The 72,089-nt window shown below is 39.6% G+C and overlaps 1 protein-coding gene across 1 annotated transcript; it reads left to right on the top strand.

The window, feature by feature from the left end:
* Window positions 1-39,709: 39,709 nt before the first annotated feature.
* Window positions 39,710-66,798, top strand: cdc42ep3.L (CDC42 effector protein 3 L homeolog). The gene is given in 2 exon segments (NM_001095138.1): window positions 39,710-40,120; window positions 65,008-66,798. A coding segment is annotated over 1 exon segment (771 nt). The 5' UTR covers window positions 39,710-40,120; window positions 65,008-65,208; the 3' UTR covers window positions 65,980-66,798.
* The last annotated feature ends 5,291 nt before the right edge of the window (window positions 66,799-72,089 follow it).

The following is a 72,089-nucleotide window of genomic DNA, read 5'->3' as shown; positions in this document are numbered from 1 at the left end:
CTGCAGTTTCTATATATGTAGTTTGATTAAACGTGTTTAGGTTGTACTGGACAGATTGTTAATGTGTTTGATTTTGGCTGTGATAGGTGCCCTTTAAAGGGGAAGGAAACCTAGTTTGCGCAAAAACCCTCCCCCCTCCCGTGTGTTGCCCACCCTCCCTCCTCCCCCCTGGCCTACCCGTCCCGCTGGGCAAATGCCCCTAACTTGTTACTTACCCTTCTGCGCAGGTCCAGTCCACGGAGTTCACAGACGACATCTTCTTCCATGCAATCTTCTTCCTGCTTTGAACGGCGTTTTGGCGCATGCGCAGTAGGGTTTTTGCGCCAACTAGGTTTCCTTCCCCTTTAAGTCTCCTAAAAATCATTTAAACTTGAAATAAACCCAATGGGATTGTTTTGCCATGAATATGGATTCATTCAGTAAGGATCAAGTACAATGTACTTTTTTTTATTACAGAGAGAAAGGAAATCATTTTTAAAAACTAGAATTATTTGCTTCAATGGACTTTATTCCAATAATTCTGTGGTTTCTGTATAATGGATTTCTTGACAAGGGATCCCATACTTTTATTTCTAAAAGTATACTGATATCACAGAGCAAAGAAAGACACAGACTTTGGAACTGCAGATCTTGGTAAGGTATGGGACCTGTTATCCAGAATGCTCGGGACCTGGGGGTTTCCAGATAAGGGACTTTTCTGTAATTTGGATCTCCATACCTTAAGTTTACTAAAAAAATCATTTAAATATTAACATGATAAGGATGTTTTAGATCTAGTAAGGACTAATTATATCTTAGTTGGGATCAAGTTTAAGGTACTTTTTTATTACTACAGAAAAAGGAAATCATTTTTAAAAAATATTTAATTATTTGATTATAATGGAGTCTATGGGAGATGACCTTGCCATAAATCAGAGTTTTCTGGATAACAGGTTACCAGATAATGGACCACATACCTATATTTATACATATCTCATAACACATCTCACTCAGTCAGCCTCCCTAAATTCCATTTACCTGGTGAAAACCTACCAATATTCCTGATTGCACAGGACAGAGGCAGAGTGTGTAGAAACACACAATGTGGCAATATTCCATATCTTTTTACTGCCAGATACAGTTAGTCTGAACTGCAATGATGTCACGGAAATAAAACACATGACTTAAATAATAAACCGAGCTGGAAAGTCAAGGCCATCAGGGATGAACATGAATTTTTTAATATACTTTCCAAAACATAGTATTTTCTCATACCATGCAATAGTGGGATTTGGCTAATTGAACAGTTTCAAATTGAACAAGTTTTAGTGTAAAAGTGTGGCTCAGTCTTTAGGGACTTAATAGCAGCATAGTAAAATATTGGCACACACCAATGTATTTGTCACTGCAGATATCCATTCCTATATCCCCTCCCATTTTACTGATACTGTTTGTATAACATTGTTACTAAGGCCCTTAGGAAAGTAGAATTCTTTCAGATGTTCCTGTGTAATAGTTGTGAGATACAGGTGTTGAAAGTAAGATCTATGCATGGAATGCAATAAACTGCATTAAAGTGGACCTGTCACCCAGACACAAAAATTTGTATAATAAAAGTCCTGTATAATCAGGTCCCCCATTCTGGTGCACAAACAAGATTCTGAGATGATACAAGACTTGCCTTAATAACAGTGTCCACAAAATGGCTCCTGCCTGCTTGCTATAATTATGAATTCCCAGACTGATGGAAACAAGATTCAAACAATTTATATACAGTGTAATTTAAGTTTATTTTGCTTGACTTATGTGATCAATTAGGATTTTGAATTTTTTTTTTGGGTGGCGGGTCCCCTTTAATAGAATGAACATTTGCAAAGAATAAGAAGTGGAAATCACACTTCTTAACTTTGATTAACATTGGGCAAAGGAGAAATTGTCTGCATTGTGCATTTTTCCCATAATAATACTATTTATCATAACCATAGTAATAGGCAACAATATATAGACATCAGCGCCGTTCTGGGGATGCTGCCGCCGCCCTCCTCTCCTGCTCCGCGCTTAAAAATTTGCGTTGGAGCGGGTCTAAGGGGGCAGTATTGCTAGTGCATTAAGCGCAATGGCGCTCTCTGCACTAGCGGATCCGAATTTCCGGGTTAAAACCCGTAAGTTTGGCTCTTAAAGTTACAGGAGGTGGCTTTTTGCCGCCCCTTGTAACCGGCCGCTCACTGCCGCCTGAGTCGAGGGTCTCACCTTGCCTCATGGCAGAAGCGGCCCTGATAGACATAAATATGTAAGGGAAAGGTTCAACTAAAAATGAACTTTTAGTATTAGTATGATGTAGAGAGTGATATTCTGAGGCAATTAGCAATTGGTTTTCATTATGTATTTGGTTTTTGAGCAATTCTTCTTTTTATTCAGCAGCTCCTCAGTCTGCAGTTTCAGCAATCTGGTTCAAATTAACCTAGCAACAAGCATTGGTTTGAATAAGAGACTGGAATATGAATAGGAGAGGCCTGAATAGAAAGATGACTAACAAAAAGTAGCAATAACAATACATTTGTAGCTTTACAGATCACTTGTTTATAGATAGGGTCAGTAACCCCCATTCGAAAGCTGGAAAGCGTTAGAAAAAGAGGGCAAGTAATTCAAAAACTATAAAAAAATAAATAATGAAAAATTGCTCATAATTAGTCATTCTATTCTAAAATGTAACTGAACCGCCCCTTTAAAGGAGAAAAATACTTTTCCCCTGCCTAAAAGAACTATACCAGTCATCTTGCTGTTATATAACACAGGGAGATTGCAGTGCAGTATTTATTTGCCAATATTAAACCATAATAACACATTAGATCAGTGTCAGACTGGGGGGCCTGGGGCCCACCGGGGCTGCCACTTTAGGGGCCCCACATACCTCCTCAGTCTTGGGGTCCTCTACATGTTGGCAAAGCATCCCCACCTCTCGCCCCCATGCGTACCTGGTTCTTTTCCCTTGTGACTGCAATCGGGTGGAGGTAAGGGATAGCGTTTATAGCGTCAGGCAGAAATGTGGGTCTGGATTGGGGGGGCCCTCAAGGGCCGGAGTCCACCGGGTTTTGGGTTGGGGGGGCCCTCAAGGGCCGGAGTCCACCGGGTTTTTTCCCTGCACTGGCCCTATAGAACTGGAGTTTTATTGAGCAGTGTTGCTTTAAGAATCCAGCATTGGAATATGGTGAATAAGTTGAAGTCCAGCAACATTTGGGTGGAGCATCACTGCCATACACACACATACACCTTTTAGGAGCCCAGTATTCAGTCCCATGCAAGGGGTCACACTGAGTACTGACAAAAATAAAATATACTGAATAACGGTGTCTTTTTTCAGGCTCCACTTCTATGTCACACCGTGTTATTGCAAGTCATGGTTTTACCCGCACTGGAATATCTTTGTTAGATCTGTATATCTACGTAGGTTTACATTGGTTGAATTCCATGTTAAAAGCCTTTTCAGGAATTCTGAATTGCAAGGATTATATACCGGAATATAAAGCTCATTGATGCATTATACAAATGCAGTAAAAGCATTAACTTTTGTTTATAAAAATGTCATAAAATGAAATAGCAGATATGCTGCTGAATTCCATAAAGGGACACCAGCAATAGACAAGGCTCCGTGGAAAAACTACTCTGTGCCATTTTTAACATATTTAAAGGGGAACTAACCTCTACCTTAAGTGTTATCATATGCATCCCTTGGCTCTCCAAAGTAGACTTCCCAAATTTAAAGAAACTCAGACCTTTTTTTTTAAATCAATCTCTATGTACCAGATAGTTGTCCAAATTAGACATCCACAACTTAAAAGCTGGTGCAAGAGGATCCCTAAACCTCCCAAGTAGTCCATACATCCAGTCAATAACTGATTCAACTTGTTTATAGTCACTTTTAGTGTTTCAGTGGCCTCATCCCATAGTCTAGTGATATTATCATTTACCACGTTTATGTTTAAACAAACAAATGTAAAAGTATTCATTCCTACATGTGTAATAGTAACATATAATACGTTTACTATTTTTATTATTCAATGCCATTTGTTTTTATTATATGAGTAAATTCATATTTGCAAACACAGTTTTCTCCTAAGCCCATCACTGTATTTAGGGGAATCATGTGACTTCATTCTTGGAATACATTTATATATTCGGTGGCTCGGTGGCCAGTGCAGCCTTGCAACTCTTCGCTCTTAAAGGGGTTGTTCAGCTTCAGCTTTCATTTTGTTATAGAATGCCCCATTCTTAGCAATGTTTCAGCTGGTTTTCATTTTTTAATCTTTTACAGTTTTTTAGTTAATATCCGGCTGTCATATGGGGGTCACTGACCCCAGAAGTCAAAAAACTATTGCTATGCGAAGCTACAATTTTATAGTTATTGCTAATTTTCATTGCGGGTATGGGAGCAATTATCCAGAATGCTCGGGACCTGGGGTTTTCCGGATAATGGATCTTTCCATAATTTGGATCTTCATACCGTTAATCTACTAAAAAACATTAAAATAAATCCAATAGGCTTGTTTTGCTTCCAATAAGGATTAATTATTTCTTAGTTTGGATCAAGTACAAGATACTGTTTTATTATTACCTAGAAAAAGGAAATCATTTTCAAGAATTTGGATTTTTAGAATAAAATGGAGTCTATGGAAGACGGTTTACCCGTAATACAAAGCTTTCTGGATAACGGGTTTCCGGATAATGTATTCCATACCTTTTCTTATCTTTCTATTCAAGTCGTCTCCCATTCATATTTCAGTCTCTCATTTAAATCACTGCCTGGTTGCTAAGCTACACTGCACCCTAGAAACCATATAGCTGCTAAAATGCCAAACTAGAGAGCTGCTGATCAAAAAGCTAAATAATTCAAAAACCATAAAAAATAAAAAGCAATTGCAAATTGTCTTAGAATGTGAATTTCTACACCATACAAAAAGTTAATGTAAAGGTGAACCACCCCTTTCAATTCAATTCTAACCTGTGCACTCTGTAAGGCATTTGTATGTTCTCTCCATGTTTTATATTTCCAGGGTTCTCTAATGTTCTCTAAACACACAGAGAAGTTAACATGCTCTTTGTTAACCATAGTGTGTGTAAATGTTATAGAAATTCAAAAAGATATGTCAAGGCTCCGGTAGTTCACTTCCTCTGCCGGTTTAAAGGGATACTGTCATGGTAAAAAAAATTTTTTTTCAAAACGCATCAGTTAATAGTGCTGCTCCAGGAGAATTCTTCACTGAAATCCATTTCTCAAAAGAGCAAACAGTTTTTTATATTCAATTTTGAAATCTGACATGGGGCTATATATTTTGTCAATTTCCCATCTGCCCCTGGTCATGTGACTGGTCATGTGACCAAACTGCTCCAAATTCTGCAGCTCTATAAAAATGCGCTGACATAGTGTAAAACCGTAAATACTTTAATCACCAATAGGTTAAAATTATACTCACATTGGTCTCTGCAAATGACAATTGACAGGGTCTCGACTGCCTTGTGTAACCCTGGGCGCCTGTGGATGACGTCACTGCCCGACGCGTTTCATCTTTACGACTTCTTAAAGGAAAGCCTGTAAAGACGAAATGTGTCTTTCACTTAGACAAAGGGAAAAGCCCTTGAAGAAGTCGTAAAGACAAAACGCGTCTAAGCGTTAAAGCACTAAGTGGTGTGTCAACATAATTGCAAAATACTGCACTATATTGGTATTATTTTTCCTGTCTTCTTTTTTTTGTCTAACCTTGTGCTAGTGAGCGCTGGTTTTTTTCTTCAATATTGGTTAAATGTTAAAGAGACCTTAGATTGTAAGCTCCACTGGGACTGATGTGGATGATGAACAATCTCTGTAAAGTACTGCAGAAGATGTCAGCATTGTATAAATAGTGGAAAATAAATAAATAAACACATTGGTAACTGAAAAACAAGGCAGTCCAGTTGGATTGCATTCAAGCAGCTGCTCACATCAGCAGGGATATGTTGTTCCTCTGGTGCTGCTCGAAGAAGTGTTACTAAGGTGCGGCTATAATGCTCATGCATAAAAAATGCCTGAATGGGACCATAATAATGTGACTAGTCAGTAATAGGTTTGAAATCTGCATTTATACAGTATATAAACATCCGTAATGAGCAACCAAGCAGTAGGTACTATTTATCACTCAGGCAGCAGATTGCTACTGGTTACTAGTCCTGAGATTACATTGCCCTGGTTCAGGCCAGACTGGCAATCTGCAGATTTTGGAAAATGGCAGAGGGACTGTTGTAAGATGCCATAGACAGTCGCTATTTATTTGGCCTGTGGGGGTGGTTTGTGCCTCTCTGTACTTGTCAGGACTTTTTCTTGAACAAAGATATCTAAGGATACTCTAATTGTAACTGTTTTGTTATGTATATGTTATATGTTATATGTATAGATAGGTCTGTATAAGTATGTGTATGTATGTGCACTGCAGGTCATTTGGGGGGGGTTGAACTTGATGGACTTTTGTCTTTTTTCAACCCAACGTAACTATGAACGAGATACTATCTAAATGTAACGTTGTATACTGTACTCCTGCCATGTTTAAGGAATGGTGATGCAACTGTACTCTAAACTAGGGATGCACTGAATCCACTATATAGGATTCAGCCGAACTCCCAAATCCTTAATGAAAGATTCGCCAAATACTGAACCGCATACGAATCTAATTTGCATATGCAAATCATAAAAAAAGAGAACTGCACCCATGGCTAGGGTTGGCTGCTTTTCCAGTGGCTAAACCAAAATAGGGGGCATGTCTGATTACCTTGGGGGAGTAGTAATGCTGGAGGTGGACATAATGACATCAGGGCAGGCACAATGATGTTGGGTGGGTTTATTGTATCACTTAGATGCTATTGGCTGGATTTCTGTCTAGTTTTCTCAATGTTTTAAACCGGACAGAAAGGTTTAAACCACAGTCCATTGAAAAGCTGGGATGTCTGGTTCAAAACTAGTTCAAAGCTGGACAGGAGCCAATGCGTTGTCTTTATTCTGAATGATGAATAAGTTCAGTGCTTTAATTACAAGTATGAGATCTATTATACAGAAACCAGTTATCCAGAAAAGCTCTAAGATTCAGCAATGCCAGTACCTCATTTTTGACTGATTTGCTTTTTCTTTCTGTAATAATCAAACATGGTACTTGATGATTACTAAAGCTGATAGAAAAAAAATAATGGTGAATATTATAATATTGAGCTGTTTTTCATTTATTGGCCAAATTAGAGTTTGGGTTTCACAAGGTTGAGACCTGAACAGGCCTTAGAAAATCCAAACGATTTGGGTCAAATCGGAACCCTACCTGCAGCGCATGGTTCAAAAAAGATTTTACTTTCTTTTTTTGTCATGAAAAGTCATCTGATTTTAAGGATTTGGATTCAGTTCAGCCAGGCAGGAGGATTCGGTCGAATACTGTGCCGAATCCTGGATTCCGGACATCGCTACTGTAAACCAACTGAAGGGTCTTAAAGGAGAAACAAACCCCTTATTAAAAAACCCTACCCCACATAGACCCCCCTCCCTCCTCCACCCCAGCCTAGCTGCTACCCTGGGCAAATGCCCCTAACTTTTTACTTACCCCTCGGTGCAGCTTCATGAATCAGAGTTCACTGCAGCCATCTTCCGGGTAATCTGAGAACGAGACCGGTGTGGCGGCACATGCACAATTTCCGGGGCCGTGACAACTGCGTATGCGCCGAAATAGAAGGAAATTGCCAAAGCGCCCGAAGAAGACACGAAGACCCAGAAGATGGCTGCTGTGAACTCCGTTCCCTGAATCTGCACCGAGGGGTAAGTAAAAAGTTAGGGGCATTTGCCCGGGGTAGCAGCTAGGATGAGGGGGGGTCTATGTGGGGTAGGGAGTAGGGTTTTTTTTTAATAAGGGGTTTGTTTCTCCTTTAAATTTACTCTTTGTCTGGTAACCCAAAGCAACCAATCAGCATGTAGAATTTACTGGTTAAAAAAAATGAAGACCAATTCCAAATTGTCTTAGAAATCATTGTCTACATCATACCAAAGAAACAAATTTAAAGATGAACTATGCCTTGAAGACATTATAGACTTTCGTTCATTATTCAACTTCTATTCTCAAGAAAAACTGTATAGGACACAAAGATAGAGAAGAGTCCTGCAACAATAAGCCGTTCTGCAAAAAGTTGCTATGCCAGGGATATTTGCATTTGTTTTCTCTTAATTACAGTTTCTTCCAGGTTGTCATGGCAATGCACTCCAGTACTGTAAATATATTTATAATAAAAAAAAAAAATACCACGCATTATTTATGACATAATAAAAGCTGAATGCGCTGTGTGTTGCTTTTAAGAGATGTTTGATTTACCATGGCTTCCAGAGTCTCCACACATTAATAATGTACATATGATGGTCGGCCTTTGATGTGCTGCATGAACTGGGACAGGTGGCACTTTGTGCACAAGACTGCAGAAGGGAATGTGAATCCCTGTGAAGGTATAATTACTTCAAAATGGTTTTCCGAAAATATAAGATATTAGACTCAAGAGAATATCAGGTTACAGGCTGTATCTGTTCTTAAAGGAATGGTAGCCTCCAAGTAAAAATGAAAAGCCATGTTTAGTAATAGAGTGCTGAGACAAAGTGACTGAATGGTTTTATCTCTGGCTGCATTAAAGTATGTTATAGAGTGACATATTCTAAGCAACTTATAATTGTTATCATTTATTTTTCATAGTTTTTTTAATTATTTGCTTTCTTCTTCTGACTCTTTCCAGCTTTCAAACGGGGGACCCTTTCTAAAAACAAATGCTCTTTAAAGCTACACATTTATGGCTATTGCTACTTTTTATTACTCATCTTTCTATTCAGGCCCTTTCCCATTCATATTCCAGTCTCTTGTTCAAATCAGTGAATAGTTTTGGACCCTGGCAACCAGATTGCACAAATTACAAACTGGAGAGCTGCTGAAAAAACAGCTAAAAATCTTAAAGGTCGCAAATAAAAAATGAAAACCAATTGCAAATTGTCAGAATATCACTCTCTACAATACATCATACTAAGAAGCAAATTTATTAAGGGTCAAATTGAAAATTCAATTAAAATTTTTGATTTTTTTTTATGGTCACAACTCTCAAATATGGGGGCGGCCCTCAGGGTGCATTTTTTTTTACGTTTTTGTTTGTTTTTTTAACTCCCCCCCAAAACCTCCGCCACGGATTTCCATAAGAAAATCCGGTGACGGAGCTGAGGGGGTGAGGGGTAGGGGGGCCGAGGAACACATGGAAGTGATGTCACGCACATGGCGTGCTGACATTACTTCCGCTGAATACGCTGTGTGCACGGGGCACCAATGTTATGCCTACGACGCGATGACGTCACGCACACAACGTAAGGGCGTGTTTAGGTCCGATGCCTAGGGCAGCATGGGACCTACTGTAAATGCAGTCCTGGCTGCATCGGGAACCCAGGAATTACCTTCCCACATCAGGATGGCTATAATTTCATAGCCCCCCCCACACATATCAATAGGCACCCTTATGTACACCTAGGGGCCCATTTACTTAGCTCAAGTTAAGGAATAGAAAAAAAAAAACGTAGAATTTCGAATGTTTTTTTTGGCTACTTCGACCATCGAATTGGCTACTTCGACCTTCGACTTCGAATCGAACGATTCGAACTAAAAATCGTTCGACTATTCGACCATTCGATAGTCGAAGTACTGTCTCTTTAAAAAAAACTTCGGCCCCCTAGTTCGCCACCTAAAACCTACAGAGGTGCCGTGTTAGCCTATGGGGAAGGTCCCCATAGGCTTTCTAACAATTTTTAGGTCGAAGAAAAATCGTTCGATCGATGGATTAAAATCCTTCTAATCTAACTATTTGCGGTAAATCCTTCGACGTAACCTACACAGGGTCAGTTCTTGTCAACCCAACCATTCAGACCAGCAGGCCCACTTGTTAGATATTTATATAATTTGGTGATCATATGTGGATGGCCAGATTTCACTCATCCAACTGACCCATATATTTTGATCTCTATCCAGAAAGGTCAGCCCATGCAGCCCCTGTTTAACTGATAACCGGCCTTGTCTTCTGGCTTGGTTAAATGAACAGCAACATCAAAAAATTAAATAGTTTTAAAGTAATAAAAATTTTATTCAGTGTTGCCCTGCAATGAATTTCAAGATTTATCATACACTGGCCCTTTAAGGACTTGAATTCAACTATTCGCCACCTAATACCTGCCAAATTACTGTATAAGTCAACGGGAGAGGTCCAGGGATCAACAGGGTGATGTTTGTAGCCTTCCTGACATTTGCGTTTGTTTCGAAGAAAATAACTCAAATCGTGTTTTTTAAATTCAAATCGAATTCGATTCGAGTTTTCGGTTTGTTTAAATTTGTTCGAGTTTAAAGAATTCAATTTTATTAATACATTTCGACTAGTCAAATGTGCCTCATAATGAAATTCTAAGCATCTTTCAAATATACAAATACTATTTCTGTAAACGTAATTGTAACCGTATTTGTTTATCCCTAGCCTCTAATTCTGACTCTTGAAACAATTAAGCAGGCCAGTTCTCATCATGGTTACTGCTAAACTCATGGCCGCCCCTCCATTAGTAAGCATGGATGAGCCCTGACAAAAATCATCTTCCTCGGTGTCTGGTTGTTGCAATTTACAGTATGACATGGTCATTGTCACTGCACAGACAATCAATATCATTGTGGAAGTGAACAGAAAATCTCTAATTATGCAGGGGGAATATTTTTTCTTTTCAGTGACAGATGGGTGACATTTGTCTCCCATTGTGACATCATTGATAACTGCTGCCTCCTTTATGGACTACTATCAGTACTATCTGTATGATACAAAGCCACAGATAAGCTCCCAGGACATTACTGCTATTTCCAAGCTAATTTTAATTGACTGCTTGTAATCACAAGCCTTTTGGTTTTGTGAAAATCTGCATAGTGGATGTGCAAGCCAGACTGTCTAGTGAAAGGGTTGGCATAATATGATGCCTGGATCTTCCTAGTAACTGATTCATTTCAGTTGACTATTGTTGCATTTCCAGATGCATAAGGGGCTTGTAGTTCCATTTTCAGAACAAAAAAGACATGTGCCTGACTCTAGACCTAACCAAACTCGGCAGGTTTATTAAGGTTCAAATTCAAAATTCAAATCCTCAAATTTTTTTCATGGTCGAAAAACTCTCAAATTCAAATTGTGAATTATCCAAACTCGATTCGAATTTTAATTACAATTTTGAAATTTATCAAACTCTGGCCCTTCGAATTCAAATTCGACTATTCACCACCTAAAACCTGCCGAGTTCAGTCAATGGGAGAGGTCCTGGGACCAATTTGAACATGTTACTAGCCTTCCTGACATTCGATTTTTTTTTCAGAGAAAAAACTCAAAACGAGTTTAGTTGAATTCGATTCGGGTTTTCGGTAAAATTTGTGCGGGTTTTAGAAATTTGATTTTTTTTTTTTAATTAAATAACCCCCCAATCGAATTTTGAATGAATTCAAAATTCGACCTTTAATAAATGTGCCTCCCCAAGTAAGCGCAAAAGTGAACAACCCCTTTAAGAAGCCTATCTGTCTTTCGAATTTGATTCTAGTTTTTCGAGTCCGTAAAATTTTTGCGAGTTTTAGATATTCATTTTTTTGTTTTAGATAACCCCCAATCAAATTTCAGGTATATTCAAATTTATTAGAGTTAAAAAAAACTCACATGAATTCGAAATTCAACCTTTGATAAATGTGCCTCTGAGTCTCTAAATCATGAAATGACTTGTTCACTGGAGGTTGTACCCTTCAAATATTATTACATACAGCAAATAAAATATTTTCATGTTTGTCGATAAAAGGACTGCTTGCCACCCCCATGTCATTTGATTTCTTAGTACAGGAAATGTCTAAAGGAAATTCAATTAGTATCATTGTAACATTTGTTTTTCATGTAATTATATTCCGTGCATCTGCTGCAAAGTGAAATGATAGAAATAGAGACTAATTATAAGACAAGATAAAGCAAAAATCCTTTTATAACTTCTCCAGCCTTCCCTGATAGGATTATTTTGATGTCAGGAAAGGGCAATCACATGTATTTTTCCAAGCCAGTAAATGTAAATGCAATATATATTATCATACGCCTTTAGTAGCTGAATACAAGGTCTTTTGGTTAAGCAGAAAAAAATGTAAAATAAAATAGTAGACTAAACTTTTATGTTTTTATTTAAAAAATTATGCAATAAACTATGGGGCGGATTTATCAAGGGTCGAATTGCAAGGGTTAAAAAACCCTCTAAGTAAAATCCTTTGGAATTTGAATATCGAATTCGAAGGATTTTAGCGCAAAAGGTTAGATTGATGATCGAATAAAAATCGGTCGATCGAACGATGAAATCTTTGATGAAATTTTAGGTGATCGGTCGAATGATTTTTATTCGATCATATAAAGTGCCCAAAACCTATCTACAATGTCCCTATAGGCTAACATTCAATTTGGTAGCTTTTATTTGGCGAAGTATTGAGTCGAAGGATTTTTTAAAGAGACAGTACTTCGATTATCGAATGGTTGAACGATTTTTACTTCGAATCATTCGATTCAGTCGAATTTGACCAATTTGATGGTCGAAGTACCCAAAAAATTACTTCGAAATTCGAATATTTTTGGATTTGAACTATTCAATTGAGATTAGTAAATCTGCCCCTATCTGTAATATGTATATGTAAAATGTCAAATATAAATATTCTAAAATCCTAGCATTTTTACAACCTAAAACAATATTTAACAAAAGTAGGAAGGGGAAGCTTATACAGTGCTCTGGGGATGCTGGATAATGTAGTAGAAACTGCTTGAACTACTATATAAATCTATGTATAACCCACTGTTTACCACTCCCAGATCATATAAAGCTGCTAAGCCAACCCTCCCTCTGTGTTTTGGATAGCCAGCAGAATTGGGGAAACCAGGTACATACTGTATTTGACAATATTTCATATTGTACCTTATTGGCCCTAGGACCCCATATGTCATTAATGCACCACTGCTATAGGATGTAGCACGAAATGAGAAAAGATTATTGGTCATTAGATCAATGAAATACATCCATGCATTTGGTCACTTTTAAAATCCAGGGATGCTTCACTTTAAAGTGGCATGGAATAAACACCAACACTATGAAAATACACAATCAAGATGCTTAGCTAGGTCTTTGAATTAGGGCAAAAGCCACAAGGTATCCCATAGGTTAGAGTCTGATTTCTACTAAAATAAATGTATTTAATCTCTGCTCTTCTGATTTAAAAAGTGCAACACAATTCCTAGTGCTAATATACAGCTGCAGGAATTCCAATATGCATTACCCTAATTAAACTGCAGATAAAGGAATTAGATTTTCAAATTGGGACCCATAAAAGTTATTTCTTTTAAATGAGATTTTAAAAAAAAAAAGATATAATTAAAAATTTCGCAAGGGATGGCACCTTACATATTCTCTGCTAGACTCCAATTATCCGTTTTAACTCACACATACTGTATTTCTGAATGATTAAGATACCAACTATGCTATTTAATAATACGGCTTCGTTTATCAGCATCTAAATTTTTCTATTCTTTTAGAATATGAAAAAGTAAACAAAAAAAGGTTAATAGATTTGCAAAAGGCAAAAAAACATAAATTACAGAATTTCAGTGTTGCTAGTGAAATATCATGCTGGTTTAATACTAAGGGGGTTATTTATCAAAGTCCGATTTTATCTCAACATTTTCTGCTACAAACTCCGATCAAATCGCTCTGGTTTCTTACACTTATTTATTATTACATTTTCCCGAAAATTTACTTTGCGGGAAAAATCTGATTTTCAATATTTTTGGGGGTTTTCACCCGAAAACTCTGATTTCTTGTATTTTTTTTGCCGAAAACTTCGGGGTATTGCAGGAAACCCAGCGCACATTAAAAAATCATTGGGACTTCTCCCACTGACATATGCAACCTTGACAGGTCTGAGATGCCGGATTTCTGATTTGGATTTTTCCATCCTCGGGATTTAATAAATTCCGAAAAATTATTTTTGATAAATACTTTTTCTTGATTTTTGCATTCGGAGTTTACTAAATAACCCCCAAAGACTGTTATTTTATCAAACCCACTCAAATTAAACTCAGTTTTTATGAAAACAAAGTAGACCAAACTCCTTTCCCCAATTTTAACTCATTTATCAATATTTTTTCTCAAAAACTCGGAGCAACAAAATGTCACTACAAAATCCATCATTCAGAAGTAAAAAAGTTGAGGAGCAACACTCGGGGCAAATTTACTTAAGGCCGAATATCGAGGGTTAATTAATACATCGAAGTCAAAGGATTTAGCGCTATTCGTTTGATCGAAGGATTTTAATCCATCGATCAAACGATTTTTCTTTGACCAAAAAATGCTTAGGAAGCCTATGGGGACCTTCCCCATAGGCTAACATTGACTTCGGTAGCTTTTAGGTGGCGAACTAGGGGATCGAAGTTTTTTCTTAAAGAGACAGTACTTCGACTATCGAATGGTCGAATAGTCGAACGATTTTTAGTTCGAATTGTTCGAAGTCGAAAGTCGAAGTAGCCCATTCGATGGTCGAAGTAGCCAAAAAAAAACATTCGAAATTCAAAGTTTTTTTTAATCATTCCTTGACTTGAGCTAAGTAAACGGGCCCCTTAGTGTCAGACTGGCCCACTGGGAAACCAGGAAAACTCCTGGTGGGCCCAGGTGTCAGTGAGCCCTCTAGCTTCTAATCATTTGGCCTATTTCATGGCTATTCCCCATTTCTTTGAGAGGCTTAATAATGGAAGAATTGAGTATAGTATGTAGAGATAAAAGACTAGGAGAATAAAGAGGTTGAGTGAGGAGAGACGGAATAACAGTTTGGAAAGTGGGCCCACGGTCTAAGGTTTTCTGGTGGGTCCCTTGCATCTCAGTCCGACACTGGCAACACAAGCATGAAAAATGTTCCTGGGGTGCCAAATAAGGGCTGTGATTCGCCATTTGGGAGCCCTTATGTGGATTGTCAACCTACATTGAGGCTCTGTTTACAGTGCACCTGGTTCTTATACAACCAAAACTTGCCTCCAAGCCAGGAATTCAAAAATAAGCACCTCTTTTGAGGCCACTGGGAGCAACATTCAAGGGTTGAAGAGCAACATGTTGCTCACGAGCCACTGGTTGGGGATCACTGCAATAGAGTATGCAGACAGCAAGTACAGATAGGGATCTGTTATCCAGAAACCTGCTATCCAGAAAGCTCAGAATTAAGGAATGGCCATTTAATAAATAATCCACATGTTTAAAAACAATTTCTTTTCTTTGTAATTATAAAGCAGTACCTTTTACTTGATCCAAACTAAGATATAATTAATCCTTAATAGAAGAAAAAACAGCCTTTTGGGTTTATTTACGTTTACATGATTTTCCAGTAGACCTAAGGCATGCAGATCCAAATTAAGGAAAGGTCCGTTATACATAAAACCCCAGGTCACGAGCATTTTGGATAACAGTTCCCATACCTGAATACTGATTAAGCTAAACATGGCCATATCTGCTCATTTGGTGGGGTTACCAAATCTCATAGGAAAAGGAGTGCATTGGCGCAGTGATGCAGTCATCATCTGACAAGTCTCTGTAGGCCCCAATAAATACAGTCTTGTCTGAGATTTAAGTCTGCAAAGGTATTAGGGGACTGATGCTCAGAGAGGTCTGTGCGACAATAACCTAAACCATAAGTGCAAATTCAAATGAATGGAGATTAATTGTGAGCTTTTATTCCCTACCCGTGGAGCTACTGATCGCTGGATATTGCTACGTGTGCCAGTGCCCTTGGGTTTCTCCAGTGTCAATATTAGCTAAATGTGTTCCATATTAAAGAGCAGATGCACACATTCACAGACACAGTATGGGTTAAAGCTGGCATATAATATAGTATTCAAATGAAATCATGTTCTTTCAGCAAGTAACATTGGCCCTCGCTTTCCTGGTTTGAAGTTTTTCCATGGTAAGAAACCAGTGGAAGCAAACAATTCAGGAAATTAGCCTCCCCCACACAGCAGTTATAATATAATAAAGCTCTGTAATATAACTGAAACAAGATTATTATCTGAGGAAAACACATAGACTATGTTCTACAAAACCAAAATAATGTTCAACTAAATTATAACTGAATGTTTAAATCTTGTTAATAAACATGTTTACAAACTGGCTGTTGGTTCTTTCATTATTCTACCACACCATGAGTGTAAGCGACCCCATCTGTTATGCATTAAAAGGTCAGCCATGAATGTGTGCACAGGCTATTCATTATGCATGTCCTTATTGTTTAGCCAGAGGCCAAGAAAAATACAGCCTAAAAATCATTAGTGCACCTTAACTATTCTACATGGCTAAAGAGGAGATTTGTCCCTGGTTAGATATTTTATTTCTTAAAATAATATAAAAGTAATAATTTGTAATCAAATACACAAGTGGCTCATTGGTCGGCAATCATACAATGTATGATCAGTGGCTTCTCATGTGTCCCCAAAACAAAATCATTTTAGGGACACCCACTTTCCCAAAGTTTGTTAAGTACTGTAAATATAAACTGTTTTTGCACATATAAGACTATTTAAAAGATGGGATGTTTACCTTCAAATGCTGAACCTTAGGCTTGGCTAGACAACTCCTTGGAACTCTTCATAGCTCATGTTTCGCATGGAACTCTTTCTCTTAGATTAGTTGCTGAATGTTACACGTTTCTTTGGTGGTAGTGTTAAGATCGTACTATAATTAATGTCATCCACAGTGGTGCCTTACTCCAAGAATCTCCCATTTGTAAGCCTAACCACTCAAGTCACCATAATGGCTGTGACACTGTTGGATATTAACCCTTCTGTTCTTGACCTCTGGCTGCTCTGCTAACTACCCTAATCCTATTTTTCACTCCTAGAGTGAGCTATTACAGATCTGTACTAACATTAACTTCTTCTACTGAGGCCTACCTCCAACTCAGGCTCTTCAGTCACTAATCACCACTTCAGCAAGTGGGGTCCAAAGACAAAGCACATGGTGACTTCCCTTTCTAAAGGCTAGGAAAACCTGACACCCCTGGTCAAATACTGAACTGCTGTTAACGGACTCAACTCCCCTCAAAAACGGATCTTACTTTCCTCGGAACTGCAGAAGACTAAAGCAAGCATAGCTTTTATACAGGAAACACATTTCAAGGAAGGCTGCACTCCCAAATGGAATAATAAACATTACCCAGATATATACCACAGCAGACCTCAGTCCACGAAGGTTAAAGGAGTTGCGATAGTAATTGCTCGAAACTTTGAGTTTCTACTTAAGGACAAAAAAAGCGACCCCCACGGCCGCTATATTTTTGTACGGGGCACGTTTCTCGGACGAATGTACACCCTGGCTAATCTGTACCTCCCTAACGTAGACCAAGTGACTGAATTCGCCCGCATAGTAGATCAACTCCTCTCTTTCTCTGAAGGCACTCTCATTCTAGGAGGGGACTTCAATCTCCCCATGGAACCCATGCTCGACTGCTCGACCACCCATACTGCGGTCCCTAGGTCGCACATAACTAAAACCAAAAAGCTCTTACATCAGTTACAAGTGGCGGATCCATGGCGTATTCTCTTCCCAACAGTTAAAGACTACACATTTTATTCACACCGCCACCGCTCATATTCTAAAATTGACCATTTATTTCTTTCACATAATGCTTTACAGGACGTTCTCAATAGCCAAATATTGCCTAGAACATGGTCTGACCACTCCATGATCACACTTACGTTACGGACTCCTTCCGATAGACGGAAAACTAGTTCATGGCGACTCAATGAATCCTTATTGAAAGATGAACAAGTAATTCAGGATATATCCTCCAAAATAACGACGTACTTCACAGAAAATAACTTGCCAGAAACCTCACCAGTCTCCTGCTGGGAAGCCCATAAATGTGTGATACGAGGTTTCCTGATCCAAATTGGAGCCCGAAGAAAGAGAGAACGGGAAAAACGATACCATGACCTATTACAAAAAATAGTTTCGTTAGAAGCAACACACAAACTCACCCTGCAAGAGAGCATCTTCTCTGATCTGGCAGAGGCTAGAACACAATTTGCAAATCACCTCGAATACTATACTAACAAAGTGATTACTATGACTAAACACCGCTTTTATGAACATGGCAATAAATGTGGTAGACTGCTGGCTAGAGTATTGAAAGCCTCACAATCCAAAAATTTTATTCCCTCAATACGAAACAAACAAGGTTCCATTGAATATATCTCGGACAAAATTGCATCCATATTTCGAGACTTTTATATTTCACTCTACCAATTACCCGACCAGTCCCTAGCTCATTCACCTTCACTTCGAGAAAACATTGACCAATTCCTCACATCAGCGAATTTGAAACCTATCTCCCCTGACTTGGCGGAACAACTGGAAGGGGTCATTACGTTGGAGGAACTAGAGATAGCCCTCCAAAGCACAGCCTCCGGCAAAAGTCCGGGACCGGACGGATACACTATTTCATATTATAAAACGTTTAAAGAGAAACTTTTACCCTTTATGTGCTCCGCATTTAATTGCATCACTTCGGGCAAAACCTTTGATAAATCGTCGCTCACAGCGCACATTACATTACTTCTGAAACCGGGCAAAGATGCAATAGACCCAGGTAATTACCGCCCTATCTCACTGATAAATACTGACATAAAATTATTAGCCAAGATTTTATCTCGTAGAATACAAATGTTTCTCCCGAATTTAATTCATCCGGAACAGGTGGGATTTGTCCCGGGTCGGGAAGGTAGGGATAATACGAACAAACTGGTTAACCTGATTTTCTGGGCTAAAAAATACAAAATTGAAACCATGTTATTATCAACTGACGCCGAAAAGGCGTTCGATAGGGTCAGCTGGACATTCATGTTTGCCTGTCTTAGACACCTGGGTCTCGGTCCTAATATGTTAAAGTGGATCTCGTCACTATATACTAATCCCTCGGCTAGGCTTAAAATCAACGGAGGTTTATCCGACTCTTTTGACATCCGCAACGGTACGAGACAGGGATGCCCCCTATCTCCTACCCTGTTTATACTGGCTCTTGAGCCTCTATTGAATCACGTTAGACTACATCCTCAGATAACGGGCATCCCTGTACGTAACACGCAGCATAAAATAGCCGCGTACGCGGATGATTTACTATTTTTCCTCACTAAACCTGAGACTTCTATTCCGGCGCTTAATCAAACATTTCACACTTACGGTACTCTTAGCAATTTTAAGATAAACTTTTCTAAATCCATGGCACTTAATGTTTCTGTACCAGACGCCACTATACAAGCCCTATCCACCGGTTTCCCTTATAAATGGGCCACGCGAACACTTACCTACTTAGGTCTCCTTATCTCTAAGGACATTGCGAATTGGGCGGATCTTAATTTAAAACAAGTTATATCGAAGATAAAGAAAGATCTCAATGCATGGAGAGATAAACCTATATCGTGGATGGGAAGGATGAATGTCGTAAAAATGAACATAATGCCCCGAATTCTATATATCTTCCAAACACTCCCTCTACAACTGGGAGATACCCAGTTGCACCAACTTCAAAGCCTGATAAACAATTTTATATGGCAGGGCAAAAAAGCTAGAATTAGTCAAAAAATGCTAACGAAACCTAAAAAACAGGGGGGAGTAGCACTTCCCGATTGCAAGATGTACTATAATGCTGCTGTCTTACTACGAATACTCGATTGGTCTCATTACGCTAATGTTAAACTCTGGATAGAAATAGAGCAGCAGTCCACGTACTGCTATCTGTTGCATTTACCCTGGATAGATAACCTGTATAGAAGATTGAAGCACCCCGATCATCCTCTTTTATCTAACACCTTAGCTGTCTGGGATAAATGCCGTACGAAGTTCTCTCTCACAACTTATCCATCGCCCTTAATACCCTTGATTAACAACCCGGCCTTTCCCCCGGGCTTGCTGCCTAACAGCTTCCAGGACTGGCTTGTGGATGGGAACCTCCAGCTTATCCACTTTATGGAAAACAAAACACTTCTTCCCAAAGAAAAACTGCAAAACTTACCACACTTCAAGCAGATAGATCACCTTAAAGTCGCACAGCTCTCGCACTATTTTCATAGCTTAGGCGGTTCACAAACATTAGGACGAGACCTTACTGACTTTGAATTGGCTTGTTCGGCACATGATCCTCCAAGTCATGGCATCTCTCGCCTCTACAAACTATTACAATTACCTACTAACTGGGAATCAGTCTCATTTATACAGAGATGGGCTAGAGATCTCAATCTCCAGTTAGAGGAGGTACAGATTGCAAATATTCTCTCAAAACTACTCAAGAGCTCCACGTGTTGTCGCATACAAGAACTGAACTATAAGATAGTAACGAGATGGTATTATACTCCTTCCAAATTGAAGCATATATACAAAAACTCCAATGGTATTTGCTGGCGTTGTACAAGAGAAACAGGCACTTTATACCATATATTTTGGAATTGTGACCTCCTGCGACCTTTCTGGACAGAGGTCTGCTCACTGGCTGGGCAAATCCTGGGAGACAATGTGGCGGCAGATCCTTCGCAAATATTGCTCTTTCATAATACAGTACCTATGGCGGTTTTTAATTCGGGTCTAGAGCCCCAACTGCTTAATGCCGCTAAAATATTGATACCACTACACTGGAAAACGACATATGTGCCTACCATTAAAGATTGGCTTAACAAAATTACGGAAATTTGCAGATTCGAGGAAATGTCATCCCATACCCCTGATCAATTCGCGAAATTCTCTACTACCTGGATGAGATGGTTCCTATTTAAGGAAACTGAACTTTATAAATCCTACCTTTCCTGAGTTGTGGACTCAGTACCACCCCGCTGCACCCCCTCTCCTTTCTCCTTTTTCCCCCTCACCTCCACCTTCTTTCCTACTTACACTTTTACCGTTGTTTCGTTTATGTCTGTCTCCTTCTGTTTCGGAGTATACGGAGTCCTAGCTGTTCTGTTGTGAAACACTGTTGACCCGCACTTGTAAGTTTGTTATTCTGCAGTCTCTTACCACCAACAACCTTGTATGTGACAATGTAGATGTTTGCACTACTGTTTAAGACATATGTGGCTTGGTGCTGTTAATGTGGTTACAGTTTTTGTATCACTGCTAATTTCCAATAAAGCTCTTTTGAAACTGAAAAAAAAAAAAAAAAAAAAAAATACTGAACTGCAAGAGAAGAACTTTGACCTGGAATGGGAAACAGCTCCACCTCTTAACTGAAAAACAGGACCATGCCTTAGATGACTGAGCCCTTATTGGTCCCCAACTCTTTTGTATCTGTGAGCCACATTCAAATGTAAAAAAGTTGTAGAGCAACACAATCATGCTAAAAGTTCCTGGGGTGCCTATTATGGGCTGTGGCTGGCTATTAGTAGCCCTATGTGACTGGCAGCCTACAGGAGTCTTTGGCAGTACACATGGTTTTTATAAAACTAAAGCATACTTCACGTCAGGGATTCAAACCTAGGCACCTACTTTGTGGCCACTGGCAGCAACAGGTTGCTCGTGAGCAACTGGTTGGGGATCACTGGCCTGAAGTAAAGATGTTCAAAACCTTTACCTTCCTATACAAACACATATGGAAACTGTGCATCAAGGTGTCCACTCCACAGTCTATACTCCATGCCCCCCTTTATTAAATGTTGGGTTTTTCCATGTGATTTTTACTGGACTTGACTCAGTTGCATACCATAACAATAAAAGAATCTTCTCTTGTTTGGACCTAGAAGGGACATCAGGAATAACTTGAATCATTGTGTCACTGACAGGGCTGGAACTAGGGGTTGACAGAAGAGGCACATGCCTAGGGCGCAAAGATAGAGGGGTGCCAGGCACATACCTCTTCTGCCACCTTGCCCTTATGTCCTCCACCTACAACAGCATTCCTGGACAATCGTTGTGTGCACTTTTCCAGGCATGCGCACTAGTGATGTGCGGGCTGGCCCAAAACTCGCGGCACCCACGGGTCAGGCAGGTGCGGGATGGCTCCTGCACAAAATCTTCAAATCACAGGCAGGTCTGGGTTGAGCACTTCTCTTGCTCTCCTCGTCTGCGACCTAGCACTGCCAGCTTCCAGTCCCTAAATTTATAGACTCTGCCCCTTTCGTGATGTCACTGCAGGGCAGGTGCGGGTCTATAAATAGTTTGCTGGCTGCACAAGAGGAGGGGCAAAGTAGTCAGCCTAGGGCACCTGGTCCACTTGGCCCGGCACTGGTCTCGGACTTTGATTGATTAAAAGAAATTATAAATCACAAGACTTATGAAAGCTTTTCTATTCATGTCTGTAAGCAGTGCCGTAACTAGAGGGGGACGGGCCCTGGTGCGTGACGCGCAGCCGGGCTCCGCCCCCCCTCCGTACACAACGGCTTTCACTGGTGAGCGGGCTGCCGGGGGCCCTGAGGGGGTGCAGGCCCTGGTCCGCTCGCACCCCCTGCTACCCCGGTAGTTCCGCCACTGTCTGTAAGTAAAAATTGCATCACTATGTGCCATAGTTTGGGGAATGAATGTACAAACACACCTCCCGTCCTGGCTCACTGAAACATTTCAGGGTTACTATGGTGCAATCTGATACACTTCATAATGTGCAAACGTCCAAACATTTACACCAAGCTTGAAAAAACATTTCCTAATTAGGCGCTAGCCAACTTTTCATTATGTGTGAATAATAAATGCACTGATATACAGTAGAATCATCTTTCTGAAATTATTCATTTGGCAGGAATGTACAGCCAAGCTTCTTGTACAGAAAAAAACAATGGACATTCTTATGATAACTGATCTAGCTGCCTTGCTTCCCCAAGTCTTTCTAGTTTTGAATCTGTTTATGTATAGTGTCATGGCAGGTAAACGGATAAGAAAAATGTGAGAAGCAAGAAGAATTTTGCATCCTGCTGAGCAGCAGAACAAAGGTCACTTCCAAAAGGCTCTCCCATATAATGAAATACTTGCGCAATATGTGCCTGTTAAGTGAGGGCATGCACAATATCTGTGGCAGTGCAATGCCATATAGATAAACCCAAGAGATCTATTATTTCCTTTCAATAAATAGCCTTATCTGCAGAAGAACATAATACGCTCTTTAATAGCCCTGTCTACATAGAGGTCACTGTCTAGTTTTCAAGTGAGCTATTGAATTCCTAATATAATTACAATATTGTTATCCCCAGCATATATAAAATGCAGTCTTGGGGTATGAAATAATCTTTTCCCTGTCCACAAATAGCTAATGAAATGGTCAATAGGATACAATTTCCTACAAATTCATATGGCTCATTTGTAAGTCAAAACCATGTTTGAAGAATTTGTTGATATTTGGTTGAATTCATCCAACCCTTGACTTTAACAAGGGCCCCAGCCCCCGAACTAGCCACACTGCATAATGGAACTTCCACCAAATTTGACAGTAGGTAGCAGGTGTTTTTCTTGGAATGCAGTGTTCTTCTTCCGCCATGCAAAGCATTTTTTGTTATGACCAAATAACTACATTTTTGTCTCATCAGTCCAAAGCACTTTGTTCCAAAATGACTGTGGCTTGTCTAAATGAGCTTTTGCATAAAACAAGCGACTCTGTTTGTGGCGTGAGTGCAGAAAGGACTTCTTTCTCATCACCCTGCCATATAGATGTTCTTTGTGCAAATTGTGCTGAATTGTAGAACGATGTACAAGATGTTCTTACAGGTCTTTGGAGGTGATCTGTGGGTTGTCTGTAACCATTCTCACAATCCTCTGTATATGCCGCTCTGGTATTTTTCTTGGCCTGCCAGACTTGGATTTTACAGAAACTGTGCCTGTGGCCTTCCATTTCCATTTTCCTTACAGTTCAAACTGACAGTTTAAACCTCTGAGATAGCTTTTTGTAGCCTTCCCCTAAACCATTATACTGAACAATTTTTGTTTTCAGATCTTTTGAGAGTTGATTTGAGGATCCCATGATGTCACTCTTCAGAGGAGAGTCAAACAGAAGCACAACTTGGTGTTGCCAGTAATCAGTATTGAGATGTGCTCAAAGCATTCAAATAAGCAAAATTACCCACATTTTTGCACAGCCAGTTTTTCAGAGTCATAATGATGTCTGTGCCAAATTCTTTAGTAGATACCATTAGTAGATAAAGTAAGGAGTTGCATTCTATGATCAAATACCAAAATTATAGAAAAACTTCCTATGGTTTCAAAAGAAAAAACTAAAAAATGCTAGAGACCCTGCTGTTTGATACCCTGGTGCTTACAATTTGTGGAATGTTTTCTTACAGGTCCGTTCTCTGCACATTCAGATCTAATTATCTTTCGAGTCGTTTGCCAGAGATCTGTCAATACTTTCTATATATTATCACATACTATAAGGTAAATTGCAAAGTGAGCTTGTACAGACTAAAAATTATCTGCATGTTTAGGGTTGCCAAATGCAGTGTATAAGAACATGCTTAATGATGACATACACCTCTGCATGTACATATTTTGAGAAATAATTTAATAAAAGCTAAGCTTCTAGAAATGGTCAAATAAAACATAAAATAACTAAAAAGATTTGATTTGCAACTTTATTTATGTGAACATTTTTTATCACAAAGGTATAATATTTTGTTCATATTGCTTCATTCTCTTATTTAGTATTTAAATTTAAAATAACTTTAACTTTTAGGCATAAACTAAAAAATAGCTCGGTCTTTATTTACAATGACCCCAGAGGCACATGCCAGAGCACATGGGGCACAAAGCCATGCCCCTGCTCACTAAGAAGCAATTGGGTCCTGGGATTTTGCTGCCCTTTGCAATTCAACCCCTTCCACCAGGCAGTTACTGTTGCTCCCTAACTTGTGCTCAAGTTAGTGTACAGGTGGAGGAGAATGTGTACATGGTTCCCCCCATGCTTTCATGAGGTGAAAGCATTCTGTAGTGCAAAGATCTGAAGACAGAAGCAGGGCAGGAAACAAACTTCAAAACAAATAGTGGCTTGTGCCCATTGCTTGGCACTTTGCACCCAGTCTATTTTCAGTAAATGACTACTATGTGTCCAAACATAACAACTATATATCTTTTAATCAAATGTCAAATGGCACCTATTTTAGTCACAATAGTCCTGTCCAATAAAAACAAATCAAACCATGGGAAAATATAGGGGCAAATTTACTAAAGGGCGAAGTAGCTGACGCTTGCAAAAATTCGCCAGCATGACGTCATTTAGCCATTTTGCTGAATTTATACCTGGTGAAGTGTTGCGATGTGCGCAAAGCCAGCGCTGGCGGATTTTCGCATGTAAGTAAATTTCCCCCATTGGCTACTGTCACATAGGGCTGAAACTCGGCCTGGTAAAAAATGCAGGCCAAGAATCAGCCCCTATGCTGGAATCAGCCCTTTACCTAGCCTGCACTCAGATCCTATGGGGCAAATTTACTAAGATTCGTAGTTGCGCCAGCATCCGCTTTGCCGCACTTCGCCAGGTGTATTTTCGCCAGCGCTATGCAAATTTACTTAAATCCAAAGTTGCGCTCAGGGGAAGCGTAAGGTTGCGAAGTTGCACTAGCGTTAATTCACCAAGCAAAGCGAGGTTACGCTAGCAATGCTTAATTTGCATACGGCGCCAAATTCAAGTTACAATGGAAGTATATGTAGCATCACTACACAAGCCTGGGAAACCTTCAAAACAGCAAATAAAATTTTTATTTTGCCCTACACATGTGCCCACTGTATAGTTAAGGTGCCATGAGTTAGGAAATGTAGGGGGGAAGGAGGGGAGCCCCAAAAACATTTTCGATCTTTTTCAGCCTATCACCCATAAAAAAAGAAAAAACGCCAGGGTTTTTTTTGGGACTTAGAAAATGTTATAACTTTTTTTGAAGCAATCCCTATCTACTCTATTGCGCTTCGTCTGGTCTGAGGTGGCGAAGGAAGTCTGGCGTAAAAGGTAGCGTTCAGTGAATTTGCATAGTTACGTCCATTGCGCAAATTCGGCGGGCGTAAGGGTGCGAAGTAACACTAGTGTCCGCTAGTGAATCGGCGAATTAACGAAAATGCGCTACGCTAGCGTTAGGCGCTTCTTCCTTTAGTGAATTTGCCCCTTTGTGTCAACCTGGGTGCAGGCACATGCAGCGGATTTCAGCATTGAGTGTTTTGATGCCAAATTTCACTGTGACTGCACTTGGGCAATGCAATGAATCCAGGAGCTGGCAAGGTAGAGATCCAGCATTGGGGTGATTCTCGGGATGCATTTTTAGCAGGCAAAGTTTCAGTCTCTAGACTGCAAGTATGCAAATAACTGGTTAATTATGCCTAATTTTAATCACAATGTATACTTTATATTGCAATGTATCTAAAATCACAAGGTTGCTTCAAAGGCATGTTAGAATAGGATCCTAGCAATATGAAGGCACCTTTATGTTAAGTGTCGTATTAAAATTAGTGGGGTAACCCTTATCTTAAAAAGCCCATATAGTCGTAGCTACACTATGCATTGTCACACTCAAACCTCAGCCTTAGGAAACAGCAAAAGTGAATTAATGCCTTTTCAACTTTACTGCTGAAATCTTCTTTTAACCTCTGGGGATGTTTTTTGTCGATTTTGGCTTTTGTTAATCTTCATACTCTAGTTGAAGGGATGAAACAGTCCCTGGAGTGTTTTCCTATTGACCTTGAATATATTTGCTGATAGTAATCAGATCCCTTAAAAGGTGCCGCTTATAAGGAACTGACTGAGCATTCTACAAAGCTGGTTCTTGTGTTATTGACTTTGGCTCGAGATATCATTGTGTATGTTATCAAAATGTATTTTTCTTAGCCGAATAAATGAAGTGAGCAGAAAAGCTTCAGTAGGAAGTGTTGATGTTTTGGACATCATAGTAGAGAACTGTACATGTCACCAAGCAAATGCCACATCTCCTGTTTATCATATAAGTAACTATATTGTATGTAATATTTTTAAGTCCTTATACAGTTAGCAAACCTCTCTATAGGTATACTATTTTATTATATAGTGTTAATATGTTTCACAGGGCTATATGGAAATTATACATCAGTCCCTACCCTAGTGGAGTTAATTATCTAAGTCCCTATTACAATCACATTATGGTCAATTTTAACAGGAACCAATAACTCGTATGTTTTTGGAGAGTGGGAAGAAATCAGAGTACTCGGAGGAAATTCACACAAGCACTGGAAAATGTACAAAATCCTGGCAGACCCACTGTGCTCCATCCTCCACTGAGAGTAGAAGAGTCATCCACAATGATACTTCAACCAATTTGGGCAGCATGTTCTGTAACTGTTAAGAAGTAAATGCTTATGGATATGACTGGTACAATAAAATCACGATATAAAGGTACTGTCACACCTGGAGATTAGGGGATTTTGGTGCCAGACGACTAATTGTCTCTTCTTTGGGGCGACTAATCTCCCTGAAGTTGCCTCCCGAGGAAACTTCGGGCGACTTCGGAAAACAAAGAGCTGCGAGTGCCATGCCGCAGGCATTTATTTTAGCAGGCGGAAGACAGGGGGAAGCCGTTCGAGGAGATTAGTCGCCCCAAAGAAGAGGCGATTAGTCGCTGGGTGACTAAATCTCCCCTAAACTCCAGGTGTGACCTTACCCTTACAAAGCTAACCACAAGCTGCCCCTCTGGAGTTTAACTCACAACCACATATTTGTCAAGTGACAATGTTCTAATGACTAATGCCACATCTATTGTTTGTATGGATATCTCAACCCAATTCCTCAGGGTGCCACTTTCCAGTGGCTTATGGATGGTGCAACAGACATCTGGAGGCAGCATGGAGAAGATGATAAGCGATCATGGGAGTGGAAAGGTGCAGAATCAGATAAATTAAATTTACATAGCCATAATACAGGTCTATGAACTAACCAAAGATGATAGGGTTGACATACTAGAAGCACAAAAGTTAAACTGCAGTAATGGTCATGAGGTTTGTTTCATGGGTTAACTGTGTCGATCTGGCCAGAAGAATGGTATGTCTGTAAAAGGGGGTGGCAAAGTAAGCCAATAACTAATAAAGGGTATTGAATGTACCGCACATGGTTAGCATGCTTGCCTTGTTTGTGTTATTTTGGTGCATGCCAATAAAAGGATCCCACTCTAACTAGTGGGATTTTTATTTTAAAACTGAAATGTTGCCTTTGAAATGTTGAACTATAAATCCACTGTAGTGCTGCCACAATTCTGCCAATTTGAGCTTTTCAGTTCCTCTTTCTACATCCTGCGGAATGTTTTGTAGGCAGCTATTAGAGTGTTTTGGCTGAAAAACAATTGCAACTAGAAATAGAAATAAGGATATCAAAGCCAAGAGGAGTCAAAAACATCTTTTCACTTCAATGAGGAAATGGTCCTTTGTTGGTGGAATTTGGTAAAATATATTTTGGCTAACTTTTTTCTGATTCTGAAGAATTTAGACACTTTGTTTTAAACTTGTTATGTAAATATTGCAGAAATATTTCATACTGAGTGTAATTTGATGCCGCACAAAGGGTATTTTGTACGGTTGCTAATTATTTTGTGCAGTTTAAATATTTTTGTTATTAGATTTGGCCTAAAGAGCACATTAGAGGGGTTTTTTTTAAAGTAAATTAATAGTTATTGTAAAACCTTTTCCTCGTATCCTTCCCAGAATTACAACCCAAATATCATCATTTAAAAATAATTTTGATCATAAATAAGTTCATAGAAAGGGTCAAAACAGAGAAAAAAAGTTATTTTTCTTTGCATTCACGTTTCCTACCAACAAGAATGCTGCATGCATACAAGTTAACTTCTCTTATTTACTTACAAGTAAACAACCATGTTTGTAATACCGCAATCATTGTCACAGCAACATACTGTGCTATCTAGGCACTGGCCATTACTGCAACACAATAAACACAAACATGAGAAAAATAGCCACATGCCAGAAAGAAATTATTTGTATTATGGGTTTTTTTTGTAGTTAATTTGCTTTAATAATGTGGAAGCAGAATACACAAATTCGAGCTATTTTAAATGTATTCTAAATAATTTAAGTTTACGCACAGCTAATGTTTTAAACTTTTCCATTCTAGGAAAACGGGGATTACTTGCTTACGTGCAACTGTTCCATTAATTCATAAGAGCCATCAAAATATTTAGGTTGAGTCCGATATCGTTGTTATCAGATGTGTTTTACTGTACAGGTATGGAATCTGTTATCCAGAATTGTTGGGATCTGGGGTTTTCCAGATAAGAGGTCTTTACATAATTTGGATCTCCATACCTTAAGTCTGCTAAACAATAAGTATAGTAAACTGATTAGGAATGTTTTGCCTCAAATAAGAATTAATTATATTTTAGTTGGGATCAAGTGAAATGTAGTGATTTATTAATACACAGAAAAAGGAAATTATTTTAATTACTTGATTTAAATAGATACTATGGGGCAAATTCACTAAGATTCGTAGTTGCGCCAGGCGTAACTTCGCCGCACTTCGCCAGGCGTAGTTTCGCCAGCGCTTCGCAAATTCACTAAAATCCGAAGTTGCACTCAGGGGTAGCGTAAGGTTGCGAAGTTGCGCTAGCGTTGATTCGCTGAGCGAAGCGAAGTTACGCTAGCGATGGTTAATTTGCATACGGCGCCAAATTCAAATTTCAATGGAGGAATATGTAGCAGCACTACAAATGCCTGGGAAACCTTCAAAACATCAAATAAAATTTATATTTTGCCCTACACATGTGCCCACTGTATAGTTAAGTTGCCATGAGTTAGGAAATGTAGGGGGGAAGGAGGGGAGCCCCAAAAAAATATTTCGATCTTTTTCAGCCTATCACCCATAATATAGAAAAAACGCCAGCATCAAATTTTAACTTTTTTTGAAGCAATCCCTATCTACTCTATTGCGCTTCGCCTGGTCTGAGGTGGCGAAGGAAGTCTGGCGTAAAAGGTAGCGTTCAGAACAATGCGCGCGTTAGTGAATTTGCGTAGTTACATCCGTTGCGCAAATTCGCCAGACGTAAGGGTGCGAAGTTACGCTAGCGAAGTCCGTTAGTGAATTTGCGAAGTAACGAAAATGGCCAATGCTAGCGAATTGACGCTAGTGTTAGGCGCTTCGGCGCATAGTGAATTTGCCCCTATGGGAGATGGCCTTGCCGTAATTCTGAGCTTTCTAAATAACGGGTTCCCAGATAACTGACCCCACGCCTAATAACTAATACGTACTAATGGTTGGCACACTACATACACTGTTTTTCTAGCATGTGTGCAGTAATCATACACATTATATAAATGAATTCAGTTGGTTTAAGCGTGTAATCGATTTTTGACCTCTCACCACCTTCCAGAATCTACACGGAGTTGTTTCCAGAAACAACGTTCTCTCAAGGCCATAGAAATATGAGCTAATTTATAGATATTTAGACCAATGCACTTTATACAGCGGGCAAAGGTCTTTACTGTATATTCCAGCATGGAGGGCTAAGCTCTATTGTCCCCCCTCAATACCATAAAATAGCTGTGCCTTCCATTTTTGCTGTGTGTGACTCTTATTTCAATCCCCCATTCAGAGAAAAAAATGACCAAGAGAAAGTTAAAAACTACGATACTCATCATGATGATGCAAATAACGGAATGCTTACCTCGATTTGAGGGCCACCTTATATGAACTATTTATATTTTTTGTTATTATCCATGAAGCTAATCTATATAATCAAATTTACAAAAAAGGAGTCTTGCCATTTTTGTCCTGGAAGTGACAAAAAAAGATGTGTTAAAAATATCCCTGTAACTTCAAATAATGATAGCTTTGGATATAGCACTGTAACATTATGGCTTTTTATAGTATCCGTCACAGTTCAACTGTAATCTCTAGATATGTATTTTAAGGATACGGACATTACAATAACATTTGGTCAAATTGCACTGAAACAAAATATTTAAATCGGCAGCCTATCATGCCAGTGGGCACATGTTTTATTGCGTGCCAAATTCAAGGAGGTAGCAAGGTCACTCATTTAAATGGTAGTATTTTCAGTTAAATGAAATAGTTCAGCTATAGAGCCCCAACAATATCGTTACATGCACATTTTTAGAAAAGGCTAAAGCCTGTCATACCTTGCCACAGGCAAAATTAATTATTGGTTAAGGCCAACCAATATCTGGCAGAAGATGAACCAGATATCTACTGGACGAGTAAAGGTGGCCATAGACGTAACAATTACGATCATTCTTGGAAAAGATTTTTCCAAGAAAGATTGTTCGTTTCAATACACACATGTAGAGCTGAATCGTCAGATATACAGGTAGATATACGGGAATAAACAATAGAATTCTACCTGTATCTGACAATTCAGCACTAACAATGGCCGATGTTTGGGTCCCTTCAAAGGCACCCGCTCAAAATTTTCCGTCCAGCCCGATCGACAAGCCGACCGATATCCAAGTCTTCTGCCGATATCGGTCGGCTCTTTTTCCACCATACACGCAACGAATATCGGATGAAAATTAGTTTCGTACGATATTATCTGTGCGTCTATGGCCACCTTTAAGCTGGCCATAGATGTTGAGATTTTTAAAAGATCCGATCCTCATCGTGAGACCACGATTTTCTCGGAAAGATCGTACGATCGTACGAATTGACCATCAACTAAAAAGACCAATTTGCCAGGAAAACAAAGGGGAGCTGCTTGCTTGGCCCTGCAAACATAGATAGAGTGCACTGGGACCGACAAAGATTTTTTAACCTGGCCAATCAATTTCCTGACAGATGTTGGCCGAAAAATCGTAAGATGTACGATCATTCGAATTACACTAACCGCACGATAATTTCGAAGGATTGGTCAGACTTCGCTAAAATCGTTCGTTCGGCAAGAAGAATCGTTGCGACTATGGGGAGCTTTAGAGAACCACTTGGACCTGTTGATGCAGTCTTCCCTTGATGGGTCTGTACAAGCTCACATTATGATCCAATCATTGACCCAAGTTCCATATGATCTTGGCTGGTAAAATACTGGCCAAGTGGCACCCCTGTGTGATAGCTTTAGAGCAAGAGTGTGTAAGATTTTGTGTTTATGTATGGGTGACAGGCTGTATTATGTAGTAAGTGCCAGCAGTGAGGGTAAAGTCTGTGAGCTCCTTGTGAATGAAAGTTAACCTGTGTGCAATCATTTCTATCTGAAGCGGTCCAAGTGTGCTAGGGAGCAGCCTTAATACTTCAGACCGTATGGATTGTCCCAACATTTTTGGTAGCAGTAGATCAGTCCGATTTCTGTTTGCTACCAATAATATTGCTGCATGTATTGCCTATCTGACAATATCCATGGGTGACTGTCATTACTATCTGTTGGACATAACTTCAGGACGATTGCTGTCTGTAAATGAATGCATGCTCTTGGTACAGACCTGCATGGGCTGGAAAGAGTGCAGAGAAGTGCCACTAAACTGGTAACAGGGATGGAAGATTTAAATTATGAGGGTAGATTGTCATGGTTGGGGGTTGTTCTCTCTGGAAGAAAGAAGCTTGTGTGGGGACATATTTACTCTTTGTAAGTGCATTAGTGCAATATTCCCTTTAAGCAGTGCACTCATATATGCACACAAATTTTGAAGCTAGTGCACTCAACAAATTGTGGCACGCACAAAGAATTTTGTGTGAAAACGCTAAATTTTTTATTGATTCTCACCTGAGCACACTGTTTTTAAATTGTGTGCACAAAAGAATGTTTTCTTAGCCAAGAAGGAATTAGAGGGAACACTGATTTGAGGACATTATAGACAGATAGCAGGAGATCTTTTTTTCCATATAATGGATCCCCGCACCAGAGACCACCCCTTTAGACTAGAGGAAAAGTATTTTATTTGAAGCAGCGTAGGGGGTTCTTCACAATGAGGACAGAGAGTTTGTGAAATGCCTTGTCAGATTATGTTGTGATGGCTGATTCTGTTAATTCTTTTAAGAGGGGATTGGATGATTTCTTGGACAGCATAATATTCAGGGCTATAGTGACACTAAAATCTACAATTAATATAGATATTGGTATATATAGTTTATGTGAGTGTATGTAGGGGGTCGTGTGTGTGTAGGTATGTGCACTGGGGTTCATTTGGAGGGGTTGAACTTGATGGATTTAGGTCTTTTTTCAACCCAACTTAACTATATAACTATGTGTATTTTGGGATTGTCCTTAATGGAGGAATCGGAAGCACTGGTGGTGGGGCTTGCCTCAAAGATGATATTTTGGGATAATGTCTGTTGGCTTTGCACTCCTAGATACTTTTTGAAGCCAAGCTTGAAGGTCATTAAGGGTGAAATTTGGGATGAAGACTATTTTCTGTCCTAGAAATCCTTGGAAAATGTTTAAATGACCGTCAAATCAATGTTTTTTTTTACATGAAAGCTTGTTACAAGCAAAGTAGGTGAAATTATTCTCAGCAAGCCAATAGCATGGATGACATCTATATTTTTTCCCTTTTTGTTCACAACCCTCAAGGCAGATTCAAACTGGTCTCAACAGTGCAATTTACCCTATGCAGTTCTATTTAGCAATATAGTTCCTCTGGGTTATGTTTTTACACTAAATGAGAGTATATTTTAATCTCTGGGTTGTAGTCAGATATCTACAGAAACAGAAAAACTGCAAAGTTCCAATAAGATGTAAAGCCAGTAGCAAACACAGGGTAGATTTCTCAGCTGCCTTATCTACACACCAGAGAAGAAATCTATCTGCTCTCATCAGCCGCTTGTTGTGTGCACACTTAAAGGAACATCATTGGCCCGTCAGTGTGCACACAATACAGGGTGGAGGGAGCAGATTGTGTTTTCTCCACTTGCGTATCTGTGTATGCCACTGCCTAACTGTTGTCGAACTTTGAAACAAGAGGAGGGAAGGATTCAGTGTCGGCCCACCCTTCTATTTAGCCTGGGAACCCTGTGAATTTTAGTTACAATGAAGGATTATATTTCAAGATGAGCTTGGCACTGTGAAACAATTACATAACAAAAAGAAAAATATAATACGATAGACTGACTTGTACTGGCTGTGCTACCCACACATTTCTTTGTCCTGAACACTTTGCAAAGCTAGAATATGTTCATAAAAGTATATTTTGTTCTGTGTAATGATAGCCTGCATGCAATGATTGCTAAGCGTATTGTTATTAGACTATGAACAAAGCTACAATTAGAGCATGTACTGTAGATTCATCAGTCTTCAAGGAATGACTTATATTAATAGATTTCTTCATTGTATTGGCTCTGTTGCTCACCTGCAATTTGTGCCATACATATTCATAACTTCTTTTGAGCCAGCGGCGTTAATTGATAATGAAATTAGCTGCAAAATTATGAAAAAAAACATTATAAGACATAGGTGATGTTTTACAGTGACAAGCAAAGGCACAACTTGTATCTGTAAATATCTGATGCAATTTAGGGAAGGTCTGCTTTGCTTTGAAATAAGACACTCTACTGGGACAGAAAATGCAACTGGTAAAAGAATGTCAGGTTACAATGTATACGGCTGTAATTCCAAGCATGGACGTCATACCATCTGACTGAGGCCCAGAGCTTAATCACAAATTATTTAGCCTATAAATAAACAGAAGGGCGTATAATGCTGAACTGAATAGTGCTCAACTGAATCGCAAATTGATTTCAGATGTGTTATTAAGGGGTGGGAAAATAAAGGCAGTTATAAAATGTACTGTTTTATAAAACACTTAAGAGCTATAAAACGATCAGATATTAGTGAGCAGATCATTAGAAAGTAGCATGAAAGGAAATTGTATGCTGCTAATGACTACTATGTAATAATCTTTACAGTGATGAATGTCATCACAACTTCTTTCAGCAGATAATTGCATAACTGAAGATCTCTGCTTTAAAGAGGGGGGAACATTTTCATTGGAAGTGTTTTTGCCACTTGCCAATTGCACCATGCTAGAGGTGGTCATACAAGTGCCGATAAAAGCTGCCGGCAGATTATTGGCCTGTGTATGGGGTGCTCAGACAAGCTTCCCTGGCAATATCTGCCCGAAAAATAACCAGGTTTAAAAATCATCGGCTCACTCTATCCTCCTGTATCTCGTTCTTGTGATCCGATCATCGAGCCTTTACAACCTCGCCAAACAAGCAGATCTTCAAATGTATTGCCCTCTTTGGAATGAAAAGGTGTTTTGCATGGTGTGCGATCTGAGAATCCAAGTGTGTTTAATATGCATTGCCTGATGTGTATAGGTATTATCTGGAAATACTCATTAGCACATGTCTGAGTCTTAATCCTTAGGCATAAGGATAGATCTTCACTTGCTCAAGAAACACTTAGATATCCCTGACTACTATTTACAGGGCCTTTCCACAACATGCTAACCCTGGGAAGTAACACACAATTTACAAATAGGGGCATAGGGTTCATTTGTGAATGTAGTGTAATGTGGAAAATTCAGATGCATACTGCAATGGTTTTCCCAGAATTCCAGCATAATAGGGGATGATCACTAATTATTGTCTGCATATGTATGCAAATTAGTGTCAATTTTGGCAAACAGCACACAGGTTGTAGTGTCATGTAAATTGTGCCAGTTCTGGCATGTACCAATGGCATAAGTATGTGATTTACTTGGCACAAGTCAGTTACATGTATGCAGCCTGGTCAACAATGTCCAGGCCATGGGTAATTCCAGGACTGCAAGTGCATTGTGTCCATGCACACAGTTGTACCCAATTAATCAGAAAGAACATTGACTCAATATAAGTTGTTTAGTTGTGTGTTTGGATGCAAATACATTTAGGATTCATTTTAGCACTTGTGCTTCAGCCCTCACTTCAGCCCTCACTTTGGGTATGTGACCTCACGTTGAGTATGTATGTGTGTATATATATATATATATATATATATATATATATATATATATATATATATATACAGTATATTGCTGCTTGTAGATGAAGCATTGTATACATATTACAATACATTATCAGTACAACCATTGCAATTAATAAAAAAAAAATCATACAGTTCCGTGTCATTGGTTAAGCAACACAGACAAAGAAGAAGGTCCCTGTTCACCTTTAAATGAATTTTTAGTATGATGTAGGCGTTGGTATTCTGAAACAATTTGCATTTGGTTTTAATTTTTAATTATTTGTGGATTTTGTGTTGTTTAGCTTTTTATTCAGCAGCCCTCCAATTTGCAATTTCAGCAATTTGGTTGCTAGGGTCCAAATTACCCTTCTTTATTTATTTATAGTTTTTAAATTATTTGCTTTCATCTTCTGACTTCTTCAGCTTTCAGCTTTCACATGGGGGTCACTGACCCCATTACATAAAACAAAATTCTCTGTAAGGCTACAATTCTTTTGCTATTGCTACTTTGAATTACTAATCTTTCTATTTAGGCCCTCTCCTATTCATATTCCAGTCTCTCATTCAAATCAATGCCTGGTTGCTAGGGTAATATAGATCCTGGCAACCAGATTGCTGAAATTGCAACCCAGGGAGCTGCTGAATAAAAAGCTAAATAACTGAAAACTACAAATGATAGAAAATGAAAACCAACTGCAAAGTGTGTCAGAATATCGCTTTCTATATCATACTAAAAATAGTTTAAAGGTGAACAACCCCTTTAGAATAACCTATAGCAACCAAAGATGCGTTTGCTTTCATTTTCTAACTTGTAGTACACTGTTTAAAGGACCAATAACATCAAAAGATTTTTTTTATAAAATCGTTAGTATACTATGAAAAAAAAACACCAACACAAATGAAACTTTAAAATCGCAAAGTCTTTATTAAGAAATAACAAATACTCCCCTTGTGCTCCTCTTCAGAAAACATTGATCGTGTGATCCATCTTATAGAAGATAGCCAGAGAGGAGAAATCAAGTGCCACGCGATGGATCGTTGCCCTGTTGCCTTTTCTGAAGAGGAGCGCAAGCAGAGTTTCGGTAAATTATTTCTAAATGAAGACTTTGCATTTTTGCAAATATGTGTTTTTTCGTAGTATACTAATCATTTTTTTTTTTTAAAAAAAAATTGATGTTACTGGTCCTTTAACTGCTAAATGGTTGCTACTGGCAACTGCACTGGGGCAACTTCATGAACAGACTCATATTGATGAGCAGGGCGAAAATGTGTTTAGCTGATGACTATCTTGGCCCTCTATGCAGTTTGTTTTGAGATCAGAAAGGTCAGGTCCCAGCATGTCCTAAATAATGAGCTATGTCAATATAGGCTTGTAAAATAAAGTTCACCTTCCTGGATAGTTATTTACACCCCTGCACTAGAGTCCTGCATCGAGTCGGGTACCCACAGGTACCAGCGAATACCCACAAAGTGGTCGGTTTTCGGGCAAATATTCCCGGATTCCTTGGCTGTGTGGGCAGCAGTGCCGGGCCAAGTCGGCCCACCGTTTGCGCATGCGCTGAGGACGTTATGCGCAGGTGCACCGAGGAAGCGCAAGTACACATGCACCGGGGATGCGCAAGTGTGCATGCGCAGCCAATACGCAGAGGACGAACACGCACAGGCACGGATTTGTGGGAAGGCCACCTAGGCCCGGGCCTAGGGCGGCAGGATTTTAGGGGGGTGGCATGCTGCCCAACCACACCCACATTGGTCCAAAAACACTGGAATGTGCTGGATTTTTAAACTCATTTTTAACCTTCCCATGTACCAATCCCCATTGATGAAAATTTACAAGAATAAAGGAAAGGGGACAGGGGCGACGAACGGCAGTTGGCCTAGGGGCGCCCATTATGTAAATCCGGCCCTGGACACGCAAGTGAACAAGCACAAGAAGAAAAAACTGCTGCCACTGCTTCTGGAACTAGGGGAAGGCGTCAGAAGAGGTACGTGCCTGTCGCCCCTCTACCTTTGAGGGTAGAGGCCTACCCCTAGTTCCGGCACTGGCGGGCAGTCCGCCGGTAACCTGGCTGGGTACCCAAAAAAGGTGCGGACTTGATCCCTGCCACCCTCCCTTGTGGTTCTTCCAGTTTTATAAAAAAAAGTGGAGTGACGTCACTTCTGCTCAAATGTGACATCACTTCCAGTTTCACATGTCCCCTGGGTGAGAAGGTTAGTTGGCCTATTGTGGGTTGGGTCTGGTAGGGGGAACATTTGGGTCAAATTGCGGGTTGTCGGTTGCGGGTACAGGTCGGGTACGGGTTTCAAAAAATGGACCCGCACAGTACTCTAGCCTGCACAAGCTTTGGAATGACCACTGAATTCCTTGTGTTCATTATTGGCTGTGGGATATATAAAACAGTTAGCATACACATGATAGACAATGTTCCTTATAAAGTGATGTGGAATATATCACTGCTATAATGCAAATGAAACATATTCTAATAATAACAATACCTGCATTTCCTTGTGTTTTCTTCTCTGTGGCAAAAAAAGGCAGAGCAGTTTAGTTGTGCCATGCCATATGTACCTCAGGCCAGGACTGAGATTAAAAATAGGCCAGGGTCGGACTGAACATTGGGGGGCCCACCAGGTTTCAAACCTCTGGGGGGCCCCCGTGTGCATGCGCCAACTCTGGGCCCCTGTGCGCATGTGCAAACTGCGGCATGTATGTATGCGCGCAAATGTCGGAGTAGCGCACATGTGCAAAAGCCAGCATGGCACGAAAACGCTGGTATGCATGCGCAAGGACTGGTGATCGCCGCCACTGTTTTGTTTTTTTCAGGGGACCAGCAGGTCGAGGAAAGGGGGTTTGGGCCGGCGGGGACCCATGAGGACCAGGGCCCACACCGAGTTTTTTCCCTGTGTCCCAGTCCGACCCTGAAATAGGCCCTGGCATTTGAGGTACACAGAGGTCCAAACAAGCCACACAGCAGCCACAACAGCCCAATATCTAGTGACTGCCTATGGCAATTTACAGCAGCCCCTGTGGCATTTGCCAGAACCCACAGATTGCCAGTCCGGGCCTGTGTACCCTCAGTCTGGCTGATATTATCTGACATGTTGCATAACACGTGGCTAACTTCAATGTATACGTTTTATAACTATAGTTGTGAATACTGTAAAACCTATGGCATTTTGTTACTTATATAGATATGCCGGTTTAAGTGTCCTTTTCATTAGCACTTCCACACAATATAAGGCTAGGGGCACACGGCGCGATTTCGCCGCGATTCTGCGCTGGGCGAGTTGTCGCTGCGTTTTTTAAGCCGAAATAGCTTTGCTAACTTTGGCGCTGGCGTCAATGCAAATCGCGGCGAAATCGCTGCGCTAATTCACACGCGGCGATTCTTTTTCTATTGTCGTCCGAAGTTGCCTCGCTGGGCGTTTCCGGGTGACAGTAGAAAAAGAATCGCCGAGTGTGAATTAGCGATTTGCATTGACGCCAGCGCCAAAGTTAGCAAAGCTATTTCGGCGACAACTCGCCCAGCGCAGAATCGCGGCGAAATCGCGCCGTGTGCCCCTAGCCTAATACTCTTATATAGCTGATTTGTCATAAAGATTAATGCCAGTCCTGTGTGGGTCAAGGGAGGCCGCTTCCTCACCTACACAGGGGAGAGGATTTGGCTACTGAGCAGCGAGTTTTCCATGGCTGGATCATTACTAGAGAGTCGCACAGGCCACGCCCACATCCCTCAGCCGAGCCTCTAGCTAAAGCCCAGCGCCGGGAGAGCTTCATTAGCTGCTTTTCCTCTGCAGCAGCGGCCGATTTATTCACAGCGACCGGCATCTCATTCACATTTGTCCCTTCCAGTCCGACTGGCTGCGTTGTTACTAGCCACCCTTCTGCCTTGATACACCCCCCATAGTTCCGCTGAATACAAAGGGTTTTGCAGTGTGAATGGGCAGATCGTTCTTTCTTTACTGCCAGACCAAAGAGGAATCTGTTAGCTGCTGTTGGCTCTGTAGCGATTGAAGGGCTGGCACAGGTGTTGGGCTGCTGTGGAAGGGAGGTGTGTGGTGCGAGCAGCTGCCCTGCGATCTCTCCTCCTTTTAACGCTGCTGGTTGACTTTAATCGCTGCCAGACAGAAGGAAGCTGCCGGGCAACTGGGAGATCCGTACCGACATTGTACCGGGAGAATCGCCAACGATCACAGAGCGGTAAGTCAGCAGGATCGCGGCTGCCATCATATATCCCTCTTTCACCCAGGTCTGGACTGGGATTCAAAATAGGCCCTGGCTTTTTAGGTATACAGAGCCCCAAACAGCCTCCCACCTGCCCAATAAATAGTGACTGTCTATGGCATCTTACAGCAGCCCCTCTGGCATTTGCCAGAACCCACAGATTGCCAGTCCGGACCTGCTTTCACCCCACTCATTGACTATCAAAGAGATCACAGCGGGTTCCTTGTTGGCAATGCTTATTGTTGCCCCTTTTGTACATTGTGTCATGTCAGTAATATAAGGGGGTGTTATACACAGTCACACAGGGGGTTCCATTGTACGGTGACACTGATTCTGCCAGATATAAGCCGTGTGTATGTGAATATGGATTTATTATTTTGTATTAGAAATTAAAAAAAAAAGGGAGTACGACCCCTGGGAATCCACAGTCCCATTAACACGATAGCTACTGGATTTACTGCCCTCCAGTTTTTTTTCTGGGGAAGGTACAAACAAGCCATTCCTCTCATCTCTAACACTCACATTTGTTTGCTGACCAGAAAAACATCAGTTTCCTTTTATAGGAGCTGCGCTTGAGACATATGTGCCTAAAATGAATGAGAAAAAATGCACTATAGCTGTATGTTTGTATTATCTTTTGGAGCACTAGAACATTAACTTAGTCCTGTGCCTTACCTTGTGCATATTTTAATCTCCAATTTGTGCCTGTATGTTCGCATCCCATCCATTTAGACTGTGAGCTCTACGGACCAGGGACCTCCTTCCCACTATGGGGTATATTTATCAAAGAGTTAAGTTAGAGATCTCCACAGTCAGCAGAGTGAAATACTGTCTCGATTCATTTCTATGAGATTTTTAAAGGCGTATTTATCAAATGGTGAACTTTCACTATCACCCTTTGATAAATACGCCTCCATAGAAATGAATGGAGAGAGGCGGTATTTCACTCTGCGGACTGTGGAGATCTCCAACTTCACTCTATAATAAATATACCCCTATGTCTCTTACCACATAGCACTTAAGCTCTTTGTCCTGATATGATTCTGTATATATTTATTATGTGATTTGTCTTCCCTGTGTGTATATGTGTGTGTGTGTGTATATATATATATATATATATATATACACATGTACTTTTATGCATTGTACAGCGCTGCGGCTCCTTAACAGCGCTTTACAAATAAAGTTATACATGCATACATACATTATCTATACTTAAGGTTATGACACTCGAGAGTCAGACCTGTGCTTTAACTGTGTGTGGCCATAGACGCAAAGATCTGATTGTACGAATCGAGGATTCTTACGATTTTCGGACCGTGTGGGAAGAGTCCCGACATTTTTCGTCCGGCAGGGAGATCGGTCGTTTGGTCGATCGGACATGTTAAAAGATTTCTGTCGGCTGCCGATAATATCTCTGCGTGTATTGCCGATCGTACGATTTTCAGAGGGAGACTGTCACCAGCTTTGGTTGGACATAACTTTCGTACGATTGCTGTCGGGCAGAACATAAGCTGATCTGTTCTTTTGTAGTTTATTTGATAGGAATGGTTAGTGGCAGGTCAGGAGATGGGAAAATCCGATCGTAAGTTGATTTGTACAATCGGATTTTTGCGTCTGTGGACAGCTTTAGTTCTTTGTGACCTGTAGCAAGTCTCAAGGTGGCCATACACGGGCCGATAAAAGCTGCCGACAGACTGTGTCGGCAGCTTATTGGCCCGTGTATGGGGGCCCCCGACGGGCTTCCCCGATCGAGATCTGGCCGAAAGTCGGCCAGATCTCGATCGGATGGGTTTAAAAATCCCGTCGGATCACGGCCGCATCTGTTCGTTGATGCGGTCCTGCGATCCGACTGCCCGTTTGCCGAATGCTAGGTTCGGATCTGCCCGATATTGCCCACCTCAATGTGGGCATATCAGAGGGAGATCCGCTCGTTTGGCGAAATCGCCAAACGAGCGGATCTATCCATGTATGGCCACCTTTAGTCAGTGTCTCAGTCTCAGTGTCTCAGACCCCCCCCCCCCTTTGAAAATAGATAAATGCATAAGATTATTACTATGGGTGTCTGCGATCCACTGAATATCAACATGCTGAGGGCAGTTCTGCTTAAACCTAAATATGGAATGTAAAATGTATATAAATGAAGGTCTAAAAGATAATACAGGATTTAAGGCAGCTGTGGGTCTGCCAGAGAAGGGTTAAGGCAAGGGTGGGCTAGGGGGTCTGTGCCTGCATGACCCTGAAGATGTGGCAGAAATGATAAAGCATTCATATATTGCAGATGTTGCCCTGTTTAATTAGAAAGGGCTTGCTAACTTAAAAACCACTAAAGGACCAGGGGCGAGAATCTGTTTTTGCCCTGAGACCCCGCCACCGCTAAAAGCAGCGATGATGGAGATGTCCTTATTATCGATGTACTTAGTACTTTATTTTAACCATATGGACAGAGGCCAAACCTGTCATGTTTGAGTTTCTAGCGGAGGAATGTGTGCAGATATGCATGCTCCTCATTCCAGCCCAGCCAAATGCCTTTTCTCTGTTTCAGATTACTGTAATAACTACATGGGTGTCTGATTGCAGCTGGGTATAAAAGCCTTTGTTTAATGAATGTAGGTGTGTGCTGCTCCATTCTATTTCTTCTGAACAAACCGTATTTCTCTTATTTGTGTGAGAATAATTACACATCTTTAATTGCTATGGGAGACGTTTGTTAATAACCTGCATGCTGATTCAACCCTCTGGACGACTGCATTATGATTTTTATAGTTCAGAATTAATGCGCTTAATTATTTCTTCATTGTAGGCAAAGGGATAGGTGAGCCCTGATTGCAATGATATGCATGTTATTCACCCGTTCGACCTGATACAAAGAGGACAGTGGCTATTTCAGAAATGTCTCCTAGCAGGGCAGTTTGCCTGTGCCTACCCATTATTAGGATACCTACGGGGGAATGAAGTAAAAGTCACAAAGAGAAAAACAATTTACACCAATGAGAATAAAAATTCACATCTCGCACTTTAATATTCTTCCTTAAACTGTTATTGCATTGCGATTTTTTTAATTGCACACTGGGAATTTCAATTGTGCACTTTTAAGAAGTGCTTGAAGGTGTCGTAACCTTTTGGAACAAACATAACTTTTTCATTCGCTGCATATTGGCACAAACTTCAAAATTCGCAAACTTTCTTTCACTGTCGGAAGTGATCGCTAAACAGTTTCCAGGTTCACAAAATCCATATTACCTTCGCGCAAAGGAGAATTCGTTTGCGCAGAGGCATCACTTTTCGCATTTTCCGTTACCGACTTTTATTACATTCCCTCATTTGAGTTTTATGGAGTCAGAATTAGGGAAGAGTCATGCGTGAGACATATATGTTATATTGTGTGTAAACACCTTAGGGTGACCTACTGTTTGCTACTGTGGATTCTCTAGGAGTAGTGTATAGCTGCAGAAAACATAAGTTGTGGGGACAGTTTAGCATGGGTGTCATAATACAGTAGAGATGTTAGTTGGGTTCACAGCCAGTGGTATCTCTAGGTGTTACTGGACCCCACAGCAAATTCAATTTAGGGCCTCAAATCATTTGTAAGTTGACCAATTCTAAGAAGATATATTGAAATTTCTCATTATTTATGGCCTTGCTGGGGCCCCTACACTCCTGGGCCCCCTGCAATCACAGGGTCTGCATCCTCTGTAGTTACACCCCTGCTTACAGTAAAATGCATGACCCCTGCCCCTTTAAAAATTTGGCACAATATTGTGTTAGTGCCCCAAAACACCACCACTTCCAATGCTGGCTGTTCCTGAGACCTGCCCCCCCCCCAACGAATACATAAGAACCAAAAAACAACTTTTTACTACTCTGCATGGTGCAAGGTAGGGTAAAGGGGATGAGTGGAACTTAAAGGATAATTCATTGTTTTCTAAAAAAAAATATAAAAAAAACCCCTCCCCTCTCCCTCCTCCCCCCAGCATAGCTGCCCCCCGGGGAAATGCCCCTAACTTTATACTTACCCCTCGGCACAGATTCAGGCATCGGAGTTCCATGCAGCCATATTCTGGGTCTTCGGTAAGCTGAGTGGGGGACCGGCGAAGTGGCACATGGGCAGTTGGAGCAATTTTCCGGTTTCCGACAACGGCGCATGCACCGAAATTGCCGAAGTGCCGGAAGAAGACCCGGAAGATGGCTGCGTGGAACTCCGATGCCTCAATCTGCACCTAGGGGTAATTCCTTTGGGGGCAGCTATGCTGGGGGGGGGAGGAGGGAGGGAGTTCTATGTGGGGTAAGGAGGGGTAGAGTTTTGCAGTTTCCTGCTAGAGCAACCTGATTGGCAGGGACGTTGCAGCTGCATGATTTTGTTTCCTTATAAAATCAGGCAGTTTTAAAATCAAGACTGATACACTAATTGCATAATACTTGGCAGGACTGGGTCAGGTAGTTCTAGATGTGTAAGAGACTAGTTCATATAATTAGAAGCCAAGCCATGAAAAAGTGATGGCATTAAAATATCCCATATCTCCCTGTGACCTTAGACATGTATGGAGCATTGGTGTCCGGAGGGGGGGGGCAAGTAAGCTAATATCACATAGGGTAGCATCCCACTGAAGATGAACCTATTCATGACAATGCAGATGATAACCTAAATAAGGCTTGCCTTGGGGTGGGAAGTATAAAAAACATTTTGTTGTATCTTGGAACTAGCTGGAGAAGTCAGGGTGTGGCAACTGCCCCCTTCTGCGGACACCCCTGGTACGGAGAGAGAGGCTTGTACCAAGAGGAAGTGAGTATATATTTTATTGCACATAACAGGATATGTCTGTGTACATGCTCAGGACTCTGCAGGAAGAATAGGAATTCCTAGAGCTGTGTGTGTTGGTACATTGTTGGGCCTTCTTGATGTAGCTAAACATTGTGGTGTGTATATGCAGCGATGGAGCTTCGGTAGTTATTAGTGACAATTATTTGCAGTATTCTCATAAACAAAGCTTATTTTGATACCGGTCAAATACATGATTAAAATTAGTCTTATCACTTTATCTACAGTGTAAAGTTCAAGACATCATAATAAGTGGTGCTGTTCTGCATATAGTAGAGTTATGGGCAAAGCTATGCAACTAGCCCTAGATATTAATCACCTTTTTTCTTACATTACAAGTGGCAAACTCCTTGTTCTAAGAAGCAGTACAGATTTTAGGTTCATCTCCTTCAACCAGAGCTGTGGAGTCAGAGTTGTGGCATCTTAGTCGGAGTCGTGAGCAATTTTGGGTATCTGGAGTCAGAGTGGGAGCCAAAAAACTCCGACTCCGAGTGTAAGCAGCCATCTCATTTTGCCTGGTCATGTGCTTTCAGAAAGAGCCAGCACTTTAGGATGGAATTGCTTTCTGGCAGGCTGTTGTTTCTCCTACTAAATGTAACTGAATGTGTTGCAGTGGGACTTGGATTTTTACTGTTGAGTGCTGTTCTTATATATAATAAAAACAATAAAGCTTACAAAATGCAGCCCAATGAAAAAATGTCAGTCTCTTAGATTATTTCTTGCCGACCCCTTCACAGTCTCTCAACTGTACATAAATCCAAAATCGAATATATAAACCCCCAAAAGAGGGAATACGTATAAGGAGCGATCAGCGCCTGTGGCAACAGAAATAAAAAACAAACATAGCGCAATACGTTTGCAATGTAGAATATCACCCCGTGCTTGCACTGGATGTTAAGTGGATGTGTTTTCCCCTTTTTCCTTCAGGTGGCTATTAGTGAATGAAAGTGGCAATTCAAGTGAACAGAGGGGCGGAAGAGTGCTTTTCCTGTGAAAATAAAATATATTCCAAGGATGCAGGTGCCTCCACCTTCTATATAAAATGCCTACTTACAAACCACTGGCGTGGTATAATGCGTTTAATATGAAGCTCTCTCAGGTTTTCTCCTCCAGTGTTCGACTCCTTCCAGGTTCCCAAAGTAGGAATACAAATCGATGATAGTGAAACACCGTTTATTTAAAACATAATTAAAAGCAATTAAAATTTACACTCACATTTCCCTTGCGGGTTTTTGCGCATTGAGTCCAACAAACAGTTTTTCTGGGGTCCCCAGAGGCAGTCCTGCCAGCTCGCTCCAAAAAATCTTTTCTGCTTGCTCCAGGTGCCTTGGTCCAGGTTGTTGCGTCCCCCAAACTATGCCTCTGTTCTTATATATACCAGGGAGCTGTTATCTTGTGTTAGGGAGCTGTTATCTGGTTACCTTCCCATTGTTCTGTTGTTATGCTGCTGGAGTGAAAGGAAGGGGGTGATATCACTCCAACTTGCAGTAAAGAATGACTGAAGTTCATCAGAGCACAAGTCACATGACTGGGGACAGCTGGGAAACTGACAATATGTCTAGCCCCATGTCAGATTTCAAAATAAATATAAAAAAATCTGTTTTTCTGTGCAGAATTCTGCTGGAGCAGCAGAGTTTTGAGAAAAACATTTTTTCCCATGACCATATCCCTTTAAATACAAGCACTGAAAATAATCAAATTAGATTTAAGAGCTTCTATGAAGGAAGATATGGTAGAAGCAACACTTTAGTTTTAACTGCTTTTCTATAGCTATATGATAGGTTCAATTAATATACAGTATAAATTATTTTAGGTTTTCCAGTTCTTTTTGGTTATGTAGTTTAACTTTGATTTTCATTTAGAATTACTAAAGGATGTGGTATATATTCAGGGTCGGACCCATATCCGCACCCTGAGCTTCCTTTTCCTGCAGCCGGTGACCGTCCCAACACAGTGCGCTCGCATGCTTACATGCACGCGCATATGCGCAGAACTGGACGGCGACCGCAGGGGGGGGTCCGACTGCAGCGCAGCCCCGGTGGGCACCCCAGTCTGATCCTGTTTATATTTTTTAACTTTGACAGTGCTAAAATGCCTTGTATGTTATTTATTTAACTTCTTTCAATCAGCATGGAAAAAACATTAGGAACAGTAACTGAAAGTCTACCAAAGTAATTAACGTATAATGTACGGTAGCTCTGTATTGGTAAGGGTCAGGGCACACAGGCAGATTCAGGGAGATTAGTCTCCCGGGTGACTAATCTCCCCAAACTGCCTTCCCTGCCTTCCCGCCGACTAAATTCCAAATTGCCCGCGGGAAGGCAGGGGAGGCAGTTCGGGGAGATTAGTCGCCCCGAAGAAGAGGAGATTTGTACCCGGGTGACTTATCTCCCTGAATCTGCCTGTGTGCCCTGACCCTAAAAGCTGTGAGTTTTCTTCACACACAGTTTATATAAACAAGCTGCTGTGTAGCCATGGGGGTAGCCCATGGCTGCTGAAGAAAAGGCACAGGTTACACAGCAGATAACAGATAAAACACCATTTTATTGGACAGGGCTTATCTGTTTTATGCTATGTAATCTGTGCCTTTTCTGCTTTTTTTTCAGTAGCTTCAATGGCTGCCCCCATGGCTACTCTGCAGCTTGCTTACATTAACTATAGTAGTCTTTCTGGAGCAAACACACAGCTTTTACCAGTGCAGAGCAACAGCACGTTACATTTTAATTACTTTGATACGTTTTCAGTTTTTGTTATTACTGTTCCTTTAAAAATAGAGGAATCTGAGTCGGAGGTACCTTAAAGCTGCTCAGCTGTCACAAGGGTTGACACCTGGCCTGGCCAGTAAAAATGATGGTTGATCTCAATGTTATTAATAGGGATAAAATATAAATATATATGAAAGCCGGTATTTTTTTCCAGAAAAGGTGGCAACACTAGCTGTCACCCACTTAAGTGCTCAAACTCAATTTCCTCCTGCTTACATGTCACAGCATAAGTGGCACTTTCAAGCTGTGTAGCTGGATATCAGATGAACAAACCGGTAGCTGAATATTTTATCTGTGACTAGTTCTTAACTCTACAGAGATCATTGCCAAGGGAGGTGACTATAGCGTTACTGAGTGGAGGAGTGTGCAAAGTAGGCGCCACCTCAGGCAAACAGAGCACAAATCACTGCAACACTCAGCCAAACAGCTGTTTGCTTTCTCAAATATTCTGATTAATATAAATGGTAAAAGGGCGCGCTTATTGATAACTTTCAGTGTTCTTTAAAGGCTCAGCCAGGACATGTCTTATCAGGAATACAGAATTATATGTGTTGCTTGGAAAAGTGCCAAACATGTACTGTTGTAAAAGTCTAGTAGCAGCTAGCGCGTATACAGTAACCTAGGATGCAAGGGAAATACCTAATACATTGTACTTCAGCTTCTATTTGCCATCAGGTTTGTGTTACTGTATAAATGTATGTATCTGTTTATTATATATTTTCTAAAGGGTATGTGCCACTCGGGATGAAATGTTCCCAGATCACTTAGGGGCTTTGTTCCATGTTATTTTGACATGATGCCATTTTATTAAGACATCTGATGCCATTTTTCTAAAGCCCAACAGATATTGCCAATTGCCACCCTTAGACCTACATATTGTGTTGGTTCTGTGCCAAAATAACTGCTTCACAGTGCTGCCCTCGATTGAACATACCCCATATGAATTATGTGAGTTCTTGTGCAACATAAAGGGTGTGAGTTGTTGTTGTACCCATATTGGTGTACACATACATGTATTTATTCAGAAGATAAAGTTGCCATTACTACTTTGGAGCTTAGGGTTTTTCCCCTTTGCGTTAACTTTTAGTATGATTCTGAGAGTGATATGCTGAGACAATTTGTATTGGTATTTATTATTAGTGGTTTTTAAGTTTTCGTTTTTTTATTCTGTTTTTACAGTTTGTAGTTTCAGCAATCTCCTTGTGAGGGTCCAAATGCCCTTAGCAACCATGCATTGATTAGAATATGAGTAGCAGAGGGACTAAATAGAAACATGACTAATAAAAAGTAGCAATAACAATAAATGTGAACATTTGTTTTATATGGGGTCAGTGACCCCTATTTGAAAGCTGGAAAGAGTCAGAAGAAGAAGGCAAATAATTCACATAGACATTCAGTCATTATTAATCTGGACGTAAGTACTTTTCATAATAATACACCAAACTACATATATACAGTACCCAACATCCCAGACCCTTTCATTTATTAATGTATTGTGTCCCATAATTGATCAGTGATTCCCAATTTCCTATCAATAGGAAAATAACACAAGCATATTAAGAGTTGGTCTTTGTTGTCACTGTATTAAGCTATAAGATGTAACTATATTTATGGTCAGCCCACTATGAAATCATTTTTAGCAAACATTTTGTTTAGTGCAGATACAACAGGATTTCCTAAAGGATGTTGTTTAAATAAAACTGCATCCTGAAGGAATGCTGAGAAGGGAAGGCAAGCTGACGTACCTAACCAGGCTATTGTCAATGGTCTTACTTATACATCCTTCCTGATGTAAAATGCACCATGTAATGCTCAGGTTTTCTATGTGTTTCCATGTATTGTGAAATTGAAACGTGGCGTCGAATCATGTTTCCAATGAAACGTTTGAGACCAAATATTGTCACTGATGGCAAATTCTAGTACATTAGAGAACAAGGGTATAAGCTCCCCTTATGGCGTTGCCCGTGTTCCTAAAATAAAATGTTGGAATGCTGAAAGCCACATATAAATACATAGTGGACAGGCCTTTGACTCAGGAATCCTTTGTGAGGTTTGATATGGCCTGCAACCCTTATGTCAGTCACCTCTGCACTTGAGTGTCACTTTAAGGTCATGAATTCAAGAAATCTTTCCTTCAGCACAGGTGGCCCATCGTGGTTTGATGGATATGCAGGGCTGCAGAATATGTTGCTGTAATATACACCAACCATACAAATAATAATGTTCTGCTCACCATCACATAAGAGCTTAAGCCAGTATTCCCTTCATGTGAAAAAGGTTTATTCTCAGTTAACCAACAAATGACATGTGAAGCTCTTCTGCAAGGTGCATGTCTACACTCTGGAGTAACAAGTTGCTTGTACAATTCTATATTGATTTGGTCTTCAGACGAGAAGAACAATAAGATACCTTCTCACTGGGATTGGTCATGCAGGCAGAAAATGTAAAAATTGACTAATTTCCCAAATATGTGGAGTAACTAAGATTCATAAGCTGTTCCCTTAAGTCTCCAATTGTGCAAAAATTATTAAACTATAAATATGTGTCCTGTTTCTCTCCTCAGTAAATGAAGAAATAATGTATAGGGTAATTGGTCTGATATGAGATGTGAATAGAGGATGTCATTTGAACAGAAGGAAACAATATAATACAAATTATTACCCATAAATGTATGTTTTATTTGGTTATGCTTGGAGTCAACAGATTAAATAAAAACCCAGTTGTTCATGGAATTATTTCACATTTTTTGGGTCCCAGTTCTATATCTAGCAGCCTCTTGTTGACAAAGATTATGCGAATGGAACAAAATATTTTCTAAGGATGTTGAAAAAGTGACTTGCAAGCTGAAGCCATAACCATAAATAGGTAGTTCTCCATTTCCTTAGACAATTTAGGAGCTGATTTACTCCTTTTGGGTACAGAATCGTGAAATCTAAGATTGCTAATTGGGGAGTTAGGATTATATTAATTTTGGCAGAGACAGAAAAAGAAATGTTCTAATTTTGACCACATTCAGGGGGTTATCTATCAAAGGTTCAATGTTAAGAGTTTTTTATACCTCGAATGAACTCACAACTCGAATGCTATTTTATTTAAGAAAAAACTTGATTCTGTGAGTTCGAGTCGTGAAATCCGTAAACTCGAATTAATTGAATTGCTCAAATTATTCAACTTTTTATGCTAAACCCTCTGAAAAAAATTTGAACATCATGAAGGCTATTAACATCTTCAAAAGATTCAAAGGACGTCTGCCATTGACTCCTACATGACCCCGACAGGTTTTAGGTGGTGTATTTTTGGGTTTCAGGGTCGGGTATAATAAATCTCGAAAAGTTTTTATTTTATTTTTTTTAACCCAACAATTTGAGTTTTGCCAAAAAAATCAGCTCAAAAAACTTCTTTTCATGGAAAACACAACTTGAAACTTAATAAATCTTCCCCTAAGCGTACTTTGGGGCATGATTATAAATAATAAAAAAATTAGGGATGCACCGAATCCACTATTTTGGATTCAGCCGAACCCCCAAATCCTTCGCAAAAGATTCGGCCGAATACCGAACTGAATCCAAATCCTAATTGGGTGAGAAGGGGAAAACATTCTTTACTTCCTTGTTTTGTGACAAAAAAATCACGTGATTTCCCTCCCTGCTCCTAATTAGATTCGGGTTCGGCCGGGCAGAAGGATTCGGCCGAATCCTGCTGAAAAAGGCCGAACCCCGAACCGAATCCTGGATTCAGTGCATCCCTAGAGAAAATCAATATTTTGTTTTGTGCCCAAAAATGTTTTTTGCCACTAGTCTTTTTCATAAATTTTATTATAACCAATAGACAATTTTCACATTTGCGTCCACTCATAAAATGTATTGGGGGGGGGGCTCCACTTCTGCTGCCATGTGCGGTATGTGATACTTGGCATGTTGTTATAAAGAGGAGAGGCAGGAAGAGAACATTCAAGGGTATTAATGAAAGATAATGTTACTGCATTCCATGCCATACACCGAGCATGCTTTTTTTTTTTTATTGCAATCCAACTCTACGCTTTCTAGAAACCTTCTATTATGATTGTTATACAATTAGGCCAACACTCTAGACAAAAAGAACAATGAAGGCAGTCTCTACAGAAAAGAAAAAATGAAACCTTTTCATTGGGTTAAATAATGATGATTTAGCTGGAACTACGGAGATGTCAGGCTGGCTGTAAAGTAGAGCAGATGGCATTAATGACTGCAAATGATCTCCCTCCTGACAAGTCCGGCTTAACAAGTTGCTCATAACTTTATGGTAGAGCCACACCTGGCATTTGTTAACATTTCAAACCCCAAGAGTGATGGAACAAGGTAAATCATTCCATTTAGTGATACTTTATATGGAGATGTTACTGCCTGTGTCTCCGCTCCAACACAGTGTAACATATCTTGCCTGCATATTGTTGGACCTGCTACAGTTTTTGTTGATACATGAATTCCATTACATGTTTTACACACTATTCTATAAATGGTTGCCTATTTTCATTTTGCAAATTGTAAGAAAATATCTGAATACTTTTTATGAGTGTACATTTTATTCATGTTACTTTGCAGCCTTACCCTAGGCCACAAGGAGATAAAACATAAACAGTCAAAGGGATAAAGCCCAGGCCACCATGACTCAGAGTCTAGCAACTCGACCAGTGAGCCACCCCTTGCCCCACTCGTAATGGAGAGATCATTTAAAATACAGCCTAGTTGAATGACCTACAAGAATAACACTTTGATAATATGATACTGTGCAGATTTTGACATCTTCCTAGTCTTTAGAGTGGGAGTTTTGGTAATTACTGTAAATCATTACAGTATTTCACTTTACAAGAAATATTGTAGATTAATTAGGCCACCCACGTGCTGGGGTCATCAATCGGATCATACAATCATGCCGGTCAGGAATGGTGCTGATGTGGCCTTCGCCTGATGGAATTTTCAAGCCTGCTAGATGGTTATCTGCCCAGTTTTTGGGCAGAAATCTGTCGAGAAGACCATCAGGAGAGGCCAAACCACAGGCAGATTAGCTGAAGAATGAGAGTGAAAGGGCTACATTGGCAGCTTTGAAATGCTATAATGTATGGCCAGCTTTAGGTGGTAATTTAATAAAAGTAGTAAAGTTTGTTCCACAGTAACCAATTAAATGTTTGTTTCTAATCAAATGACCAGTAAACACTACATTCTGATTGGCTGCAATAAGTCACTAGCCCCCCCCCCCCTTAGCTTGCATGTCCAAGTTACTAGATATGTCAACTAAGGAAAGAGTAAAGTGGAGTATCAGTATCAAGGTTTTAGGGTATGTTCCCCTTTTAGGATGATGTTGATGTAGAGTGATAATTGGTTTAAGTTTTTTGTTATTTGTGTTTTTCAAGTTATTTAGCTGTTTAATTCAGCACCTCTCTAGTGTGTAGTTTCAGCAATCTGGTGGCTAGGGTCCACATTACCCTTGCAACTAGGGATGCACCGAATCCACTTTTTTGGATTCGGCCGAACCCCCGAATCCTTCGTGAAAGATTCGGCCGAATACCGAACCGAATCCGAACCCTAATTTGCATATGCAAATTAGGGGTGCTAAGGGGAAAACATTTTTTACTTCCTTGTTTTCTGACAAAAAGTCATGCAATTTCCCTCCCGCCCCTAATTTGCATATGCAAATTAGGATTCAGATTCGGTTCGGCTGGGCAGAAGGATTCGGCCGAATCCGAATCCTGCTGAAAAAGGCAGAATCCTGCCCGAATCCCGAACCGAATCCTGGATTCGGTGCATCCCTACTAGCAACCATGCATTGATTTCAATAAGAGACTGGAATATGAATAGGGGAGGGCTTGCCTAGAAAGATGAATAATAAACAGTAGCAATAACAATGTGTAGCTTTACAGAGCATTTGTTTTTTTAAGATGGAGTCAGTGACCCCCATTTAAAAGCTGGAAAGCGTCAGAAGAAGACAGCATACAATGAAAAACTATAAAAAAATAAATAATATTGATCGATTGAAAAGTTGATTCGAATTAACCATTGAATAACATACTGAAAGTTAACTTAAAGGTGAACCACCCCTTTAAGGTATATACAGGAAAAGGGAAGCTATGATAAAAGATGGATAAAAATAGATGGCTCTCCATTCAGTATCTACAAGATCATGGTATAGAACAATAAAGATATAGCTGTAATATTATCTAGCTCCAGCTCAGCCACTAATCACTTTCTGTTGTTAAGGTAATAATTCAATTGTAAGTTTGAAAGATGGAGACACATGGGACAATTGTTTCATGCTTCTATTTTGCAACTTGCAGAGTCACTGTATCATGTATCACATTGCATTGATCTGGCAGTTTGCCTACGGGCTGAATGATCATATAGCGTGAGAAGGTGGAAATTGGAACATACAGGAATTTGTGGACAAGTGTGACTGCTCTACAGGACACATATCAAGACATGATATTTAACATGGCCTGTTTTTTTAATTCCACAGATGTGACAACATAGAGATCCAATGCTTCAGGCAAAACCCTTCCTTTGTCAGGGGTAGGGATGGGTGAATTTGACCCATTTCGCCAAAAATTAGCCGCCAGCAAAATGTCGCAGACGCCCATTAAAGTCTATGGGCATCAAAAAAATTTTGACACGCGTCTTTTTTTTTTTTTGACGCACGCCGCCATACATGTCTATGGGCGTTTTTCCGGCGAAACGAGGCAAAAAAATTCTCCCATTCCCTTGTCAGGGGTGCTTGTGATAATTGAGGCAGGCATGAAAAGTTCTGTTCTTTTTTGTCACTGTCACCCCTATCCATTCATTGAGGGTCATCTGCCAGTAGAATTAATTTTGATTGCTTGAAAGTAGACATTGTGCAGGGGTCTCAAGTATAAAGAGGGGATCAGCCAGGAAAATGCTCCACAGTGACAAGTGGTGCATGTGTATGGATGCTTAAAGAAGAACTAAACATGAATATGGCTAGAAATGCTGCCTTTTATATTATAAACTTACTATGCCAGGACTATGTAACAGTTATGAAACAAGTCAGGAGCTTGCCATATTTGATCTTGTTAGACCCCTCCCAAATGTCAGTGGCACTGCACATGCTCAGTATGCTCTGAGCAGCTGTTGGGAAGTTAAGCTTAAGCTGGCCATAGACACACAGATCCTATCGTACGAATTGAGGATTCGTACGATTTTTGGATCATGTGTGGAGAGAGCCGACAGCTTTCGTCCAGCGGAGATCAGTCCTTCGGTCAGGTTTGATTTTGACCCGACCAATCCCGCCGGAGCCCATTGCGTAATCGGGTCGTTTGGCCATACGGCCGAACAATCAGATTACCCCCGATATAGCCATGCTCGTTAATGGCATATCGGGGAAAGATCCGATTTGGCGATGTTGCCAAACGAGTGGATCTTTGCGTCTATGGCAACCTTAAAGGTGGATAATTTGAAAATTGGGTCCTTAAGGCAGAAAATGAGGCTGGTTTGTCATATATTTTGGGACACATTTACTTAGCTCGAGTGAAGGATTAGAATAAAAAATACTTCGAATTTCGAAGTATTTTTTTGGCTACTTCGACCATCGAAATGGCTACTTCGACTACTACTTCGAATCGAACGATTCGAACTAAAAATTGTTCAACTGTTCGACCATTCGATAGTCTGTCTCTTTAAAAAAAAAACCCTTCGACCCCCTACTTCGCCACCTAAAACCTACCGAGCATCAATGTTAGCCTATGGGAAAGGTCCCCATAGGCTTTCTTAGCTTTTGATTGAAGGAAAATCGTTTGATTGATGGATTAAAATCCTTCGAATTGTTCGATTCGAAGGATTTAATCGTACGAAAAAAAGGAAATGCTGTAAATCCTTCAATATTCAAAGTCAAAGGATTTTACTTTGACGGTCGAATATCGAGTAAATGTGCCCCTTAGTATATTGTAAGTCTTCCTTAAACATCAACCTATTGGAAGCATCTTCTGAAGCGGAGATGTTCACTGCCAAAGAGCAGTGGTTGTCTGGGCTGGAAAAGAAACTCAAAACATAACGTGCAGCATTTCAACCCTAGTGTGCAACTCATCGAAACACTAAAATAGATTAAAGCATGTAGGTTTATCAAACATGTACATGTATTTTCTTTTACAAAAAAATCTCTAGAACACTGAAGCCAAATCATCCATTCCATTGCTCAAATTTTTATTGATGGTCTTCCAGCAGAAGTTTGTTTTTGAACATACTAACAGCGGCGGAATTCATTTTCCTTGAAAAATGCAATGGGTGGAGCTCAAACAGCCAATCAGAAGTTGCTGCTAGCAATAGGTACACTTGAGGCTAACAGGCAGCCAGACATAGAACCGATATGAAAACCTCCTTGAATTTATTTTTTACATTATTATTTGCCTGGTTGTTGGTCTTTGAGTTTTCCTATAACATTCATTTTTCATTTCATCATTGTAAATGCCAGAAAAATAAAACGAATGCAAACAAAAAAAACACTGAATGTTATCCTTTTCAAAATGAATACTTTGGATCTGGTTTGTTTTTATCGTTGGAAATACAGATTCATTGCTACAGACCTTTTAATGGCCAGACATTGTGCAATAGGTATCCATACCTCGGTGCTTTTGTAATCTTTTGGTTTAGGTGGGGTTGTTTAGTCATACAAGTTAAATGTACTATTTAACAAAACAAGTTGTGCTTAAGGTTAGATTTGAGCAATTTTTTATCCATGAGTTTAGCTGGCCGTATGCCGACATATCGGCTTACTTTGCCACCGTCAAATTGGAAGGATCTTTTGAATACTCAGAATATCACTCTCTACATCATACTATTCAGAGACAAATTGCAATTGATTTTAATATTTGTGTTTTTTGTGTTGTATTGCTTTGTATTGATTTGAATATGAATAGGAGTGGGCCTGAACAGACAGATGAGTAAGTTGCTCAAAAAATAGAGCATTTATTTTTTAGATGGGGTCAGTGACCCCTATTTATAATCTGGAAAGTGTCAGAAGAAAAAGTCAAATAATTCAAAAAACTATTGAAACAAATGTAGGCCAATTGAAAAGTTTCTTAGAACTGGCCATTCTACAACATACTAAAAGTTATCTTTAAGGTTAACCTCTCTTTAAGATGAGAAAATTCCTTACTTCCTGGGGTTGACATTAAGATGCAAATTTATTATATGGTGTAAAAAATGGCAGAATAATTCTCCACTCATCACCATGTAAAAAAGGCATAAAAATGATGTAATATTTTACGCTCTTATTTTTTGAGCAACTTCCGCTAGAACTTACTTACAAAGGTCTGAAGCAGTGTAAAATAACGGCAGCAAATCTGGCCTTCACATGTCATAAAATAAAACACATCTTGATAAATTCACCATTTATTTTACACGTTTTTTTTTCTTTCCAAATTTCGTTTTACACAGCATAATATATATAGGCCCCTAAGTATCACCGTTTTCAGAAGTAGGCATTCTGGGTAGGGATGCACAAAATCCAAGATTCGGTGTGGGATTCGGCCAGTATTTGGCCTTTTTCAGTAAGATTCGGATTCGGCCTAATCCAAGTGCCTGGCTGAACCAAAAAATCATGTGACTGTTCTTCACACAAACAAGGAAATCAAAAATTTTTTAGCACAGTTCTTTTTCCCCTAATTTACATATGCAAATTAGGATTCTGATTCGGTTTGTTATTTGCCCGAATCTTTCTCAAAGGATTTGAGGTGCATCCCTAATTCTGGGTAATTCAATGCCCCCCATCTGTGCCCCTTCATCTTTTTGCTTTATTCTGAGCTAAAAAGATGCCAGCTAATATATATATATTCAGTTGCATGTACTTACAGTAAAATATTGGAGACATAACCCCCCCCTTTTTCATTTCTATTGCAACTGGTTGGAGACCTGTTTAATTTAGCTGTCTCCATGTGTGACCAATTGCAACTGACTGACTTTCAAGCCCCCTGGATATTTTAGCAGGGTTATCTAGCTTTTAGTTCACTAGTAAACCTGCTGGGCACAAAGTGCACATAGAACAATATTTTTTTTAAAAAGTTTTTATTTTTGCAATATTAAACAACAATAAAATGAAAATAAGAGAAAAGAAAAGGCGAGAAGTGAGGCAAAGGCATCAATTACAAATATACAGGATTACAACCTTATTTTCAGTCTACTGTATATCTAGGTGGCCCATATGGCTTCAAATTTCTCTGGGCTTCCACTGGCTAAGTATGTCAGTTTCTGACTTGAAAGAATGTTATTTACCAGCTTTTGCCAGTATTGCAATGAGGGGGTCCAGGGACTTCCAGTGCTTTAGAATGGCTTTCTTAGCATAATAGAGAAGCTGCAGGTAACCGAGTCTGGAGTAGGAACGAAGTGGAACATCACCGGTTAGGCCAAGTAGACAAAGTTCCGGGGAGTGAATATTTGGAGTGCTAGCTTAACTGAAGCACATTACCCCAGAATCCCGCCTGTATCACCGGGCAGGACCAAAATAAATGGAACACAGTACCTGTCTCATCTCTGCACTTAGGGCACAGGTCAGATACATTATCATATATTTTTGCTAAGCGTTACCGCGTCAGCTATGCTCTGTTTAAAAACTTTACCTGGATGTATCTATCTCTCATTGAGATGGAAATATTTGGAACCATTTTAAGAGCATCAGACCACATCTCATCATCCAACTCAGGGATGTGTCTCTGCCATTTGGTCTTAGATTTTTCCAGGGACCAAGCGCCTGCAGTTGACAAAATAATGTAGAACCAGGAGAGTGGTTTAGTCAGGTCTTGTCTATGGAGGTAGGTCTCTAGGGTAGTTTCAGCTAACCTTATGGGTCTTGCAGGGAATTGTATATTAAACGCATGGCGCAGCTGCAGAAACCTAAAAAACATATTAGGGGGAGGGTGTATCTCTTGTCTCAGTAAGTCCTCAGTAAGTCATAAATTTTACATTCACTACCATTGACAATGTGCCTTAAGGTTTTGACTACCAAATGTGCCCGTCTGGTAATGTCTTGTAGCCCATGAAAGTGAGGGAGATTATTATTGCCCCATAGTGTGGTCCTAGGTGACCAAACCTCAGACGGGCCCTGTATCAACTTCTGGGCTTTCTGGAAAGTCTGTACAACTGTGACCATAGAGGATGTCGTGGTACAATAAGAAGCGGCACCTCGATACGGAAGTTTGGATAGGGCTTCAAGTGAGCCTACTATGGCGGCTTCTAGTATCACCGCTGGATTATTCATATCGGGGACCATCTGCCAATTAGCATAGACTATCTGAGTCCCCCATTAGACGAAGATGCTTGCAATATTTTTATGTTCAGGCATGGATGGCTTCCTGCCCATAAGAAGCTCCTAATTTATAAAACAATATTAGAGGAATCCCAGTTCTTGTATATGTGTTTGCTTTAAATCCGAATCAGTAAATTAGTTAAAAGGTGAGTGATTTGGTATCGGAGCCTATTACTTTCTTGTGATAAAACCACTAGAGCAGATTACATCATCTCCTAATCACAATAGGTGTTTGCCTGTCACACCTCTCTTGTAAATACCTTAAATCCTATTATGTTGGCGGCTAATGTCATTTCGGTGCCCTCCAGGAGGATGAAGTTGCTTTGCTTGGAAAGCTCTAATGAGTCCAGCAAGTGGAGTGCTCTCTGGTGAACAAATCGGGAAGAGTTTGATCACTGAGCAGTAATCCCTTCCACTTAAATTCATAATGAGATTTATTCTCTAAAATGGACTGCAGAGAAGATGCAAACGTTAGGCATGTCTATGCAGCAGAAGGAAATTGTTTGACATACTTATATAAGAATCTCTGTGCTCTTACTCAGCCTTACTCATAGACATAAATAACAGCATGGATTATACAAGTTGAACAGGGTTTAAATGCACATGACTAAAGCTGACCATAAATGCAAAGATAAAGTCACATGCATGATTTTCGGACCGTGTTTGGATTGTCCCATCTTTTTTCTTACCATGTCAGCTAAAGATAATTTCTCTGCATGTATTGTCTATATAACGATATCAATGGATGGCTGTCACTAGTATTGTCGGACATAATTTTCGTACGATTGGTGTCATGGCCAGAGCATTGTCTGATTTGTTCTTTCACTGCTGTATTTAATCTGAATGGTTAGTTGCAGGTCGGAAGATTGAGCCGTACGAGCGTTCGTACAATATGAGGTTACAATGTGTACATCTATGGGGGACTTTATTGAGCTGGCCTGTTAAAATGAGCCAGGCCTGTGTAATTTTTATCTATTTAGATCGAATTTTGCAAGAATTAGTTCACTTAAAGGGAATTCTGCACTGAAATCCATTTCCCAAAAGAGTAAACAGATTTTTTTATATTCAATTTTGAAATCTGACATGGTGCTAGACATATTGTTAATTTCCCAGCTGCCCCAAGTCATGTGACTTGTGCTCTGATAAACTTCAATCACTCTTTACTGCTGTACTGCAAGTTGGAGTGATATCACCCCCCTCCCTTTCCCCCCCAGCAGCCAAACAATAGAACAATGGGAAGGTAACCAGATAGCAGCTCCCTAACACAAGATAACAGCTGCCTGGTAGATCTAAGAACAACACTTAATAGTAAAAACCCATGTCTCACTGAGACACATTCAGTTACATTGAGAAGGAAAAACAGCAGCCTGCCAGAAAGCATTTCTCTCCTAAAGTGCAGGCACAAGTCACATGACCAGGGGCAGCTGGGAAATTTACAAAATGTCTAGCCCCATGTCAGATTTTAAAATTGAATATAAAAAAATCTGTTTGCTCTTTTGAGAAATGGATTTCAGTGCAGTGCTGGGGTAGCACTATTAACTGATGCATTTTGAAAAAAACATGTTTTCTGATGACAGGATCCCTTTAAGCCCTTGCCCTCCCACATATACTGTGTCTGCAGCATGGTGGCTTAGTGGTTAGCACTTCTGTCTTGTAATGCTGTGCTCCAATCTGTAAGGAGTTTGTAGGGGCATCTCAAATGTGTTGAGGTCATGTATATGACAATGGCAGATGTGCCTATCCACAAGATATTGAGGTCTGCGATGGTCATAGCCCGATAATCCAAAAAGTTGGGGTTTTCAGACAATAACCGTAAATAATTGATTGATTCGGGAATAAAGTCTGAAAAATTTGTATTATTCATGTTTTCACTTGATTTTATCTAATTTTTTCTCCAACCTGACTTTTTCAATTTATACGATATAATTGTGGATGGGAGCTTGGTTCTAAATTGGAACTAAATTCAAGTTTTAGTAAATAACCCTCCCTGTGCTGGCAGGGTGCCCCAAATATAAATTAATTGGCAGGTTACTACAATACTTTAGTACCCATTAATATAACTGAAAAAAGAAAAATGATAGCGACTTTAAAGCAGTAGAATCACAGTAATGGCAAGACGAGTCAGGGAAAAAACAGCTTCAATAAACCAAAAGTGTCGTTTGTGCAGCCAAACAGATCCTGGGGGAAGGAAGTTATTTGGAGGTACTTTTAATTATGTGATGCAAAGGGGAAAAGGATGGCAAACAGGGGCACTGGTCATTTCCTGCCTTCTGCAAAGTCTTTAGAAGTGTCATGTCCGTTCCCGGTTATTCACATGCAGAGGGGGTCTGTGAGCTGGCAGTTGTCACCCTGTAAATACATGCGAGGTAACATTCCTTTGTGCTCCTTTTAGAGCAGTGAAAAGCAAACAGAGTCTCTTATGCTCAGCATTCACTTTGTGTGGTGGTCAGGGCTTGGAAACAGAGGTAACCGTTTATGAGATTGTCTGGCTAGGTTACAGATTGACCCTGACTTGCTCTCTAATGGTATCAAGACTGGGACAGCATGACCCAATTTAATGGATACAAAGTACTTAATATAAAAAGTCAGACAGCCAGTTAATTAGGAATGACAGCCTCAACCATAGAAGATTTCTGCTACAATGGAATATTTGTTGTTAATTACCCAGTGCTGGTTAAGTTATTAAAACAATAAAAGACTTTTAATAACTGTAGTTGGCAAATGCTCCATAGCTTGTAGCAGTTACGGTAAGAAATATGTAGCGGCATCTGGCAAGCATATATCATTGTATCACTGCAAGGAAGTGACTCATGCACTGATTTCAACTTCACAGTCAATGGCGGTGACAATAAATGAGTTCCTCGTTGTTCTGGAAAGTGAAATCTTGCTCTTATATGGGAACAATTATCTGACAAATATTCTCATGTTCTCTTTGTGGGTTAATGGTGCAATATTCTTATCAGGTATGAATTATATGGACAGGGTGATTGTATCAGAAGAGAATGACAGGTTTATTTTAAACCAAAACATGGCAGGATCACCCCTGACCCCATTACCGGTCAATTGTCTAAAAACAAACATCTGATTGGTAGCTATGGGTTAGTCTTTTTTACCTTACATTCAAATGTTAAAAAAATTGGAGAGCAACAAAAGCATGCAAAAAGTCCTGGGGTGTCAAATAGGGGCTGTAATTGGCTATTGGTAGCCCTTATGTGGACTTGGAGTCTACAGGGGGCTCTGTTTGGCAGTACTGGTTTTTATACAACCAAAACTTGCCCCCAAACCAGGAATTCAAAAATAAGCAGCTTTTGTAAGGCCACTGGGAGCAACAACCAAGGGGTTGGAGAGCAACATGTTGCTCACGAGCCACAGGTTGGGGGTAATTGGGTTAGTAGATGTGGACTTTTCATTATTTTGGCTAAACAAGCTCGCTAAGGCTTATTCTCTCCCAGGAGTTATTGTCACCTGATAATATTGCTTTTTTCAAAATCCTGTAAATGTATGTTTGATGAAGGGTCCTTAAAAAGAACATAAAAATGAATCATTATGGCACACAGAGGGATTAATTAGGCTTTACGTGATAGATCACATTTTATGCAACTATTATTCTATTCTAAGCATGCATAGAAATGTTCATTAGCTTGATTTCTCTGCTAGATATGCTTTCTGCCTGCAGGGACTGCCAAGCCAATCAGTACTGGTTTTTATACAACCAAAACTTGCCCCCAAACCAGGAATTCAAAAATAAGCAGCTTTTGTAAGGCCACTGGGAGCAACAACCAAGGGGTTGGAGAGCAACATGTTGCTCACGAGCCACAGGTTGGGGGTAATTGGGTTAGTAGATGTGGACTTTTCATTATTTTGGCTAAACAAGCTCGCTAAGGCTTATTCTCTCCCAGGAGTTATTGTCACCTGATAATATTGCTTTTTTCAAAATCCTGTAAATGTATGTTTGATGAAGGGTCCTTAAAAAGAACATTAAAATGAATCATTATGGCACACAGAGGGATTAATTAGGCTTTACGTGATAGATCACATTTTATGCAACTATTATTCTATTCTAAGCATGCATAGAAATGTTCATTAGCTTGATTTCTCTGCTAGATATGCTTTCTGCCTGCAGGGACTGCCAAGCCAATCATCTTAATTCCAACCATCTTCAGTTTCCATCAGTGATTAATAAAAGGGACCTGTCGCATTTCCAAAGGTTCTTTTTTCATGGAAATCCAGACCTACCTTCAGATCTATTTAAGCTTTATATCAGAACCGTTCTGGTTGGCTCCTCTGATTTTTATTTAGGATTGTTGTAAAAGGTCTGGTCTGAAAACCAAAAAGGTAGCAGAGTCGTCGACAGATAGATAGATAGAATATATCTGTTTTCCAATCAGTTGTCTTTATTAAAACCAATTAATAGATATATATTTATTTTAATACTGAATTCGGGAGATCCAAGGAAATGCATCTTTCACATCCCTGAGCATCTGATTCTCATTGTTTCAAACACATGCAGGTCTTCCATCAAAGTAAAGAAGAATTCCGCTCATAGTTGAGTAGTCTGAAACTTTCAAATGGTTTCTTTTTTAGAGTACTTTTCTAAGGCTTTCAGTGTAATTAAACATGGAACTTTGCGATGCAAGTCATTTAAACACTGAAGAGATGGTCAACAGTTATTAAATACATCCTAACAGGATCTATGAATTATGACATCCTTCTAATCCATTAGGACCTATTGGCTTTGGCTTCATTGACATAGTGTTGACATAGCTTTTTTTTTTTCCTTTTGAAAATGTTTTCTATTGTTAGAAACTAACTAGTCAGACATCTGATATTTAATTGTTGCCAGAAGTTTTCCTAGCAGAGAGTGTGTTTTATGTGTTTTTTCCCGCTTTCAAATTTCTTCATGTGAACGCTAAAATGTTGAGCACAATAGTGGCATGTTGGATAGTTTGGCACGGAAAGGGTTAAAATTATAATGTATCATGTAGTAGATGAGTCTGCGCTTTAGTTGGGAGACTTATTTAGATTATTTATCCCCGTGTCTGATTACAGTGTAATATAATTATACACAAAGATCTCTGTATGTAAGGTATCAAGATTCCTGACATCTCATTTTTGGTCAGTAGAATTCTCATTGGTGTTTTTGTTCCAGTTCTGTAGAGATATCCGTGACCAAGAGAACATAACTTGCCTGTGACCATATTATTTGCTTTATACATCTTTATTCTTGCTCTTAGCAACTTTATATTAAGGTCATTCTTGTTTAAAACATTGAACTTTTTTTTTTTTTTTTAAATCAATGGAACCTGTTTTTTTCCAGAAAAGGAATGCTACGAAACCCCATGTAAAATTGCATTGTTTTGCCACAATATGGAGTTACGCTACCATAGTTAATATCAAGTACGAGGTATGGCCTTATTATTACAGAGGAAAGCAAGTCTAAAAAGGACTGGTATTTTGGTTTTTTGAGTATTAAGTCCCATGCCTGTGCTGTATACTGTCACTATATTTATATTTTAATATTTAACAGCCGTATAAATCTCTCCTTGCGGATAACCGTGTGTATACTTTGAGTATTGAAGAAAAATAAATGAAAACAGAGTATTGGCCGGTTCTTGTTGTTATAATTAATTTATTTTTGTAACATGCTGTCTGTGCAGCTTTTCTTGTTGTTATTAACTGCGCCCAACTTTTATTAATATCTGAGAAGCATTAAGGAAACCAAGAAGAAATGATGTCTCAGACAGAGGCTTGCCAACATAAATGTGCTCAGCAAGCGTAAATAAGGGGCACTGCCATACAAATATTGGAAAGTCATAGAAAGGGCAGAGTGGCCTTGTGAATCTGGTCACTTTTATGCTGCTTAATGTAGGGGAACCACATCATAAAGAAAATCTGTAGACTGGAACTGTCGGCCCCATAACTGATTGTTGTGTGAAAACAAATGAATGAGCCATGAAAAAACTGGTTAATAATAACTTGCTTTCTTTCCTCTCCAGGTTCTCAGAAGGGATAGAAATTTCATGGATCTGCTGCCTTCAGAAGAAGTCCAAGCTTGGGTTTGCCACTGAGTTTCAGCCAAAGTATTGAGAAGAGTTTTGCTGCGTGACCAGAGGCTGAAGTAGTAAAGTGAATGATGTAATCAAACAGCGATATAAAGTTGATTTTATCTGACATCTGCGTATTTCATTCCTTTCAAGATGCCAGCGAAGACCCCAATTTATCTAAAAACTGGCAGCAGCAAAAAGGGTAAAAAATTCAAACTAAGGGATATATTGTCCCCTGACTTGATCAGCCCGCCTCTAGGAGATTTCCGTCACACGATACACATTGGGAAAGATGGGCAACATGATGTGTTTGGTGACATTTCTTTCCTCCAAGGAAATTTTGAGTTGTTGCCTGGCAACCAAGGGAAACCCCGAAATGGACATTATAATGGGCACAGTGAATTTCTGAGGGCAAACAGCACCTGTGAATCTGTGTTTTCAGAAACTTCCTCGCCTGTACTTAAAAATGCAATTTCTCTCCCCACCATTGGAGGATCGCAGGCCTTAGTTCTGCCTTTATTATCCACAGTGACTTTCAACTCTAAAAGGGACTCCTTTAGCCCTTCCAGGTTACCCCGGCTGAGTTGTGAGCCTGTGCTAGAGGAAAAACTACTTCAGCAGAGCCAACCCTATGAAAATGGACACCCGTTTGATAATGATCATGCGTGGAAAGTAAGCAGTTCTGCTTCATGTTCTACAAATGGAAGGTCAAGTCATTCTTCCAGCCTCTCAGAACCATATAATGACTGGCAAGCTAGTGACTTGTTTGAAGTTAGCCATATTGCATGTGAAATAGAGAGCCCAGACATGAAACCAGAAGAGCCTCTTTCTGACCTGGCAAGTTCTCTCCTCACCCTCCAGCTTGACCTTGGCCCATCTCTGTTGGATGAGGTGCTTCATGTCATGGACAAAGGCAAGGCTTAGACAATCAGGCCTTACAAACCTAACAGACATGGTACATGTATAAAGCCTGCTAACCATAGATTTAAATAATTCTAATATTTTATTGTTTACATTATTTGCACCGCCATATTTCTTTCATCATCAGTAGGAATACTGAAGTATATAAACATTAAGACTTCCTTTTCAAACTTATTATTTGTGAGACACTTAAAGATACTTGTCAACTCTTCCAATAGGTATATAGGGTTTTTATGTGCTCAAAGAATGGACTCTGAAGAAGACATGTATAGTAATATATTCTATTGTTTGCAAGAAGGGAAGAAAATTTAAACCGATAAATATACAGTATATTAAGGCGTCCCATGGCCCTCTTGTTTTTAAATTACAGCACTAAGTCATGCCTTTTACGTGTGCCATATTATCAGCGAAAATCTTCAGCAGGACCAGGGATCACTAGGCTGCCACCTTACAGCTCTTAGTTGTAGTTAGAGTTTGCCCTGGTCCCAATATATATATATATATAATATATATATATATATTAGCCATTACAGTTCTACTACGCAGCACATTACTAAATTATTTACGTTTAAATATCCTTTATGTGCCTTTGTATTTTTACAACAAAGTTTGTATTTTATTGATATGCCATCACCATTTTTTTTATTGCTTACACATTTTTCATCGCAGGTTCAATGTATATTTTGTGACAGTTTGAGAAAATATGTATTATACGTTTTTTTCTTATCTATGTCCTACAGATGTATGAGGCAATATACGTTTCATATGTAAGCAAAGCACTGGTTTCTCATATTGTTAAATAAAATGATGAATGCTAAGGTATCTGCTCTGACGTGGTTGTTTTCCTACATGGGATTTGTACAAGAAGAATTGTTGTGGAATTATAAATTTTTCTTGCATTTGGTAAGTGCAGGTGTGGGGTCTAGTATCCTAAATACTTGGGAGCTGAAGTTTTCTGTAATGTGAACACCATGCCTTTAGACCACTAGAAACATTAAAGGACATGTAAAGCCTACATTTTACTACCCCTCCATTTGCCAGTGCCATCACATTTTCCTAAAACAAATAGCAGCTTTCACCTGGCAGCCATTTTTCCTGTGACACATCATTAGTAACATTGACATCTGCAAACAGGACATGAATGCTGTAAAGTGCATGCAATGCAGAATGCAGGTTTACACAACATACTTTGATAAAATGTTCTGCTTGGGTTGAGCACTGCAATGGCTGAGCTCAGGAGAGGGGGTTAGGAGAAAAAAAAGGATCAAACAGCTAGAGTTTCTATGGGAATCAGAAGTGCTATCTCTTAATTGGTTATTAGACTGGAGGGTGTGTTTAGTAAGCTGAGCTGAGAAGAACTGAGCATGCTCATTAGCCAACAGCCAATGTAAATTCCTGAGAGAGGGGGCAGAGCAGGTTCGAGGAGGAGAAGGGATTCTATGTGATTAAGGTGATGCTGCAGCCTTACTGTTAATCTTTTAACAACCAGAATGGCAGGTATCTAAAGATTTCATAGAGGCTGTTCACTGAAATTTTAGTGGGGGAGGGGGTTTATATGTCCTTTAAAAAAAATCACTTTATTGCAAATACATTATTAGCTATATTGACCCCATGAAGCGATGTCTCGAATTTAACATTTCAGCATTTTACGTTTTCTCTCACTTTAAACCATGTTGTCTCGGTTCTACAAATTTATAATGTTTTTTTGCAGATATATATTTTCCTGCATTTTACACTAAACATTTGGCCTGCTTTTCTGAAAATATGTGTTTCTCCATTATGTTTTAGCTGTTTAAAACACGAAATGCATCAACGTTTTACTGTAGATCCTGAGGTTTGCACCTCATATGGCCCTCCACAAACCACTTGTAATGCCATTTTAATGTTTCCCCTGATAAACATATAGTGAATACAGTAACCCCTCTTGTAAAATATAAGGATATTATAAATTACTGCAGAGTTCCATGAAGGCCGTGTTTTTATACAGGTCAAGCATGGAACTCTGAGGTGACTTCTAATATCCTCATATTTTGAAACGGGGGGTACTTTATTATAGTGCACAAGTTTCAGTGAGTCATGTGACCACTAAGCTCCAATTATAACCGATGACATCACTAAGCACAGTTTATAAGGATATTTATAAGGAAAATACAAACTTTGAAAAGTATCACTTACTATGCTTATGAAAAATAACATGTCTGTGAAGGACAGTATTGTTTTTTTAAGGATTTTCTCAACATGTTGTTATGCCCAAACACCTTCTGCCACAGTCTGTTCCCATGTGTAATGGGCTGTGCAGAAATCCCCACTCATCTGGCTCCATAACAGTCAGGCATTAACACTGCTCTTTGATAATGTATATGTTTTTAGTGGTGCTGTGTGTGTGTACAAAAGCGATTTGTTAATGTCGAAAAAATGCTTACAACGTGTGATGATTTCAAGCTTGGAAAGAGTATTCCGGCTCAGGTTATTTTATCCTTCATTAAACCATTCTCTATAAGTTCTACGTGGATTTATGTTGTGCTCTTTTATCAGTGATGGGCAGTTGAGTTTAATGTTTTTGTAGTTACTCTGCAGCCACAGAAATGTACTCTAAATCCAACTAATTGCAACATTCTTATAATTTGACAACTGAATAATTTGAAATCCTTTATACTAAGGATGCACTGAATCCAGGATTCGGCCTTTTTCAGCAGGATTCGGATTTGGCAAATCTTTCTGCCCGGCTGAACCCAATCCGAACCCTAATTTGCATATGCAAATTAGGGGGAGGGAGATCACGTTATTTTTTTGTCAGAAAACAAGGAAGTAAAAAAATGTTTCCCCTTCCGCCCCTAATTTGCATATGCAAATTACAGTTCGGTTCGGTATTCGGCCGAATCTTTCATAAAGGATTCGGGGGTTCGGCAGAATCCAAAATAGTGGATTTGGTGCATCCCTACTTTATACAAAACCACATTTATTAAAAAATAAGAAATCACAACTATATATTACTTATTTATGACTGCCAGGTGCAGTTGTACTTCATTATAAATGTAAGGATTGCAAGAAATGCTAATAAATAATGACCATCTCTATGGCGTAATACAGCAGACCCTCATATCGACAGGTTGCCAGTCTGGGTCTATGTTCCACCTAAGGACACACATCTACATCCTTTTTTTTTGGAAATTGAAAATTTTTATTCATTTTTAATTGCCAGAAAAAAGAATATTGTCAACATATGGAACGAAGGAATAACTAGCTAGAGAGAACATACAAAACTGTAATCTAATTGTACCATTAATCAGTAGCATAACATATTATCCATACATCTCTATCCATTAATGCTATAATGAGACATCTCTTGTCCCAATATTCCAGATTTACATCTACATCCTTTTGAGTTGCCGAATGAATGGAAATTTTTATTTTTGTGCTTTAGTGGTCCTATAAAAGTCTAAATCCCATAAGGCTCCCCTAACTACAAAGAACACATTTCATGTGCTGAAGTAGCAAAATTCCCTTTAACATAGCTGTCCAACTGGAGGCCAGATGCAACTCTTAAAGTGACATCATCATTTTTATAGAATCTGGCCTGCAAGCATAGTGATATGAAACTTAATTGTCTCACTGCAAAAAAAAAAAAAAAAAAAGACTTTTCTAATGCTATAAAGCAGTATGAAGTAGAAATGTTGATTTATCATTTAAGCGATGCCTTGATGCTACATATTTTGGCGTTTTCTCAGGGAGGATTACTAGTAGTTCATTTTTTCCCCTATTTATATAGACTGTCTACACGAATTCTGATTACATGCTGGAAATAATATTACAAGATGTCTTTCATGCTATCAAATATCACAATGTGACTAGATATTCTTAACATCTATTCTGGAAGATTTAGAAAAAGGTCAAAACCATATGAATTTTTAAATAGTGTTATATATATATGGAAGGCTTACTCATTATGTGTGCCTCATTTGTATTTAAGCTTTATAAATAAATTCTGCTTAAAGATACAGAACACATTGTAAAGGGTCAAGGGGGTCATATATTGTGGCATATTTATGTACAGTAAGTGCAAATTTGATTGTAAAAAAAAATGTTAATACATCAAGCATAAAAACATAATACTACGTTTAGTGTAGGGATGCACCGAATCCACTACTTTGGATTCTGCTGAATCCTTCACAAAGGATTCGGCCGAATACCGATCCGAATCCTAATTTGGATATGCAAATTAGGGGTGGGAAGGGGAAAACATTCTTTACTTCATGTTTTGTGACAAAGTCACGTGATTTCCTTTCCCACCCCTAATTTGCATATGCAAATCAGGATACGGATTTGGTTCGGCCCGGCAGTAGGATTCGGCCAAATCCTGCTGGAAAAGGCCGAATCCCGAACCGAATCCTGGATTCGGTGCATCCCTAGTTTAGTGTGACAAAATCGACTTGAGTAAATACAAAACAGGCATGGGATCTGTTATTCAGAAACCCATTATGCAGAAAGCACTTAATTATGGGAAGACCATCTCCATTTTTATAAAATAATTCATATTTTTTAAAATGAATTCATTTTCTCTGTAGTAATAAAACAGTACATTGTACTTGATCCCAACTAAGATATAATTTATCCTTACTGAAGGCAGAACAATTCTATTGGGATTATTTAATGTTCAAATGACTTTTTAGCAGACAAGGTATGGTGATCCAAATTACCTAAAGATCACTTATCCGGAAAACCCCAGGTCCCGAGCATTCTGGATAGGTTGCTGCTGTATATCAGTGAATACTGTCAGTTTACCAGCCTGAAGCTGGCATGGACCTGACCTGAACATTCTGACACTGGTAAAGTTTCTTTGCCCAAAGATATTGTAGATTTATACATCTGCCCCATCTCAAGAAAAAGTACTGTCATTATCGCATCAAAATCGTGTTGCCATTTTCCTGCCCTATATTAACTGAAAATGGAAGAGCCACTTGTTTACTGCATTATTTTCTGTAGCTTGGCTCATCCAAATGAGTGGGGTCTGCTTAGCTTATAAGCAGTTTAAAGTGGCAACCTAACAGATCATATTATAGAGATTTAATGAGAAACTCGTCTCTCTACAATGCTGGCAAGTTTTCTGATCAAAAATACAACTGGGTGGCCCTCACCATTGCTCTTACCTGTGACAACACAGCCTTTAAATAATAAGGAAAGCTACAGAGACGGTTTATTGCCAATAGATCAGCCACAATGGTGCAAGCTAGAACCCTATATTTATTCTGTAGAATGCTTTACCATACCTGAGTAAACGGCTCTAAAAGCTCTCTCTGTTTGTTTAGAATAGCAGCTGCCATATTAGCTTGGACTGACATCACTTGCTCATAGCTGTGGGCTCAGATTACAACAGGGAGGGGGGAGCAAACTGAGCATGCTCAAGCCCTGCCCTTGAGGTTTAACCTGAAAAAAGCAAGTCTGATACATAAGCCCATGTGTGCACAATAAAATGAAAGAAATGTTGTGTTATTTTTGACAGAGGACTCAGATCAGTGTTACTTTGAGGTTTTTCTGGTATATTTATATAGACCTTTCTGATAAAGCTTACTTTCCTTCTCCTTTAACCCAGCATCAGATGCATCTGTTTGTACCAAATATTCTTTCTTAACATTAGGATTGATTTGTGAATTTCAATATCTGATGTATCTGAAATACTTTTTCAGCTTCTGGGTTCCATTGGACATCATGGATTTGTTAAGTCAGTCAAAGATGCTACAGAAGTGGCAAAAATGGGGATAAACCTAGGGACTTCACAAATAAATGCACCTATTTTTCACTTTCATATGAAGACCTGAAAGTGCCATATATACAGGTATGGGATCTGTCATCTAGAATGCTCGGGACCTGGGGCTTTCTAGATAACATATCTTTCTGTAATTTGGATCTTCATACCCTAAGACTACTAGAAAATCATTTAAACATTAAATAAACTCAATAGGCTGATTTTGCCTCCAATAAACATTCATTATATCTTAGTTTGGATCAAGTACAAGGTACTGTTCTATTATTACAGAGACATTTTTGGATTATTTGGAAAAAATGGAGTCTATGGGAGACTTTCTGTAATTCAGAGCTTTCTTTATAACGGGTTC

The sequence above is a fragment of the Xenopus laevis genome, chromosome 5L (assembly GCF_017654675.1).
Source record: "Xenopus laevis strain J_2021 chromosome 5L, Xenopus_laevis_v10.1, whole genome shotgun sequence".
NCBI classification, from domain to species: domain Eukaryota; kingdom Metazoa; phylum Chordata; class Amphibia; order Anura; family Pipidae; genus Xenopus; species Xenopus laevis.
Note: the sequence above shows the minus strand (reverse complement) of the source record. Positions and strands in the feature narration are given on the sequence as shown.